Consider the following 60,948-nt stretch of genomic DNA (forward strand, 5'->3'; position numbering starts at 1 on the left):
CTAAAGAGGAACTCCCAAGAGTGTTGATAAAAGATACCTGGGAAACCATCCGGACCAGGGGATTTGAGCCCATTGGAACCAAAGACAACTTCTTTAATGTCAGTTGCAGTGACGGGTTGGAGAAGGAAGGCTCTGTCCTCATCGGTTACCCGACCTTGGATAGGAGAAAAGTAATTCTCGGGGCATACCATGTGAGTGGTGGAGAAAAACTTCTGAAAATGCTACTGAAAGGCTTAAGTGAGGAGCTTGGGATCAGTTAGATTGAGGCATTGATGTGTTAGTGAACGGATCCGATTCCTAGACCGCCGTTTCAATGTAGTCATATGGAAGAACCGAGTATTGCGATCCCCACAAGTATTCCACTAAAGTCGTGATTTTTGTTCCCACTTAGCTGTATTTGATGTAGGATTTTCTTATGGGATTCCAAAAGGAAAGTTTCAGTGACGTACCAAGCAGAGGGCCTGGAATGAGTTGGTAATCTGTAATCAATGGCGGAGCCACGTTGGGGCCGGAGGGGGCCATGGCCCCCCCCATATTTTTTGAAAATTTGAACTTTCCTATTATTTTTCCTTATTTCTCTCACTTTACATGTGAAATACCATTATTTGGCCCCCTCCAAATATTAAAATATAAATTTAAGATAAAGATGATGGTACAAATGTCATTCTTAATCATTATCTAATGTCTATCATTAAATCCCTGGTTTTAAGGATTAAAATGTTAAATTCTAATTAATAACTAACTCACGATCCATGAATTTCTCCCTATATATTCTCTCATATTTTCATTCCTATTTATTCTCATGAATCTCCTCTTTTATTCCTATTTTTTCTCACACGTCTCACAAAATATTGGAGTAGTTAGCAAACATGGGAATTTTCCTAAATCTTCTCCACAGTTATCAGGTATTCATTCTCTCTTTCTCAAATTATTTCCCTTTCTCTCTCATGCTCACGATTTTTATAGTATACTTTTCATAAAGTATAATATATATAGTTTTTTTTTTTTTTTATTTCGTTGAATCCCTATACTTTCTTATAAAGTTGTGAATCTTACTAATAGTAATTTAAATTTTAAGTTTTATTAATTTGATGTTTAAATTTCTGCCATTAATATTATTATATTTAATCATAATTATTGATTTTTTTAATTAATTTATAATAAATTAAGTGTTTATCCCATATTTAGTTAATAGACTTCAAATCTATCTTTTTTCTTATAAGTTCTCCAACAATTTTTTTTTCGCCTTTTTTTTTTCATGATTTTTTAAAGTTTTTCTCCCATAATTCTAGCCCCTACCTTTATTTAAATATATTTTTTATAATTTACTTATAATTGTGTTATCTATATTTTAGTCTTCCTATTAATTTACCTAAATTTTTACTGTGGACCCCACGTCAAAATATAATAAAATATTTTGAGATGGGACCCACAGTGGGTCTCGCATTGACCCACGCATATTTGCCCCCCCCACTGTTCAATCCTAGATCCGCCCGGTCTGTAATGGCGTTGAATGTCCTCCCTGATGTGTTTTTCTTGTAATTCTAAATTTTTGACCACGCGTTTATTCCAGAAAATTAGAGCAGGTCTTAAGTTATTGAGTTTGACAACAACCCGCGAAGCATTGGTGTGTGTAGGAGACACGTACCAATTCGATTTCACCAGACTTGGATATGATGGTTCCTGTATCTAGAAGTGTTCAAACCGGAAGGGTTTGGGCCCACAGTATAGAGGCGTTTCAGTATACAACACAAGCAGCGCATGGTCAGTTGTAGGTCGTATTGCACAAACTAATGGGCCAAAAATCTCCGATAGTATCAGGGGTATCAACTTTTGGGATTAGTGCGATGAAGGTATGATTGATGTCAATATGGAGATGAGTATTCGTGAAAAATTCAAAAACCATATTGCAAATGTCACTAAAGAGGAACTCCCAAGAGTGTTGATAAAAGATACCTGGGAAACCATCCGGATTAAGGGATTTGAGCCTATTGGAACCAAAGACAGCTTCTTTAACCTCAGTTGTAGTGACGGGTTGGAGAAGGAAGGCTCTGTCCTCATCGGTTACCCGACCTTGGACAGGAGAAAAGTAATTCTCGGGGCATACCGTGTGAGTGGTAGAGAAAAGCTTCTGAAAGGCTTGAGCGAGGAGCTTAGGATCAGTTAGACTGAGGCCTTGATGTGTTAGTGAACGGATCCGATTCCTAGACCGCCGTTTCAATGTAGTCATATGGAAGAACCGAGTATTGGGATCCCCGCAAGTATTCCACTAAAGTTGTGATTTTTGTTTCCACTTGACCTATATTTGATGTAGGATTTTCTTATGGGATTCCAAAAGGAGAGTTTCAGTGACGTACCAAGCAGAGGGCTGGGAATGAGCTGGTAATCTGTAAATCTGTAATGGCGTTGAATGTCCTCCCTAATGTGTTTTTCTTGTAATTCTAAATTTTTGACCACGCGTTTATTCCAGGAAATTAGAGTAGGTCTTAAGTTATTGAGTTTGACAACAACCCACGAAGCATTGGTGTGTGTAGGAGACGTGTACCAATTCGATTCCACCACACTTGGATATGATGGTTCCTGTATCTAGAAGTGTTCAAACCGGAAGGGTTTGGGCCCGCAATATAGAATCGTTTCAGTATACAATACCAGCAACGAATGGTCAGAATGTGAGAAATGTAACTGGTGTACTTTGGCGTCCGGGTAGAGTGTCAACCAAGCATCATTAAAGATGAAACGATCATGGTCCCCTCGACTCAATGGATCCCTATTTGTTTATTGAACCAGGTATATGGAATGCCATAGGTAGAGGTGCCTTGTGCAATTGGAAAGTGGAAATGAAGTCAAGGAGATATTCCTTTCTGCCGATTCTATTTCCAAAATATGGTCAAATTTTCAAAACCAAATAAAAAAAGAAAGACAAGTTAAAAAAAATTTACTCCTAATTATATTTGCTTAACTAGTAATAGTTTTAAGAATTCATGATTCCTGTGCTTAAAATTACTTATCCAAATAAATCAGTTTTGAATGTGAAAATAAAGATCAATGATGAACAATTTTGATCGAAATCAAGCAGTCCAATTTCATTCTATTCTTAAAATTTTGTCAAACATCTTTTATGACCCTTCTTCATACCTTGGTGTGGTTGTGTCTGTACATATAAACAGACCAACAAAAATATTGAGTAAAAAGGAAAGCAGTGGCGGCAAAGAGGCAAAGATAAAGATAAGCACTTGAGGTGGAGGTGGAATCCCAAGATCTCGATGAGGCTGACAGCGACATTAAATTGTATTTTATTTTGTTTTCTTTGCCAAAAAGAGAATGCGAAATTAAATTGATAAACTAATGATACGTATGGCCCACCAACGTGACTTGTTGGGGTTTCGTAACGGTCCAAACGCGCTTGAAGCCTTGAGCCTTTGACCTTTTGAACGTGTCCACTTATGCGAAAAATAATCTATAAGTTATTTAATATATTATAGTATTATTTTTATTTTATTTTTTTAATGTATACATATATATATTTTTAACTATACTAGTAAAAATTCACATGTGCAAATGCACGTCGCTCTGTGTGTTATTTGTGTAAATAACAGAGCCATAAGAAAAGGCATTTGAACGAAATCTTTTAAAAAGTCAAAGTCCTATTTAGATCACTTAAATGCTCACTTGTCCTCTAACCAGCAAATATCTTCTTCATTTCCACCGAGAAAAACAAATACCTTCTTTACTCAATTTGAAGTTGATATTCCAAAGCAAAGTTAGTTAAATCATGAAGTTTTGGCGATTGGAAGTAAGAAGATCAAACTTATTTATGAATATCTAGACATCTCTTCTTATTGATTTATTTTTTGGTATTCAGACATCTCCTCTTATTGCAATTTATATTAGAAAAATATATCAGACTTCATATATCCAGTAAGGAACTGCAACTGAAACTTACCATTATTTTTACTGAGGCAATTGATAGCTTCAATAAAGCATTTATGAAAATCTGGTGTCCATCACATCCGAGGAGCTTTAGATTTCTTGTAGTATCCTCTTCCTTCCCTAATTAGAGTGTCTCATTTTTTTTTTTTTATGTAAAATGAGTTTATTACAACATTGAAAGACTTAAAACAAGCCTATGGTGCTTGACATGGAAAAAAGTTGAAACAAACCTTAGTTGAAAAAGTTATCAATAAGTTATACTATGAAATATAAGACATAAGACCATTAATCTCATGATTATCTGGACCATTGGCCTTCTTACATTTCTTTAAAAACTTATTTTTAATTTTCTTTTTCCTTGGTAAATAATTTCCTTTCAAGTTGAGCTCAATCATTCTATAATTAATAATAGATATTTAATGCATGCTAATTGTTGCACTACCTCTATGCTTGTATAGTGAATACCTAAAAAAAAATATTTGTACATATCTTTTTGGTTTTGTGACTCATGTATTGATGAGTTGAGTAATACGCTGGATCTAAAGAAGCAATGAGTTTCAAATTTCTAATTGAGCTCATCATATATTGGATATAAGTTAAGAATTTGAAATCATCTTTCACTAATTGTTTATCATCATTGATTAGAATTATAATGCAATTGTGAATTATAAGGCATGATCACTCAAAAGTCTAAATACATACATACATAAGCAATTGATAAATGCACCAATTTGCAGTTGGCAAATGCCATTATTTAAAAAAAAAAAAAAAAAAAAAAAAGGGTTACATATGGTGTCAGACCAGAAGTGGGTATTGCTTAGCCTGTTGTCTAACCTTCAACTTGTACTCTGTTGCATCCTGCAATGACGATGTCAAAGATCAGTAGTTGGTGCCTTGGTAGTGCTATTAACTCGTCAGTCTGGTGAAGAAATGCTGGTACTTTCCCCCATAACCTAAGCTTATCCACAAGCTAATAGTATTAGTGACAGCTGCCAAAAAACTAGGTTTTTCAAATTATATCAAGAAATCAACCAATTCAGATGAAAATTGAGGTTATACAAATAACAAATTAGCTTCATCAACCAGGAAGTTTCTAATCTCAAATATCCATCAGCATAAGCAAGACAAGTGAAATTGTCCTATCGATAGCTAGCATATCTAGTTTAGACAGAAGAGTTGACTAAAATTTTTTTAGAACCTGAAGGTGACAATACCAGTTGCATCAAATTGAAATAAAAATTACCAGAAAACAAGAAACATATTAAATCTAAAATTTTCAAAACTGACCAGTAAACTATTTTATCTGACAGCTATAGTCAACGAAGTAAGGTTCCATAAGCAAAGGAACACCCATGTAGTCCTTGAAGAAAGTATTTAGCGACAAAAAGTAAAAGTAATTTCTGTTTTTTTTTTTGGTAAACAAGTAAAAGCAATTTCAATGAATCAAATATGAGGGTATCTCTTAATAATTAGTATAGATGCTAGAACATTCATCCCATAAAAATAAAATAAGCGCTAACATGTGTAGGCAGCTTACATGTACTTATGCAAATTGCCACACTTTTGCTTTCTTCCAAATATTTGCATATTTCTACCAAGACCTACATGCATAGTCCCATAGACAGCAAATGTAGCTTCACTAAATTAAGAACAGCCATATAAAACAAAATAAACCAACTCAATTTTAATTAGATGAAATGCTAGAAGCTGCTAGCTACTACCCCGCTTCTACAAGATGAATGTCAATGTACCCACAAGGCATTGGCAAGAGAGTGCAGTTACCCTTGCTTGAAGACAAATTTTAGTGATCACTACACTCGGAGAAGATAAAGAGCGAATTTAGCAATAACTCATTGGGAGAGACAGATAATAACAAAAAAAACAACTCTTAGATGCAAGATATGAAAGATTAACTCACAAACCATCGTGGCAGCAATTCTTCTTACTCCCTAATGGTGCTATCACCATTTTAAAAAGTTGTAACAACAATGGAGGAAATAGTGATCTCAATATTCATACCTGCCAACATTCACATGAATAGTGGGTCAAAACCCTTAGATATCCAATGAAATCCAAACCACAAGAATAGAGATATCTTAGCCAACAATGTTTCGAACCTCACCAACATTGCAGATTGGGCTGATTAATAACATTGACTGCTTATCTACTGCAATTGTATAGACTGCTTGAAAGATCAAAACAAAGTGATGAAAGACAATTGCCCACCCGCTCTCACTACAAATCACTGGATGCTTCACGAATTTCTGATCACAGACATGACGAACTACTTGAACTACAGCTGCAACGTATTCTTCAAGTTTGTAACCCATTGAGAGATTCACATGATATGTGACATGTCTTCGCTTCTTGAGAGGAGGAGATGGAGAGAGATCCAAAGAGATTGAGAGAAATCGACAGAAATTAAATCTTCCCAATTTTTCGTGAGAGGAGATTGAGAGAGACTAAAACACGATCAACATAGGTATATTATATTCTAGGTAAGGAAAACAATAAATATCTTTTACTTCCTTTTCTAAGAATTGATTAGTGGTTTAAAATGATGGTTATTACTTCAATTGTCAAAATTTCTTTCTTGATTGACATCGAAAAAATATATCTTTTCTTTTTTAAGAAATTTTTTTTCTTGATTTGATTATATGTATTTAAATAAAGAGAAATATATATATAAAGGGTACTAACGGGAAAAGAAAGATTGAGAGAGAAATTCAGAGAGATCAAGAGGGATTTAGAGAGAAATTCAGAGAGAGTTTGAGAGGGAGAGGGATATAGAGAGCGACAGACTTTGAGAGAGATTGAAAGAGAGGTCGTCAAAGAGATTTAGAGAGAGTGGTGATTTAGAGAGAGATTCAGAGAGAGTTCGAGAGGGAGAGGGATACAGAGAGCGACAGACTTTGAGAGAGATTGAAAGAGGTCGAGAAATAAATCGAGAGAGAGATTCAGAGAGTTCGAGAGGGAGAGGGATACAGAGAGCGACAGACTTTGAGAGAGATTGAAAGAGATCGAGAGAAAAATCGAGAGAGAAATTAAAGAGGGATTAAAATTAATGATAAATTAATAATAATTTATAACTAAAATGTCTAAATTATCCTTGTAAAAATAAGTAATGAAATAACAAATAGTACAACATTATTGGTATTTAGAAAAATTCTAAGGACAGAAAAGGACAAAAAAAGATTTGCGAAAAAGGTAAAGTACATGCTTTTATTATAGTAGTATGATAATTAATGTTTAATGATTAATTTATTTAAAATATATATTAATACAATATATTAAATAATCTAAGAGACATTTTAATTCTTTCAGATTGGAAATTTAAATATATTTACCAGCTGTGTTAGTCTGCATACGATACTTAGAACCAAGGTCCGAGAAGGCGGCCAAGGTCATTTTGAAGGGATCAGTTTTGTCGAAATTTGACGTGTAACCTAATTTGAGGTCAATAAACACATTGGGAGTGTTATTTTGACCTAAAACATTACCTAACCTAAAGTTTATAATTAGCACATGTCCGACTATATGCGGGCAAAACAGAAAGTTTGGAAAATTCATATAAACCAATGTAAATATGCAAAGAGAACACAAATACACAATTAGTAAAGAGATGTACTAAAGTTTACAATTCATTATACAATTATGTTGAGTATGGCTCATGCTTCACATATTGTTGCTGACAGACACGGGGTCCGAGGAGGCCGCCCCGGGGTGTGGGGGCAGCTTTTAGAGGCCCTATGTCACTTTGGCAAAAAGCGAACGAAAAATCAGCGAAAAACAAACGAAATGCTGTTATATATGGCGAATGTAGCGATATATCGACTTATCGACGACATATCGCCGACACGATATGGCGATATGTCGTCGATATTTGGTATATATCGTGTCGCTGGGGGAGTCATGTTGCCCCCCAGCAACATGGCGGCATATCGTGTGTCGGCGATATGTCGCCGACACAGTGAACCATAATTAGAACTACAAATTATGTAGAGCCCACATATAAAAAATAATAAAATATAAAAAAAAAATTCCCTATAATTTGTGGTTATTTTTCCTCCCTTAAGCTTAGGACTTTAGGTTCCAAAAGCCAAATGACTTTTAACATTAACCACTTCCAATTAGACCAATATATAAGAACCACTCCGAATTGCTATATAAAAAAAAAAAAAAACCAAGTTAGCTGAAACCCAAGCGTTGGCTACGCCAGCAATTCAGGTGTTTCTCCCACTTATTTTGAAGACCGAGACCAACAAGTGGCCACTAATCAAAAGCTTCTTCTAAAAGAATTTAAAATCCCAAGCCGAAGCTTTTGATAGTGAGTGAGTGAGTGAGTGATTCCCCACTAACAAAATCTTAAATTTCTAAGCCACCGATGATCAATGACCGATTGAGGTGATGAGATGGAAAGCGATGGTCTATCGCAAAACCAAGAAATTTGAATTTCTATATTCTTCGATTCCAATATGTCTTCTTCTGCGTGCCTTCCTCTATCTTCTTCCACATTGGGCGGAGACAAGAACCAGTCAATTCAATTCTGGTTTTATTTAATTAAATATTATCTCTTCCTCTTCCTCTTCCTCTTCCTCTTCCTCTTCTTGCATGCTTTATTAATGAAAGAATGGCAACTCCGCGTGGCTTCCTATACATGCATCTTCCCCACTTGCCACCCCCACCCAGGATCTATTTTATTCTATTCCTTATTGTTTCTTTTCTTTTCTTTTCTTTACTTTTTCGAAAGTGACTTTGCTCATTACCTTCCATCTTCTCTCTTTTAAATCTTCTGGTCTCTTTCAAATCTTCATTGACAATAAATTCTTTTTTGAACATCAATTTTTCTCCATGAATTATTGGATATCATGCTTTTGATCAAAATTAAATAAAACAAACCAAAGGATATATATCAATGTTTTTGTACAGTACTCACTTAAATGAGAACGAGTTGAGAAAGTTCTCCATCGACAATAACATCAGAGATTGAGAATTGAAATGTTGTATTAGATATTAATTTATTTTTCTATTTATTTTTAAAAAAATTTTTAAATTTCTTTTTAATTCCAAAAAATGGATCAATTGAAATTTATCCTTATTTACACATAATATAAAAATTTGTTTGAAACCAACGGGGGTTGGTCCAAGTGGTAAGTAGCTTGGTTCGCTTAAGCAAGGTTCCGGTATCGAATCCTTGTAGATGCAAAAATCCCCACTGGGAGACTCACCCACCACAGCCAGGTGTGCGACGCGGGTCGAACCACCGGTTTATAAACCGGGGTAGGCAAACCAAAGAAAAAAAAAAAGATTTGTTTGATGGGTTTGGAAAAAAAGAAAGTTGAAAGTAAAATGAAATCAATATAACCATAAATATAATCAAACTTGTTTATTAATTTCACTTCAATACACAATTATGAAAATTCTATATACATATGTATTTTGTGCCGGATCTATCTGCCTCTTGAAATACTACCTCTGATTCAAGATATAAAGTTCTATGTCGATTGCAATTCAATTAAGCACAGGTTTGGGAGGTTCCTTGCCGGGGTCGAATGATCTCCCCACCCCCGTTTTCTCCTCCGTTTCTTATCTTCCAAGGCCGCGAGCGAATCATCCCCAAAGACCGGGGCGGGCATATGCCCGCCCGGCTGGGTGACGTTCCCTCCTCCTTTTGTTTGTGGGTTGGGACATTAACCTTACTTGTTTTTTACACGTTCCTATCTTGTGGCGGTCTCCCTCGCTCTGGTGTATGTTCTGTCGCCCCGGTTTTTGTATCTTTTCGGCGGCTTTATTGGCTCATTCCTTGGCTCAGAAGGGCTGCAGCACCGGTTTGATCTGCTCATGCTCCTTGGCTCAGAAGGGTCAGTCTGTTGGGCTTCGTTGATTCTCCTTGGCTAGCGAGTCTGTTGGTTGGTGAGGCTTTGGCTTTGTAGAGGAATTTTCACAAAAAAAAAAAAAAAAAAAAAAAAAAAAAACTATGTGTAATATTCTAATCCAAAGGTTAAAGTAAATTCAACAGATACTTTTGGATACAATATTACACGTGACTAAATCCTACAATCATTATCACTCATTGGGAGATTTCCTCCAAAGAGGCTGCACGCATGCCGTGTATAGTCTATTAATCCTATGGGCTTGTGGTTCCACTTATGGGCTTCGACCAAAATAAGAAGAAAAAAAATTTATGGGCTAGAACCCATTTTCTATACTAGTCTAGTTGGATTTGCTTTCCTTTGAAAGCAAAAGTACAAACCACACACAGTGGATTGAACAGATCTCGGTGAAGCCCAAGGCCCAATATGATCAGAATTTAAAATCAAATTGGACCGGGCTGGTCACTTGCATCCCGACCTATATTTTGACACATTTGGCCCTTAAAATGTAAAACCCTTGTGTTTGGCCTTCACATGGATCAGGATCGCGAGCCGGTCCAGCCGGATAATTGTTAGAAATCTGAATGGTCCGATTATTTTCTTGCAAGTATGACCAAATTGTCATCTTCCATTCTTTAGGGCCTGTTTGGTTACATGAGTTTGGAGATTTCAAATTTATGGAATCATAATTTATAAAATTAACTGTTTGGTTAACCGAATATGTGGAATGAAATATGTGGATTCATCAGTGACTTTTTTGAATGTGCAAATGTTTAACGTTTTTTATAGTAGGAATGGAATCCCTAGATTTCACCCCATAACAATAAATCTACAGATTCACAACCAAACGGGTATAAATCTCGCATTCATGAATCCAAAGATTTGAAATCTCTGGATTCATGTAACCAAACAGGCCCTTACAGAGTTTGAAATCCCTCGGGGGAATGTAGGGGATAAATCCCAATATGCTTAGCGGAATGAATACAAAAATAAAGATGAGTCCAAGTTACTTGGTTCGATCAAATGACCTACATTTAAGGATGAGTCAAGAGAACTCAAGATAATATGCATAACTAAATCAATATAAAGTTGGGTACAGAGGAACTCTTAAATAATAAATATAACATCTCAGAGAAGGAAGCTTCAAGAGATCAATGGCATCACAACACCAAACAACATAGAACGATCTCACTTGGAAACACACATCACCAACACATCCACGAGCATCACAAAGCTCAATTGAAGACAAGCAAGCCCTCAAACTGCAGAGGGAACCAACCACCAAGCTTCAAACTAGAGAACAAAAAGAGACAGAGGAGGATCACACCTCAGAGAGCAAGAGAGAACCCAACATATAACACAACCAAATGAAATCCTAAACCCAAAATGAGGTTTATACATATAACACAAGAAATGACATAAATGCCCTTCTAATGACATAGAAAGTATAAGTAAACCACCTAAAAGGAAATGACAGATATGCCCATATTAAGAGAGGTATTCCAACAAGGAAGGGGCAAAGTCCCTCGTTATATTTAAATTATATATAAGATTTACCCCCATGAGGATGTATTCAAATGTGCTTAAACTAACCCTAACAAATATCAGTTTCCCGAATAAAAAAAAGGAATCTTTCTTGACATCATTATACCTCATGAAATATAGTGGTTCACAAAAAAAGAAGAACATAATAAGAAAGAGGACACATTATATATTTCATTGGTTAAATACTTAAATATAAATCAAAAGTAAACAAGCAAATGGATTCAATGTTTTAGTAAAATAAACAAAATATCATCAAATAAAGATCAATATAGAAAGATAAAACAACAAAAACATGTGAAGCACTGGATTGTTTTGAATCTCTATTGTCAAATTCAATGAATTTTTGAAGCAATTGTTTGATTAGATGCTTTAATTAGTCAAATTTAATGATAACTACACAAAATCTATTATCTAGAAATTTATTAAAAAACACCTCACATTTCTTTCTCAACCCCCAAAACTAATTTCATTTATTAGAAACTTGGGCAGTTATTTATTTATTATATTGACCACTTTTATGAAACCTAACTCATGCCCACTACATTGGAAAGGAAAGGCAGGAAATGACGCGCTAAATAAATCAGAGCATGTAATGGAGAGGAAAAAAGGAGGGGGTGAAAGTGAATGTGGCAAGAAATTCATCAATTGACTTTCTTTGATACGCGTTGTTCAAGCAAAAACTTTAGTTTGGTGCGCTAGGCACCAAATTCACTGGTTTCTCTATAAAACCCTTAGGTCACGCTTGGTTACTGGTCAAGAAATTAATTTTGGTTTCTGTCGTTCTCATAGAATATAAAAAATAACAAAAAATAAATGTGAGAAAGTAGGCCGTTCTTGAAGGGAAAACATCCTCTGCTGTGCATAGCAATGCACTGTTGTACCAAATGGTTGGCGGAGAAAACAAAGTGATACGGGAAAAATATCGTTGAACCGGGTCTATTCTTAGTTCAACCTTTGACCTTGGTCGGGACGAACCGACCAACCCAGGTTCGTACAAATCGGGTTTGAAGATAGCGTGCTAAGGAAGAAACCTCACACGATCAGTAGGCTAACACAAGTCTGAGATTCTCGGGATGGATAATCCGTCAAGAGACGATTATCAGTACTCACGGGAGTCAATCGAGCAAGCTTGATAACTACCATTTGGCATCATATCTTATTTTTATAGGGAATTTGTCCATCGGCCCACTAACGGGTCTAACTGTCAAGATCTGACGGGCACCAGAAGAAGGCTTGAACCGATTCAACCGTTGAATTAAATTCTAAACTCTATCTAAATCATAGCCTACGTCACAAAGGTAAGGAACAGATCGTATTCCTAGTATTCGTATTCATACTTTAGCTTTGCAATTAGCCGTGCCTTTGTGATAGTTCATTAGGATGCTGAGCTATCGAGTGGACTCCCGACCCCTACGGTCGGGTCACATCTAACGATTGTTTTGCAGGTCATTCTCCAGTGATCTAAAAGCTGAGTAGATTTTGGACACATCACAAAGCAAATACAAGACTATTGAGGATTTTAAAATTTTAAAATTAAACTTTTAATCTCAACCTTCTATTTGGTACAAAAGTGTACTCCTGTGCACAATAGAGAGATGTGCACAGTAGATGAAATTTTTTTTTCCATTCTTAAGAAATCAATCGGTTTGTTTTTCATTCTCGAAAAGGTTTTTTGCAAAATGAGTTTGATTTATTTCATCGTTTCAAAAACAAAAGGTGAGCCTCCAAATTAGAAACGGAAATTTGCATGGTATTGTATTTTTTTATACTAAATAAAAGAGCGAAATTAAAAACTTAGTTTTAAATTTGAGAAGTCCAAAATAACCTTCTATTTTCTTTGCTTTCTTAGCCACTTATTTGACATATATATGCATAGAGTTGTACATAACAGTGGATGTTTTTCCAAATTTTATCACAATTGACTTCAACAAACTCCTTCCTACCTTCACCACAAAAAGAGAGAAGAAAAATACGAAATCTCAATTTCAAATGTTCTGGACACAAGTTTTAACAAACCTCAAAAATTATATTTAAATTACTATTCTTTGATGAAAACTAGAAAACGATTTTCAGAAAGAAGGCCACTCTTAGGATATACATATTTTATCTTTCATTTTTATAGAACTAACATATGATTCTTTATTACAAATCTAAGAAAAGTTCCATATTTTTTGGTAGAATGGTACTTTATTAATAGGAGTCATGTGTTCACCTAACGGTGTGAAACAAAATTCTTGAACCTAGTGAATGGAAGCGGCTAATACATGTAAATGATAGACATAGCCTTCTTAAACAGGGTATTTGCCATAGAGTTGCAATCCCTTGAAATACAAGGAAATGTATTACATAAAATTACAAAATGAGGTGGTTGATATCTCCAATCACCGCTGTAGCCTCACTTGGAGGGACTTGGAGGGACTTGTTAAGATGATCAAGAAGCTCTTTGCAACCTAGCTCTACTTGTAGGCTTTGGTAATCCATAACTTCTTACGAAGGTAAACTTCGCACTTACAGACATAAGAGAGTTTTTAACATTACTTCTCTAGAGGAAGAAAAAAAGAATAAACATAGTGTCAAAAACTTCCACACAAGCAAAGTTGGGAAGTGGGGGAAGCAATATTCCTAAGTGCACTTATAGGTATGACTCATGAGAGAGCCTTTGGGTTTGTTATGGATGAGATACAATCTGGATATATGTTTGGTTTATTACCCGGTCTAAATAAAAGCTTTTCAGGATTGTTGGGCGGGAGGTTGCCATATCAATCGTGGCCCTGGAAGGAATGACATGAATCCACACAAGGAAACCTTCCATTAGGGGATTTATTTGTAGAGACAACCGAGTGAGCGCAAGGGATCACATCGATGATAAAAAGATGGTAACTTGAACAATATTAATAGGGAATTGGACCCGAGAGTAAGTAGAGACTCATTCCTAACTTTCTCTGGGCAAGCTTTGCTCGGAGGCTTTGTTTGATCCCCGATTGAGTTAATCTTCGAAAGCAGTTTTCTGGCATCCGAGCAGACCCACCACCAACCACTTTTTTGTAGGATCAACCTTCTGATTGATATGAAAGTGGGTCGGACACAACAGGGTTACAACGGTTCAATTTCTATTAGAGCGAAGAGCACATTTGGCCGGTCCAATTGCATTTCAGCTTCTTCGGGTGGTACAACTGTACAAGTACAAGATCCCATGTAGAGGAGCCGAGTCACCCAAACTTTGGTTTGATTTGGTCCAGATTGGCCGGTCGAATTGATAATTTAAGAGTAGAATATAGTCAACGATTAGAAAAGAAACTAGACTGTACGTGGAAGCCTTGAAGTAATTAGTAAAGATTAAAGAAGGGCGTGTGCGTAATGTCCTAAAAGTCCAACCTGACGTGCTCTCAACTTTCTACATTTCAAACCAACCAAACCGTCCGATTAGAATATTATATATACAAAATTCCAATTCTACCCTTCTATTATATGTCCCTCATATATTTATATATATTCGAACTTCGTTATTATCTCTTTCGAGTCAACCGTCGTTAATTTCCGCGCGAAAACTCTTGAAATCGTCAAAAATGGAGAACCGGCGAAACCTAGCAGATGGAAAACGTCGCTCTGCAAGTGCTTCACGAGCTGCAACCGCTGCATTGCCGGAGATTTCTCCTTTGAGGCTAAATTCCGGCAGAAAATCCGTCGATATATCAAATTCCACGGCGAGAACTAGAAGCAACAGCAGCAAAAGAGGTGAAGAGAACAGAAATCCATCATTAACAATGGTTCGAATTCCAGAAATCATCAAGAAGCCTCAATCTGAGAATCAAAGTTTCATCGTCCGTAATCCAGTCCAGAAGTTGCAGCGTCAACAGAGTCCTGACTTAGTAACGATGACTCGAATTCCAGGAATCGTCAAGAAGCTTGAACCTGAGAATCTCGTCGTCAGTATTCCGGTTCGGAGCTTGCAACGTCAACCGAGTCCCGATGTGGTTAAAAACATCGATAAAGTGAAATCGAAGAGACCTGGATCGATTTCTCCCTCAGCCTGGGCGTTATCTCCTGGAAGATCGTCTTCGTCTTCCACGTTTCCGACTCCGGATTCTCCAGATTTTCCCGGTCGAACTAAGAAACAGAGCTCGAAAAGTGTCAACAACGTTTTGAATTATTTCCGACAAAAAAAGACGTCTTCGATTCAAGAGGACTCATTCCATCAGTTTCGTATGATGCATACGCGACTGCTTCAATGGAGATTCGCAAACGCTCTTGCTGAATCTACTCTATCTGCTAAGAAGAATTCTGCAGAGGTGAGCAAGAAATGAATATTTGTTTCTTACAGTTGTGTTACCAAGACTAGGTTTTTAAGGAGGAGTTGTCTTGATGTTTTGCAGGAGAAAATATTTAAAGTTTGGTTAAGAATATTTCATCTGCGAAATTCAATTCTGGAACAGAGGATTCAGATGGAAAAGCTCAAACATGAACTCAAGATAATTCAAATTATTGATCCTCAAGTTTCAATTATTAAGGAATGGGAAAAGATTGAGAAGAAAAACTCTGAAGCAGTAGCAAGAATTGGGAGAAAATTGTCTGCATCATCAACTGAGCTTCCCTTGAAAAATGGAGCCAAAGTAGGGATTCGGCTTTTCTGTTTAATCATAATTATAATTTGTTTGGATAAATTAACTAATTTATATATTTTTTCTAAAATTTCTTTTGTGTCTTTTAATGGGTTAAAGGCGGATACAGATTCAATTCAGAATGCAATGCTTACAGCCATGGGTGTCATGGAAAGTATTGAAGCAACGATTATGAAATTTATCTCACAGGTTGGATTTTATATGCTTTTTAATGGTGGAATTCTTTTATAGTCTTTTTATTATTTATGATTCTTATTTATGTTTTCTTTTACCAGGCTGTGGATACAAGTTCATTGGCTTCCGAGTTGGTCAAAACTGTAGAACAAGAGAGGAAAGCTTTGGAAGAACTAAGGAAGGAAATTGCAGTCGCTGCTTCACTTGAGGTGCGTCTTTAGGAATTTTGTGTGTGAATGAAAATTGAGATTGAAATCCTTAACTCTTCCCTGATTTATTTTCTACCATACATTTAAGAGGAAGACCACATGATGACATGAACACTGATAAGATGTAGTGTCAAAGTAAGGTCATCAAGAGTAGATGAACTGAAACAAGCGGTCATGGGTAAAAGGTATCAATGTCATACTGAAAGTATATGTTGATACCAAAACTGATAGTATAAAATCATATCAGTACTGTTTCAAAATATGATTCCATACCTTATAAAAAAAGGTTTTGAATTCAGTACGGTATGGTACTGGCTTCAGGATCTCGTACCGAGTAATTAGAACTATACTTCAACCCTTACAAGACTAAAACTTATTCAGCCCAAATCAAAACCGATCGAACCACAATATTATTACCCTGAAAGTTAGCAAACCCATGCATGTAGGTTTCTTTTCTCAACTCCCTTTTTTCCTCCCCCCCTCCCTTCTCTCCCCGCCCCCCCCCCCCCCCTCCCCCCCCTTGGGAATATTTAATCTCTTCCTTCTTCTTTAATCTCCCATTCTTCTCTCTTATATTTCTTTATTTATTGTTTTCTCTCTTGCCTTTTTTTGTTCTTTCTTTTCTCTTGTTGTGTGTTCTTCTTTTCTCTTTTTGTGATTGTTCTTTCTGTTCTTTCTTTCCTTTTTTTCTCTTTCCTTCTTCTGTTCTTGGGGGTTTTTTTTTGGTTTGTTGTTCTCTTTTTGTTTTTGTTTGTCCTTCCTCTGTTTTGTTTTTTCTCTCTTTCCTTTCCGTGGTTTCTTTTCGTTCCTGGGTTTTGGTGTTGTGCATTCTAGGAAAATTTTGTCTATCTTTTTGGGCCGCTTGTGTCCTCCTCTTTCGTTTTCTGGTGCTTTTGGTTCTTCCGTGGTCTGCGTTTCCTGTGTGGATTTTTCCTCTGTGGCTCCTTGCTCCGTTTGCTTCTCATTTGGTTGGTGGCTTTTGATGTCTCCTGGCATCTGTTGTTCCCTGCTTGCTCGCTCTTTCGTTTGCATCTGCATTATCGGTGATATTTTAGCTGCCTTTGTCCCTCATCTTGTTGGCTCCTTCCCTCTTCTTGGGTTGTTCCTTCGGTTCTCTCATCGTTCGGGCTTTCTCTCTTTCTTATGTTCTCACTTTCCTTGGGACTTGTTTCCCGCTTTTCTACTCGTCTTCGTTCTTGCCCAATCATTATCATTTCGTTCCTCTCTTATTTGGTTTTGTGTGTCCTGCTCTTCTTGGTCGCGAGTGCAGCTCCCCTTTGTCTTGCTCGGTCGCGTGATTCCTGGGAGTCTGGGTCTCCGGTTTTCGTGCTACTTGTGGGGGACCTTCGTGTCGTTCGTGTGTGGCGAGCATCTCGGGTGCTTGCTGGGTTTCTTTCGTCTCCGTTTCTTTGCTTGTCTTGTTGGCTGCCTGCCTCTGGGTTGGTTTCACTTATGCCTTCTCTCGGTCTGTGTCTGGGTGTCTGCCTTGTTGTTGGGTTGGCCTCGTTGGATGTCGTGGTTGGTCGCTTTCTGTGCGGTGTGCTTGTCTTTGTCTTTGGGACTTAGATGTTGGTCGCCGCTCTGGTTGTCTGGGCGCTGTTGTTGCTGCGCTCTTTGTCGTTGGCTGTGCTCTTCATCACTCTGGTGCGTGTGGCATCTTGGCTGTGGGGTTGGGTTCTCTTCTCCGGTCTCCGTTTCTTCCTTTTGTGAGCCTTTTCGCGCTGTTGTTCTGCATCTTCGGTTTTCTTGTTCCTCTTTGGCCCTTCTCTCGGGGGTCTTGTTCTTTCTTGTGTTATTCCGTGTTGGGTGTTTCTTCGTTGTTTTTCTTTTCCTTCGCGCGTTGGCCGATCGTGCTCGCCTGGGGTGTTCGGTCTTCTTTGGTTTTGTTCGCATCGACACTCCGTGGCTTCCTCCTCCGTGTCGCGTGTACTCTCTCGCGCCTGTTCTCGCTGGCTGTCCTTTGGTCCTTTCTCTTGTGATTTCGTCACCAACGATCTTGTTTGGCCCGTGGATGTGGTCGCCTTTTTTCCGCCCTTTGGGAGTCCTGTGTCGTGTGTTCTCCCGTTTGTTGTCTCCTCTTCTTGGTCTGTGTCGGTTCTTGGTCCCCCCCGTCGTCTCGCGGTGTCTTTTCGTGTCTGATTGGTGCATTTCTAGTTCCGGTCACGGTTCGGGGTCCATCCTTCTTGGTGTTCTTCGGCGTCTCGTCTTGAGTCTCCTTTTCCTCCCTCGTGGCTCCCCTTGGCTCTGTTATTTTGCCTTGCATCTGTCTTCTAACGGAAGATGGTGAGCCATCAACATTCGAGAGAAGCGATTGATAGCTCGAGCGTCACTTTGGATGGCAGCTATGCGGGAAGAACTAGAAGCTCTTCATAAGAATAAGACGTGGGAGCTTGTACCTTTACCGCACGGAAGGAAGCCCATTGGTAACAAATGGGTTTACAAGATCAAGCGAACAGTGATGATCAAGTAGAGCGGTATCGTGCAAGAATGGTGATCAAAGGATATGCTCGGGAAGAAGGTGTTGATTTCACGAAATCTTTTCTCCAGTGGTTCACTTACTACTGTCCGGATAGTTCTAGCACTTTGTGCTACGTTTGATCTACATCTTGAGCGGTTAGATGTAAAACTGCATTTCTTCATGGAGATCTTGAAGAAGAAATCTATATGCTCCAACCGAAGGTTTTGAAGAACCGAGAAAGGGGAACTTGGTTTGCAGGTTGAACAAATCTCTATACGGCTTAAAACAGGCGCCAAGATGTTGGTATAAGAGATTTGATTCCTTCATATTGAGTCTTGGATACAACAGACTTGCTTCGACCCTTGTGCGTATTACAAGAGGTTTGGTAATGATGATTTCATCATTTTACTGTTGTATGTCGATGATATGTTGGTGTCGAGCCCCAACAAAGATCGGATCGTAGAATTAAAGGCTCGGTTGGCTAGGGAATTTGAAATGAAGGATCGGGACCCGCAAACAAGATTCTAGGGATGCAAATTCACCGAGACAAAAATAACAGAAGATTTGGCTATCTCGGAAGAGTTACTTAAGGAAAGTCTTGCGCCGCTTCAATATGCAAGGCTGTAAGCCAATTTCTACTCCTCTTCGTTAATTTCAAGTTATCCTCAAGTATGTGTCCTAGCAATGAGCGAGAGAGGATGGAGATGTCTCGAGTCCGTATGCATCAGCGATGGGAAGTCGTGTTCGCTATGATATGTACAAGACCGGACATTGCACATGCGGTGGGGTGATTAGTCGGCATATGGCGAATCCAGGACAAGAGCATTGGATTATAGTGAAGAGGATCCTAAGATACATTAAAGGAACCTTGGATGCTGCTCTATGTTATGGAGGATCGAATTCTTGTCGGAGGATATGTTGATTCCGATTTTGCGGGGGATCTTGATAAAAGGAAATCCCTCGGCTATGTGTTTACAATTGCAGGAGCCGTGGTGGGTATCTAAACTACGACGGTTGTGCCTGTCTACACGGCTGAGTATATGGCAGCTACACAAGCTTGTAAAGAAGCAATCTGGATAAGAAGATTCATGGAAGAACTTGGGCACAAACACGAGAGATTCTCTTGTATTGTGACGGTCGTGCCTTGCACATTGCAAGGAATCCAGCTTTTCATTCCAAGACAAAACACATGAAGTACAATATCATTTGTTCGTGAAGTGGTGGAAGACGGAAGGGTGGATATCGGAAATCCACACGAAGAGAACCTAGCAGATGCATTGACAAAGCAATCAATCTGACAAGTTCATTTGGTGCAGTCCTTGTATGGCTTGATAGAGACATAGCGGCATGGTGGTGGCAAGATAGAGACTAGTGTGGAGATTGATTGGTTCTCAATCTAATCTCCAAGTGGGAGATTGTTGTAATATTAGTCCCACATCGACGGATGTGGGAATATGTGGAGAGGAAGAGGCTATAAAAGAATGCCTCTTCCTTCTTCTTTAATCATCCCAAATATCTTCTCTCTTGGATATTTCTTTATTTATAGTGGAGTTTTCTCTCTTGCCCATATATTATTGTGTCTTTCTTTTCTCTTAGTTGTTATTAGTGTGTTCTTCTTTTCTCTTATTTGCTGATTGTTCTATTCGGTGGGTTCTTCATAACTCGACACACAAAGATATCAATTTGGATGAAATTTTATTTGAAACAGACATATGATAATTTCATAAGTTCAATGTCTCTAGGTGGTATAAGATCCATCCTTCTAGACAACATTCCTTTTGCTTTTTTTCTTTTTTACAAAATTTTAATAAGTGATTTAAGTGTTTCCGTTTCAAGAAACACTAGAAATAGTTTGTTGAGCGTTTCTAGAAGCAAAAACACTTTGTTAGGTGTTTGATGAAACTTACTTCTAGAAATAGAAGCAATAGCATAGGCGTGATAAAATTTATTTCTTGAAACAGAAAACAAATTTGGAATTCATAATAAAATTTATCAAAATTGTCATTGTTATGTTTAGAGTGTCTACTTCCAAAAATACTCCTAAAATTTTTTTCATTTAAACCAACCCACGCCCAAAGTTTTGCTTTGAAAAACAGATGAAATAAATAGTTGCTGAAGCAAAAAATTTCATAAATTTCAAATTACGTTACAAAAATGGTTTTTGACCGATTTGTTTGCTTCTCGAAGCAAAGAATACAAAAACTATTTTTCCGTTAGTTATTAAATGAGTTATAGTTACTTTAGCTGCTTTAATAACTCCAAATGAAGCATATTTTCAAGGTTTTCTTTATTGTTTAATATCTTCAAGCACTTTAATTGTAATCTCATCCACAGGTAGAGGAAAACAGCCTTAAGGCACACACCATCCAAGCAGCTAAACAGAAGATAGTACAAGGTGATCACTTGGTATCTTCTACAATCAAATCAGCAGACGCTTGGCAAGAGAATGCTACAGGTAACTTAACTATTCCTCAGCAAAGGTATAGAAAGGGCCATTTCCTTAGGTTATACTTATCAAATATACAGCAAAAACAGGACTCATGAAATCAATCTCTTCACACTTCATTGTATTAGCCTTTTTTTCTTCTTCTTCCTTTCTTTTGGGCTTTCTACACATGGGATTAGATCCCAATTCACAAAGTTCTCTATAATTTTACCTTGTTTATGTATAAAATTTTCAAGAGATCTCAATTTTGATAATATAGTAGTTTGATGTAGTAAATGACTTATGGTCACTTTTTCTTGAAGCCAGAGGTTCCATTTTGAACCATACATGACTCTCTCCTCTATAATGTGTATGATAAATTTAATCATAGAAAGAGATAGAAAGAAAAGAGTCATTTTCAGAATAAAAATAAAAATTTCCACAACCCACAGCAAGAGATGTCTAGAAATTAATCTCTTCCCTACCAGAATATGTGAAAGATAGAGCTGAAAAAAAGGGTCTTTTAGGTTTTACTCTATCTAATGGAATATAACTCTTATACTATTTTTCCCTTAATACATGAATTAGTCATGGAAACGGATTTCATGTTCAAATTGTTATTCGAATTTTTTGTCAAATTATCAAAATTCTCTCAAATTGATATGAATAGAAAGTAAAACATGACATCTTTTCTCTTCAATCTCTATGTTGAGTTTCATATTCTTGTCTGTGCAGCTTAATTACAAGAGCAGTCTAATCTTACGTGAACAATGTATACCTAAAACCCCCACCCCTCGCCCTAATGTATTTAATCCTTTGCCATGTAGAGTCCAATTTCGTTCGGGCTTGTGTTAAACGCTTAAACTACCATCCAAAATTATTAATCAAAATAGGTAATATGATTATAAATGGGTTACATTACAGACATAGCAGGGCATTTGGTCTAGTGGTATGATTCTTGCTTTGGGTGCAAGAGGTCCCGAGTTCGATTCTCGGAATGCCCCCACAAATTTTATTTTATTTTATTTTTGTCTAAAACAAAATTACACAACAACAAACCCAGAACTACTTATGAACCCAGGAGTAAAAAACTCTTGCACCCATGGACATGATAAAGGTCACTCCACCCTACTCAACACAATGAGAGCTCTCCGGGATAGAGAGTGGGCAAGCCCATTACAGTGCTCTTTATTTTGGGGGTGTATATGATACCTGAGCTCCCGGGATAGAGGAAAAGTTTTACTTGAGAAATACCAATATCAAAGTGACTTAACAAGCAAACAAGTTAGAGGGGTATTTTTTTCAATACAAAATCATGCTGAACAGAAATAAATTGTTGTCTAAAAAATTGTAGGAAATATTTCTGAATTGAATGTAAATTGATTAAAAAATAAATAATGGATCAGTATCCGACATCCACTTAGAACTATTTCATTTTTGGTAGTTGTTGGGCAAAAAGCAAAAAAACAGAACTATTTCATTTTTGCCTGTGGTAGTGTGGTGTGCCCAAAGTCAGAAATGCTCTCTCTTAGTGGTCGGCTTCCAACCAAATCCAACAAAAGGTTGGGGTAATCAGAATTTTATGGACTCCATTTTTGACAAGAAAATGAAAGATTGCAATACATGAAGTGCACTTAGGCTCTTTTTGGTATCAATTCTCATTCTCTATTATGCCTATTTAAAATAAATAAGTACAAGAATTCATTTTTGGTCAGGAATGAAAAATGGTTTGGTGAACTTTATTGAAAATAAATTATAAAATGGAAAATAAGTTTGGTGTCAAAATAAAAAATTGTTAAAAATGATAGTAAACAAGTGAGAAAGAGGAAACTGGTGTTATAAAAGTGTGTTTGCTATTTTACCCTCATCTTACTTATAGACTTTGTAACTTACACAAATGAGATAATGAAATTCTCATCATAATCCATTGGCAAAAGTTCATTATGGATTTTGGTTTTCTATTATTTTAAATAATTTCAGATAGATGCCAACTTTATATGTTTCTCTTTGCTGTTTGTCCGGCCTTAGTCTTGGCTTGGTAATTAGTCTAGCCATGTGTAGGTCAGGAATGCTCCCAGTGGTCAGCCTCCAACAGAAGGTCAGGCAATTGAAATTTTATACATTCCATTTTTGACAACGAAATAGATTTATCCATTTTTGTATGGATGTGGGACACATATTTGATTTGTCACCCCAAAAGGTTGTTATTAATAAAATATAAAATATATATTTTTTAATCTTGTAAATCTAATCTCAACCTTTTGATGTGAAGTAAGAACACATATTACACATCTACGCGTCAGAAGTGGACTAGATAAAAATCCTTGGAAAATCACTCTTTAATTGATCTGCATATCGAGTGTCATATCCATTTTGGTGGACTTTGCTAACCGTATCCAATGGGCTTGGTGTCTACCCAAGGATTGAACATAATAGGTAAGGAAAATTGACACTGTGACATGCACAAGAGCCAAAACATGTTTGAGAAAATATAGAAGTTATGAATGAAAGTAATAGATTGAGAGTTGTGTCCACTCATGGTGAGACACTCGGCACCAAATCCCAAAATAAGTGGGGAACAACATCCCAATCAACGAAGGATGGAGACTACTTAACTACCTTCCCAATTTGAATGGGGCATGGCTCCACAAGCCCCAAAAGGAAAGGCCCAGATCCAACGATCACAAGGCAAAAGAGATCTATGCTGGATCGGACATCCGACGGCCTACAGTACATAGGTCACACCATATAAAACATACACCTACCAAGCTACAAGGAGCTTTTCAATGGTGTTGTGTTTTCAAATAACTCGATAGTTGGAGGTGGCTTTCCAACCATCCCAAAGTTGGGTCGCACTCAAATCTTTGTGTATATAGGTGATTTAAAGAGCTTCAAAGCGGCATGGTCGGTTTTTGACGCAACAACCTGATTAATTTGGAACAAGATTATCCGATCTAAATGGAAATGAAACCAATTATACAAATGATTTTCCCAGATTTTGACAAAGTACAGGCATCCATGTTATTGAGTGACCCATAAATTTTAGTTTGATGCCATGCAAGTATCTCCTATTAGGCTCTAAGATTGCGAGAAGAAAACCTAGCTCCTCATCATCTTCTTAGGATTACCAAGTGATAACCTGATGTTCTTTGAATGTTTTTGATAGTTTTGACACCAATAGGCAACTCCCACCTTTCTTTTAAGAACCCCTGCTGTTCCCCTGAAATATTTCAAAACCTGGACATTTCTCTTCAATTAAAAATTACACAAGTGAGGGATCAATGAACATCTTATGATCCATAAATGACCCAGATTCAACGAACCTCATTGTGAAATGGCATGCCTCTCGAATCATAAACCTGATTTACCACCCCTGTTTGTGGTTACCTACAGATCTCAGTGCTGCCTCCCTAGACCCTTGGGGCATATTCAACCATAAATTCATAATACAGAGCAAATGAAGTAGCTAACAGCAAAAAGGAAAGACTAGGAAGTGTGTTAGAAAATAAAACTTCCACAACGCCCTTGAACAAGAATTTATTCGGAGAGGAAATATCTATCATAGAGTTTGGCAGTCAGAAATTCTGATCAAATCAAATTCAAGCACTCTTCAGAATTTTCCAATACTGAATATAACAATTAAAATTACATTATAATCTACATTATTTTTCTCCTGCACATTCCTGGGCAGGGGAGTCTCTTTGGGGATTTCAGGTTTTCTGTGGATGCAGTATACGTCCATATTGTTCATGCTTCAGCTACTGCAATACCAATTGTCCTCCGTAAAATGTGAGATTAAAACAATAGAATGACCACTGTATACATCTTTACTCATGCGATGGAAAATTTGACTAGTACAGTAGACTTTTTGTACATGTACAGCATCACTGATGAGGTTTACTTTTTGCCACAACCACGAGGGGTCATATGATACATACAATTCACACAACAATGAGAAGGCATACTATGACCAAAGGTACACCACTATGTGGATTGCTGGAACTGAAATTTCCAGGCGCTTTTATGAGGAAATTCCAAGAATTTAGTTTTGCAAGGTCAGTTGGGCTTCAGTTACCAACCTCAAAAGAAAGTATGTTGCAGCAGGCTCACGCTCAATTCTTCCATGGACAGCAATGGGAGCTAGCTGCACATATACCAGAAGTTACGCCATGTATCCAGACCATGAAGTCCCTGGTTTATCTGTCAGAAATACCTGACCAAATAGTCATCAGTCACTTCATCCATAGCCCACTGTCCATCTGCCCATCTCATCTTTAGACCAAGAAACCTGCTGCCACTGGTCCAGAAGGCAGGTATCCCTTTAAGCAAAAACAACAATCATACTGGGTCAGGCCCACTTATCGATTGACTTCCACTGATTCCTGTAACAACCAAGAACAGCATTAAACAACACATGAAATTTGCCCAAAACATTCCTTTTTTTTTTCTGGGGTGGGGTGGGGGGTGTTTGTGGGGTATATACTTAAATGATGGATGGAACATTCAGATCAATGCACAGATACTGATGGGGTATGCTAAACTGTAGCAACAGATCCAGGGGCGGGTAAGACTTTAAATAGAAAGATGTTTACCATGTGCAGTGATCTACAGTAAATATTTAGACCCCATTAGAGAAGAGGGGCTTGTATCAGCCATGTAATCAGACAGAAAAAGCAAACCAAAATGATTTGCTGGCAAGTCCCAACCATCCATGTTATCCCCTTAACAGCTTTCTACATAACTGCAGAAATGGTGCAATAGAAGGTAGAGAAAGACAGGGTAGAGGTGACGATATCCATCCCTCATTCTGAAGATATACGTCTCCTTGTCCTTTGATACTCCTTCGGCCTTAACTTTTAGGCATGGTTGTATGATGTAGACCTAGATTGAAGAGATTTTACTAAGGACCAGCTTTCCAGGATCTAAACTCAAAAAGTAACAGCTTAGGGTTTTAAGGTTTTGGGGTAGTCAATTGTAATACGTAAGAATATGGGTAAATGTGGTTGGATGGCTCAAGAGAGATTTAATGGGGGTGTATAGATGGACTGGGCAAGTTCTTGAGATATGGAATAAAAAGTTACTGCAACCGGGTAAAACTTAAAGAGAACTTAGGTAATGATATATGCGATAAGATCCAAAGTTTGGGACTATTCTAATGGTCAATTTGGTATAAGATCTGAGAGTGAAATTTGAATTCTTTGTACAATACGAAAATAAAGGGGGGAAAAGGGAATTAAGGGTTGGGAGAATCTAGAAGGTCAGAAGAAAAGTTGCAGATGGGATGATTCAACCTACAGTTTTAGAAGAGAGAAGCAGGTCAAATTGCTGATGAGAGAACCTGATTTTGTTAGAAATTCAAGTAACAAGAAGGAGAAGAGAGAGACTCACCAGAAGCGATAAAGAGAACTCAAAATTTAACTCATCAATTAATTTTCTAATTGTGGGGGATGCATTACACAAATATAGACCTTCTAAAATTCCTAATTTGAGTCATAAAAGAACTCCTAATCACTATAAGACTCAATAAAGTAAATAAACTTAAAAAGAACTAGTTATCAAATATCCTAATCTAACTCAAAAATTGACTCAAATTCTGAAATTAACTACTAATCCCGTTATTGGCATTGCACCCACTTTATGGGCTTATAAATTACATCAATGAACCTAAAAATAAGCAGCTTAATAAATATAGAACCCACCAATGAGCCAAAATTAGTATTTCAAAGCCCAGTTGACCCTTTTGGACATTCTTTACTGTATTATTGTAACTTCATCCAATGCCGTGAAATGTCTCATTCTTTTGACAATATAAAAACTATCCAAAATAGTAGAACTGATAGACAAAAGTAAATGCACCTGGCTTTATAATGAGTACGGTTATGTGCTTACAGCTCTGCTCTTTCATATTATGTGAAGGAAGTGGCAGTAGTGAAGCCACGGGCCAGAACTGTTGGAGGAGACTTGCCAAGTTTGTCTGCACATCAGAAATCAAAACTAAGTACATACAATATGACATAATCCTTTGCAGTTTATCATCACTTTCTTAGAAGCATTGTACAAAATCTCGCAAGATCTTGGCAATCTTAAGTAGGAAGATGAAATAGGGGCAAAACAAACGTCATGATGTAGCTGAAATTTCAGTATCTCGCTGAAATTTTGGGAAATTTGGTGAAACTTTGAACATTTCAAGGGGTTTTATAATATGAGTTGTAATTTTTTATTTTTAAACTACAATTGAGATTTGCCTACTTCTCAGTAATTGTTCTTGCATTTTAATGGAAGTTTCAATGTTTTCTTGTATATACATGTTTAGATTTGTGAAAATACATAATCCAGTTTAGTCCACATACAGCTAGGCATGTGCAAATCAGGCACACCACTTTGTGTCAAGTTCTAGTAAAAAAATTACATTTCCATAGTGTTCATAGGCCTAAAATAGGTCACACACCAAAAATCAGACCCAAAAAACACTTAAAAGAAACCACTGAAATAAGCTGTCTAAGCCGTACCATGTTTCACCGAGATCTCACCAAGATCTTGGTATCTTGACCGTCTTCACAAGGTCAAGACAGCGAGACAAAACAAGATTTAGTGCATTGCTTACTAGAACTAGAGTTGGCAATTTGGCAGGTTTGGTGGATAATCTACAATCTCCATCTACATGTCCAGACCAGATCCGATTATTCTATGAGTTGAAGAATTATATTCAAATTAGGTTGCAGGTGGTGGCGGAGCTCCTGGTGATGGTTGCAGGTGCAGAAGTAATTGCAGATTTCGAAGGAGTTGGAAATTGCGGATTGCGATGAACTGGTTCCGCTGTGTTCTGCAAATTAGGTTGCAGCAAGAAGAATAAGGAACAGAAGTTGCGATTTTATTTTATTTTAGGGGCTCTGCAAATTCCCCCCCCCCCTTCTTTGTAAAGGAGAGGGAGGATAAGAAAGAGGATGATGCTCAATGATGGATCAGAGTTAGCTCTGACACCATGTTGGAAGAGTTGGAGGAATCCTGACTTGTGTTTGAAGGACACAACAAGAGCTCTATTTATATTCAAAACTTACCAAAACAAAACAAACTAAATCTTCCTAGGGTGGGAATCTTACAAAAATAAATAAAATCCTAGCAAATCTACCCTAAACAAGGAAACCCCAAATATGGAAAGTAAACCTACTAAATCTGTATTACAACAGAAACCTATCAAATGTAACCTTGTCCAACCCCCAAAAGAAGAAACTGACAAGCCAACACAGAAAGCACAAACATCCCTGAAACAAAAATATGAGGATCTTCCTTTTGTTAAAATATATTGATGCGGGATGGTGTCTGAAAGTCACAAGAAACTACACAGTTTAAAAAGAGATCAACTTACTTAATATGTTCCCACCATTCGTTAAACACTGTGTCGACTTTGCTTTAGCTGCAGTACATATTATGGTGACTAAGAGTACCCACCAGATTAGATTTCTTTGACCTGATTAAAGCTTCCTACTCATGACGAATACTTGGGACAATTTTTGGAAGCAAACTATATGATGGCCTAGCAATTAGATCACCATTACTTGAGAGAGATGCAAGTTCATTCTTCAGGGTAGAATAAGCATCTGCAAATGCCTGCACCATGCAGTTAAACAACTATTGAGAAATAGAAAGAAAAAAAATTAAAGAACCACTGCCTCAAATCATGTAAGACATTCCAGTTGTACGCTTTTCTTTCTCCTTTTTATTGGTCCAATTTTTAAGTCAAAATTTAATTATATAAAATTCATTATCCATGAAAATTTGATAATTACTGATTGACTAATTCTGATAGATCATATCCTATTTACAGAGCTTTCCATCAAGCTTTTACATTAACAGAATTTTAATGAAAACAAAACAAAGCCTGACCTTGATACATTGATGTATGCGAAAGCAATTCCTCCCAACATTATTTGTAGGGAAAAGGGGATCATCAATGTGAATTGGATCAATGCTGCAAAACTCAGTTGTAAATCCCTTAAAATTTGTAAAAATGAAGAATACAAACATATAAGTTCAATGGAAAGCAAGATCAAGCAAATAAAGCAACATATTATTACCTATGTCCTCTTTCCCTATTAACATAAATTCCATTTCCTTGGATAGAAATACGCATTTGCCGTGGATCAAACACATTCCTGAAGCAAATTATGCGTCTGGTCAGAAATAATAATAGTCGGAGCTGTCATGAAAATAATAGGCAGCAATATAAAACAATATATCACACCAGCATGAGATCTAATTATCACTGTTTGGCAATCAACAGTCAACACTTCACTTTGCTACCACACATACCACCTATGCAACCACACAACATGGTTCTACATGAAACCCATCATCCAATTCAGTATCTTAAAATACGGGCTATACAGAGCAAAATGCAAAGGACATCAATGTTTGAGAGGTTTATGGTTCCCTCTCCAGGTGGTCCCATCCCTTCATAATAAAGATGCCTACTGGTCCACCATATTGATGGTGACATTAAAGTAAAAGAATGATCTGTCAAAAGGATCTTAACTAGATTTTTCATCAAATAAAACCTAATTAGGTAAAAGCATATTAAAAAAAACTCAAATAAGAAACTATTAGACTTACCCAAAGAAGTATAGAAAATCCATTAAAAGACTTCCAAGGTTCTGAGGAACATAAAACAAAAGCGACACAAATAAGTTGCTGGAGGAATTCAGTAAAAGAGCAAAGCAAATGAGGCAGTTGACAACAGAAAAGGAACAATGATGAACATCTACATTGCAAATATTATATATACACATACATACACACACACACACACACACATTCAACATTCTATATTCTATATTTATATATTATATATTAGTCAATACATTGCATATATCATCAACATAATAGGTGACCATTAATCTTACTTACTAGTGTTGATACTTCTCATGCAGATTCTGCCAAAGCTTACATAAAGAGTACACCAAAAAACCTAGTAGTGTGAAAAATGAGAACTAGGTTTACAAATCACAAGTGGACAGTAAATATGTAAACAGAACTGCCGTCGCTAAATAAGATAACAGTCCCATCAAGAATATGCTCATCGATACATAAGAAGCAAGACAGTGATGAGGATGTTTTACCCACTTAATAATCCACCAACAAACAGGTTCTGGAGCATCTTGCTTCAATAAACAGAAAAAACTGTCAAAAACTGTATGATAAAACTGTTTTGTTTCTGGTGATTTTCATAATATTGTCAAAGATATTGGGTTTTTATTTTTTACCCTTTTATTTTTAGTAACTTGTGTGTCTAGCTAGATTTTGCAGGTTAGATTTGGCATTGATGTATTTCTGGACTTCCTACAGAATTAGTTCAAGAAACTTAGATTAAGATCTGATTTGAAATCAGCTGTAGAAGTTACTATTCTTCAGTCTTCTATTTTGGAAAGTGGATAGATATTCTGTCCAGATCTATGTAATATTTTTATATCCATAAAGGGCTTGCGATTCTGGACAGGGGACAGTAATTCTAGGATCCTGTCCAGAATCGCAGGGAGCTTCTCCCCAAGCTAATTCTATCTTCCCATCTTCTTTTCTTCTTCTCCAATTCCTTCTCCTTTCTCTATCCTTAGGCTGACACATCAAACTTATGGACCCACTGGGTTTAAGTGAAACACTTTTAGAATAGGGCATTCATGGAATTTGGCATTCTAAAAATAGGAACCACCCTTGCAATATAACTCTTCCATTTGGTGCTTCATCAACCTTAGTGACTAGAGATCCTTCGGGTTCTTCATCTACTTTGTCTATGGTGACCAAGTTCCTCTTCATCTTCTCTATCTCTGTTGGAACCCTCACCCCTGTCCTTGCAAAAGGGATCCCTCTTCCTATTCTCCATCTCCGGCAACCCAATCCATGAAATCAGCTTCTTGAAGCGTTCATCTCTTCTTCATCTTCTTTGCCTCAGCATCTCCTATGCATGATTGCTATACACCGAGCAGTAAGGTAATCGACATAATAATCGGACTTTGCCATTTTGATTCTTCCATATTCATAGTATCCTTTATTGTTTTCACCGAAGACTGTTCCACTAAGTATCAGAAAAGAGCTAGTTTTAGAAGATAGATCTTTGGAGGTCTCCTGGCCGAAACTTCAGGCCACAATATCTCTTCATCTGTCAGTTGAAGGCTTCATTCTGGCGTTCTATCAACTATCTTCCTAACCCTGGCAGACATTTGCCTAAAGTTTTTAACACAATGCTTGGATTTCTATTTATACCAATGGTAGCTACTTGCAATCCAGCCGTCTCTGTGTCTGTAATTTTTAAATGTTCTAAGAGACCTTCAATAATAGTTTTAAGTCCAATTAGAGATGGCAGCTCCTCTCTTTTTTTTTTTTTTTTTTTTTTTTTTTGGGGGGGGGGGGGGGGGGGAGGGCAGATGGGGTGGCAAGAGCTGTTATCTATAGTAGCTATATTGGAGTGGTTCTGAAAAATTAGTCTAGTCATTAGTTGTAAGTTGTAACTCAGATTTCTAAGGACTCACACTATGATTCTTACTCTCTTTGATATCATTTGTCAGTGTTTTGACCTAGGGTTCAAAGGATATTCGTAGTTTCTAATAGGGCATCAAGCTGCCATTCACAGTGGCTATACTCTTTAGTGTCAATGCAGGCCACAGATTGTAACCAAACCTTGTGGCTTATGTTAAATGATTTGAGAAATACTACTTATGTCTAAGTGATATAGCAAGCCTTTATTTATATTACTAGCTTGCAACACTAACCAGAAATAGACCTTCTTTCATCAGGACACCCAGCCCAATATGCATCTATGTATGCCTTAATCTTTAATTCTTTTTCCTAGAGTACCTTTTAAGTATCTATAGATCTGGCTGGTTTGAATGTGGAGTATAATTAGATCAAGGCACAAGGATTGAGTCATTCTCCTTTTCCTACACTAGAACAATTGTATGCCCTTGTTTAATGCAAGGAAAGCTGTTGATTAACCATACTTCATGCTCCTATTGTGGAGAAATCAGCCCTACAGTCTATCAACATCAAATCTGGTTCAATCAGGGAGATTGTCAAATGTAAGCACTTTTACGAACCATATCATACCAAGGCCAACTGGTGAAAGCTCCATGGCAAGCCTGTTGATTTTGAGCAGAAAAGGGCACAAAAAAGGGAAAAACCGAAGGCTAATGTTTCTAAGACTGTTCCCACAACACCCTCTACAAACATTGGTTTTTTACAGGAGGAATTTGCTACTCTATGACGTATTCTGCAATCTTCTGCTGCTGGTGCAACCTCTACTACTACTTCCTCCACTACCCATACCAACTTCTACCTTGCTACTTTAAGTAAAACTTTTACAGGTTCCATGTTTTTTTGGTTTCTGCTCCTCAGATCATTGATACAGGAGCCACAAATCATATATGACAGGCTCATCCTCTTTTTTCTCACATTATTGTCCAAAAAAAGGAACAAAAATTCCTGATGTGGGACGATTACAATGAAATATCTTAACAAACAATTCTACCCTTATTAATAAAACTACTAATACTGCTGCCTTACAACACTCCTCCTTAAGTTGGTGTATAGATATTTATCATGCCCAACTTGCCAATGATACTACTGAAGATTTTGGTACTCATATTTTTAATAAGAACATCAGCCCTTTGATTGTAAGAGGTGACAAAGGTGATAAGAATCAGTCCAGACTAAATCTTCTCCTTGACAAAGTGCCTTGCGATCTCCACATGCTTAGTCTTGTCATGCTGTATTGGATTGTGAGTTATGCTATTTTTGATTTACTATTTGAATACAATAAAATAGGTGTCTCTGAATCTGATCCAAGTTCTAAAAGCAGCCCCTTTAACAATAACCCTTCAAAATTCCATGTGCTATTGCTCTAAATTCGGCTTCAACGCTGGTCCTTGCAATCACTGCCTACTTTTTGCTCCTTCACCAAGTTGCCTCATACTTTCAAGAAAGATAAAGTTCGAATTGTTGATGCCTCTTATTCTTCCATTGCCGAAAAAGGGACCATTCAGCATTCTTCATTATTTTCTTTTTCTAAAGTTTAGCATGTTCCTTCCTTCTCTACTAACTTGCTATTAGTAGTCTCACATATGACTTGAATTGTAAAGTGACATTTTTTCCATCCTACTGTGTCTTCCATGATCTGGTTACAGGGAAGGAGATTGAACGTGGTAAACTAGACACTGGACTTTATCTGTTGGAGCCAATTAGAAGATCTAATTCTACTCTGGCTGCATCTTTTCATCTGGTCCAATCTGCAATGCTAGACCTTCATCAATGACATCGTAGGCAAGGTCACCCCCTCTAAGAACTACTAAAAAAGTATTTCCTAATTTAGTTTCTTCTTATAATAAGGACATTTTTTTTGTGAAGCCTGCATTTTTGCAAAACAGATTCGTTCTACATATTTACCTTTTCCTCATAATAAAAAATCTATATCTTTTGTGTTAATTCATAGACATGTATCTATTATTAACCATAGACACTTCGTTACTTTTATTGATTGTTACTCTCGTTCTACTTGGATTTATCTTTTAAAACCAAAAAATCAAAATTTTTTGATGTTATCGTGATTTTCATAATGTGTAAAACTCAATTCAATGCCATTATGAAAATCCTTCGCAATGACAATGGCACAAAGCATATTGATAGTTTGTTCTATTATAATTGTTATGAATGTCCCTGACCACTATTGGAGTGATCTATAGATTCTATACTCACTACATCTAACTTTATGAATAGTATGCCAAGTAGGATACTTGGTTTTAAATGTCCTAATGAGATTCTCTAGAGAGACTCTTCATTTGTTATTCCTCTAAAGGTTTTTAGATGTGTGTAATATGCCAAAATCACAATCCACCAGAGTAAGTTGGCTCTTCGCAGCCTACGATGTATATTTCCTGAGTATTATGCTACTTTTTTTTTGGGTCAAAAGTTCAAACATTTCATTCATAATGGAAAGATAACACAGACACAAACATCCAACAAAAAGAAAAAAAACAAAGACTAAGGGATGGGCCGAACCCAATAAACCCTTAGAATACTGGTTGTGACAACCACAGAGCCAGAAAAACCTAATGGGTATAATAAACATAATTACCACCACTTCCTACGGATACACACCATATAGGCGGTCATCAACGCAGACATAACCACGCCTCAAAGGCGGAAACCAAGCACGCCACAAGGGCTAACAAACCATATGCCCCAAGGGCTTACAAACCACATGTCTCATAGGCAAAGACGGAACACACCACAAGGGCGGACAAAAAACACGCCCCAAGGGCTTACAAACCACACGCCACCAGGGCCACAAATGGGCACGCCACAAACGCGAAGACAAAACACGCCACAAAGACGCCAACTCAGATTGTTGAGGCAAAAGACACCCATTATCATCCACTTTTTAAGAAAACTATTGTCCATGGATGTAATTTTTAAGCCGTACCCTTACTATACACCTCTCCAGGGGGAGAGTCCTGGAGGAGAGGTGTTCTTTCCAACTCTAGACCTTCCTACCACGTACATAGATTCCCACACCACCACAACACGACCTAAGAGTTCAGAAAGAGTTTCTTGACCAGAGGGAGACTATGGCCAGTATACGAGGATTAATTCTCCCCCTCCTTTTTCTAAACCTTGTGAAAAACCTGGTTAGGGGGAGACCACTCCTATGAGACACACTATTGAGGTCTTTTTCAAAATAATATTGACCAAAATAAGGAGGTGCCAATTTATTAGAAGAAGAACTACAATCAGCCAAAGAAGGTGGAGAAAGTCGATATGTTACCACTTCAGTCCCTCACTCCAGAATAAGATTCTATTGCCCCCCCCCCCTCTTACCTTATTTTTATATCCTCCTTATCATCTTTTTATGTTCCTAAGAGTTAACAGGAAGCCTATGTTGATAAGAGATGAAAGACAACTATGGTAGAGGAAATGTGGGTAATGAAGAAAAATGATACTCGGGAGCTAGTTACGCTTCCTCCAAGGAAAAACCCATGAGTTGTAAGTGGGTATTTGTGGTTGAACAAAATATGGATGGATCGGTCAACAAGTTGAAGGCTAGACTAATTACAAAGGAGTTTACCCAAACCTATAGGATTGATTATCGGGAGACTTTTTCCCCTGTTGCAAAACTTAACACTGCCAGAGTTTTGTTGTCTATAACTGTGAACAACGACTAGAACTTGCACCAATTAGATGTAAAGAATGTCTTCTTGCATAGGGGGTTAAAGGAAGAAGTTTATATGGAGATCCCACATGGTTTCTCTAATAACCATACTGTAGGGAAATTTTGTCAGTTAAAGAGGTCAATTTATGGGTTAAAGCAGTCTCTTAGATGTTGGTTTGGAAGCCTCCAAAGAGCAATGACCTTCGTTGAGTACAAGCAAAGCAATGCTAGTCATACACTGTTTATCAAGAAGTCAAGTACCAATATCACACTTCTCATTTTTTATGTGGACGATATTCTCATCAGAGGGAATGATGGTGAGGAAATACAAAAGTTGAAGGACTTTCTTGGCAAAGAGTTAGAGATTAAAGATCTAGGGAAGTTACAATACTTCCTACGAATTGAGGTGGCTTAATCAAAGAAGGTAATATACCTATCCTAGAGGAAGCATTTTCTAGATTTATTATCTAAAGTGAGAATGTTGGGTTGTAAAGCAATTGATACCCCTAATAAGGTTGGAGCTAAACATAAGGAGAAAGAAGGAGAACCAATGGAAAAAGGAAGATATCAAAGGCTGGTAGGGAAGCTTATCTACTTGTCCCACACCAGACCAAACATTGTTTATACGATGGGGATAGTGAGCGAATTCATGCATAATCCATATTCAGCTCATATGAAGGTTGTTACCAGAATATGTAATATTTGAAGGGAACTCCTGGAAAAGAAATACTTTTGTCACCTACTAATAATCTAAAGGTAGAAGCATACACTAATGCGTAGGAAGTTAATTTTATGTTATTGTACCTTTGCTGGAGGTAATCTAGTTACTTGGAGGAGTAAGAACAGAATGTGGTAACTTTATCCAGTACAGAAGCTGAATATAAAGCTATGATTTGTGGAGTCTGTGAGCTATTATGGTTGAAAGGTCTACTAGAAGATATAGGAGTTCAAGTTCCAAACCCTATGATGATGTATTGTGACAACAAGATTGCCATTAGTATTGTCAATAATCTTATACATCATGATCAAACTAAGCATGTTGAAATTGACAAATTTTTTGTCAAAGGAAAACTGGAACAAGGACTGATCTGCATGCCTTTTGAGAGGTCTGAAGACTACGTGGCTGATATTTTCACTAAGGATTTGAAGGAAGGAGATCCTTCCTATTGTAGGCAAGTTGGGCATGACTAACATCTACGCCTCAACTTGAGGGGGAGTGTTGGCTGGTGCAATTCTTTAAGGAGTTCAATTCTATCAAGAACATGGTTTATATAATTTGTTATTTCTTATTGCCCAAGTAAAGGTATTTATTTAATAATGCTCTTTACACTTCATCATAAATAAAGGGCTTGGGATCACATTGATCAATTCAAGCCATTCTCCCACAATCGACTCTCTCAACAATTGTTGTCCCTAAAAGAGCCTCAAAGGGATCGCGATGTTGCAACACTTGAGATGGCATTCGGTTGATGAGATGGGCTGCAATAAGTATAGCATCCCCCTAAAACCGAGGATGCACATTTATAGTAAACATAAGGGGACATGCAACCTTAAGATAATGTCTATTTTTGTGTTCAGCAACCCCATTTTGAGGTGGGGTGTCGACACTAGTCTAGTAGATAATCCCATGGTAAGCAAAGTAAGAGGGAAATTCCCCACCCGAATACTCAATTTCATTATCAAAACGTAGGATTTTCACTGTTGTCCCAAACTATCTAACAACCATTTTGTGAAAAATTTTAAAACATGAAAACACCTCACTCTTTTGAAGTAGACCCACCTGGTTCTAGTGCAACAATCAATAAAGGTAACAAACCACCAATGACCAGAAATAGAACTAGTACGATATGGACCCCATACATCAGAATGAATAACAAAAAAAGGGATATCATAGCAATTATTTGAAATAGGGTAAATATGCCCAGTCTGCTTTACTAAAATGCAAGCATCATGATGCAATCGTTCAAATTACAGTGCTTAACTAAATCAAGAAAAAGCTTAATTATAAGGGAATGTTTAAGATCTTGGAAGACTGGCCCTTGTTAGTCCTGTTCAATCTAGGGCTATATGAATCTTGATGGTTGAAGATGTTCTTGGGAGGAAGAAAAGAGAAAAAGACGAAATCAGGTCTGGGCTGAGTCCTATATCCATTGTTCAGCAGCGCAATAACTCATAGACAAAGGACATTTCTTTATTCAAAATCTGTCTCCAATTAATTGATGAGTGGTGTACAACATATATGATAACCTTCCAAAATTCTTTGTTGACTCATAAAAGGACCAAATCAATCTAAAAGACTGAATCAGGTAAATTAACCTGAAAACTTGAAGTTAATATCTATACTAAACTAACTCGGACAACCAGTCTAACTACTAATCACATGCACTAATATTACCCCCACTTCATGGGCTCATATATTAGGCCCATGAGCCCATCACATCAATAAACCCAAAACTAAAAAGCCCAAGGTCTAGAACCCAACCATGGGCCAAAATTAAGACTTTTGAAGCAAAACTGACCCAATTTGACAATCTTACCTACATCACCCCTACTAACATTGATTACTTATTTCCCAAGGGCTTCTGGGCGAACCTCTCAGGTCCTCAGCTCTGTCCATCATAGAATGATTTGCAAAATTTGTTTGAAGAGGCATGCCCATGTTCAACAGAGGCCTCATAATGCACCAATACAAAGGAGTGGTTCAATTGAAGGAGTTAAAAAACAGCCAGGAGTACTCTTCCAGAAAAACAGGGTAGGCTTAGCCGCTTAAAATAACCATAGGAGAAACAGTGAAGAAAGAAATGCTTAGCTTAGGCCTTGTGTCATGTATGACTTTGAAAAAAGCTGATTGGGAGCAAGGATCCATGTGGCTGACCTCATTTTGTTGGGGATAAGGCTATGATGATGTCATTTTTTCTCTTCTTTTTAGTTGAATAAAAGAATGCATTACCAAAAAGAAAGAGGGCTATAAGGCCCCATACAAAGAAAAGAATAACCAATTTCCAGACAACGGAAGCAAAAATCTGTAGGGAGAGAGAATTTAGGCCCAAGGGTATCTAAACAACAAGAAGTGCATATGTTGATATAGGCATATAGCTATTGTTGTTGATAGAGTTCTCCCGCAACATGAGATTCAGCCTGAGCTATAGTATGGGAGAACATATCCATGTAAAGCTCAAAGCAACAAGGACTTCCAATCTCATTTCCTGGGGTCTTGGCTCCTCCTTTTGCCAACTAGAAGGTTGTAAACACCAACCCCCCCCCCCCGGGGGCTATTGGTCTTGTACATTATTTTCATCTGCCTTTGAGGCGTTGGTTAATGAAAGTTTTTCATTCATCCAAGAAAATAAATTAGAACACACCCACCTCCCCCACACCCAAAAAAAAAAAAAGAACCAACTTGTCGAGGAGTATTTAAATATCAACGGCATACTACACCAGCATAGATATGGAACACTTGAAATTCAACCAAATATAACTCTTGTAATATTTTAAATGCTTACTTGGTTAATTGGCCGACCTAGATGGTGCTCATGCTGAAGAAACCTTATAATCAGCAAAACCTACACCAGGATGGAGAAAAAGTAGGATTGATAGGTGAAGCAACATCCACTTAAACTTTTGTCAAGAAAAAGAACAGTAGAGCCAACGGGAAAGCAGATTTTGGGTCATGTCATATAATTTCAAATCACAGAAAATATTTCTCATGGTAAACAGTACATCAAAAATCTGATTACAGCTATCAAGAATATAACTTAAAACTGCGATGAGTAACATTTAATATGGTGAAGCTATATCAAATTGCATGGAAAATATATTCTTGAATATAATCCAAAACATGAAGTAAATGCAGCACGACTTACCAAACAGTATGAACTTAAACCACCTGAGTAGGAATGATCTAGGCTACGATCTGCCAAGAACTGCTTCAGTACCAAAGCGAGAGGTGTAGCTGCTGGAAATTGTTCAGTAAGCATTCTAACCTGCCGATGCAAATTCGTGAACTAAGGAAAGAATCAATAAAGCATATAACGAATTCTTCCCTGACACGTTACAAAATACAAAGATCATGGACAAATAAATATAATCAATATAAGGTTAGTCAAGAATAGAAGTGAATCAAATTCTAATCCAGCTTTTCCAACACATCTCTAGACAAAAGAGCAACAAACTTAAACAATTGAAACCCTTGATAACAGTGAAAGAGTACTGAAATTATGCAAGGACCAACCATACTTGAAGGCAAATCATCCAGTACTTGACCATATGATGGAACAACTATGAAATCCAGTCAAGTGATCAAGAAAAATAAAAAGCATCGATGAAGTTATATGTTAGATACAATTGTCGGTCTCTTGCAAGGATATTGAAAGGTAAACTTCCATGCTAGAGAATCTCCATTTAGTATTACTTGATACATGAACTTTACTTCTACCGGAAGGGCGGAAAAAAAAAGAAGAAGAAGAAGATACTAAACTCTCACCAATTCTGTAGTTTGAAGTCCTGTATGAGAAGGTGACTTGAAGCTTATATCAAGACGAACTGATTTCACATCTGCAACATCATCATTTTTCATCTCCAAACACTTTGGTCTCAAGGATTGGTCTACACTAACCATATCAGGTTCAATGATACTTCCCTGTTCAGTAGGCACTTGGGCTGATTCAACTTTTGGTGCTTGCACTTTGGAGCTACTTGCAGTAGAAGCAACAACATCATGAGGAACTTCAGCCACAAGCATGATTATGGGTATCTGAGAATAGACGTTCGTTCAAATGAAAAAAATGCATCAGAAATGAAGGGCATTAAGGATAAAGACAAGGGAAAGCCAACTAATAGTCAAAGAGGAAGAAACATTACAGCTGTATTTTCTACAGTCTTAAGAGAATCATTCTTGACCCACTCCTGATTGACAAGGTACCTAGCTGCATGCTGGAATACCAAACTGGATTGATGTAAATAGCAATTACTCCATCCTCAGTACAAAATGCCTACTAAGATACAAAATATAAGGGCAACAATATTCTCTGTGCAAAGTTTTGAATAATAAGGACAAAAGGAAAAACTAAATGTTTCAATAGTTGCATAGCCATAAAGATGAATTAAAAAATGACTGCACAATGACAACAGTAGCAATCATGTAGCATTTCCAAAGTGTGCAACATTATCAGTGCTACTACCATGACAAGACATGAAAGATAGCATGTGTGCACAAAGGCACGCCAACTTAGGAAAATGAGCTGAAGGAGACAGGGTATTTCAGTCATTGCATAACACAGTTCTTGAAGAAACTGAAATGAGCACACCAAGACATGAAAGGTTGGCCATACGACACACTTTCAAGTCGCATAAAAGGCTATACAACAGATGAGTATCTTTCTTTATATATATTCTTTTTCAATGTCTCAAGAGTCATGCCCCTTGGATCAATTAGGGACCAGTCTTGAAATACCTTGAACAGAACCAGCTAGCAAGGGTTCTGATTTAGAGCTTTAGGATGGAGGATGAGGCTGTAACTTATATCAAGGGCATAGGTATAAAGTGTATATGGTTTGAATTTGGGAAGGTTTTGAGGGTCAAATTGGGTTGAATTTGGGCTAGAAACTATGGTTTATTGGGGGAACGGAAATTTAGAAATGGGGAAGATGCGTTTGGAAAACTAGAAGATTAGAAGAAAAAGAATTGGGGTTGGGGAAAATTCAACTTATTGTTCTAGAAGGTATCCTTGAATAGAAGCTTGAATGACAGAAGATATTCTTTGGAGTAAGAATAGAAAAGAGAATAGAAGAAGTCAGAAATGGGGTGGCAATTCCGTATGCATTGCTCAAAAGTAGTACCAAAACTCTGATATGAAAGTCATTATTTAATCAAATCATCTCTTATTGATTTTTTTTTTTTTTTTTTTGGGGGTGGGGGGTTGGGGGATGTATTACATACACATAAATCTTCTGAAACCCCTAATTAGTTCTTGTTTTTCACTAAAGGGTCATTTTATTAAAATAGACGGGAAAACATCGAGGCAATGCAAAATGAGGAAAGAACCCTCAACAGCAACATGAAAAATCAAGAAATGAAGCAGTCAGCTGCACACAAACAACTTTTAAAACCTAAACCTTGGGAGACCCACTGCATCTCTTTGTAGCTCCAACTGAATCATACTAGGCCATGTTATATTACAACTTGATACCCATTCTCAAGCCGCAGAGGTTGCCAAATAGTCTGCTGCTGCATTGTTTATAACAGTGTGTTACCTTCCACTGAGGATCCTCAAAATATGATTGTAACCCCAACCATCTTTTCAGTATAAACCAAGAGAAATTTTTGTAAGTCAAAACCACCACTACCACAGAATCACACTCAACCCACAGTTTCTTAACACCCATCTCCTTAGCCCATTCAAGGCCTCACACTAATGCATAAACTCAACTTCGAAATTGGTCATAAGCCCCAAGTAAACGCAAAAAGGAAAAGGCCTAACCCATTCCTTAACCTGTTAGGTAACCAAAACTAACTAGGAAAGTGAAACAATAAAGGAAATAGACTAAAAAAGGTCTCCAAATCTAATCCCGGGTACTTGCATTACTCCACGTCATGGGCTTATAGGTGACCCATGGACCAAAACAAAGTAATCTTAGGCCAAATTGACCCATTTGAACATTCCTAGCTGTATCATGATAAGGTGACTTAAGGAACGAATCAGCACTATCAATCAAGTTTGTCATTGGTTCCAGTCTCAAATTGTTTATAAAGTGATCCCTTTTATGGGGACTGCTACTCTTGTTTTCTTTCTCAGTACATTAGATTTCAGAGGAAAAGGTCAACAGATGAAAAGTGAAAACGACCCAAGAAAAGGAACGAAACAAAATAGTATATTTTAATATCTCCATATCCTCTAACAATTCCCACTTGTAAGCCAGTTTAGAGTAATCCTTTTAGCGATGATCAGATATGAAGGACAAGGGAACAGTAAAAAAGAAAAAAGCAAAAAGAGTCGGAGAAGGGGATCAGCCATAAAATCTTCAAACAATATATTTTTATACCATTTTTTCCCTGGTCAACAACATAAACTAGTGATTGAAAACGTTGGAAACTAAGGCATTAAAACAGCCACCTAAAAAAGTTGCATAGTAAACAGACTAAATCCTCACTTCTCCCACAAGCTAACTAGCACCATTCACAGTTACAAGGAACAGGCAAACTAAAATATCATCCCTCTGTGAATATGCATCTTGCATTATAGGACAATTAATCCATGCTCCTATTGGTAATTCACTAGAATTTGAGATGCAGTATCCCTATGAAGTTTTCCTTTGCACAGATGCACAGAAAAGATACAAGCCCTCATTGAGCTTCCAGAGAATTTAAAAGCAATGACATAGAACATGTCTATATTCGAAGAGTTATAAATGAAAAGTATATAGTGCAAAACTGCAAATGATAAAAGTGAAGTTATCAATACATATCATGAAACTTCCATTGTTGATCATGTCATGAACAACAGGAACAGACAGGAAGAAAAGCAATGTCTGCCACTTCAAGCATACCTGCAGGCAAGTTTCTTTAATTCCATTACGGCCCTCAAGAATCCCAGCTTCTTTTATGGGTTCCTGGGAAATGAACCCAACCCAGCAATAAATTTTCAAGTGCTCAGCCAATAGTAGTGGTGCACATACTCCAGAGCAAGTTCAGAACAATCATACTAACCAAATTCCTCACAGGAGGGAGACAGACCACAAGATCCACATCGCTGGTTGGGAGGGATAACCCAGTTGTGAATGAACCAAAGACGTTAGTCCTGGACCGGGGCCATAGGACCTGGAGAGACCGTGCAACTCTCTTGACAGCCCAATTAATGTAGGGTTTCCTAGTCAAGTTCTGAGCAGCAACCTTAAATTCCACAGCAGGATGAATCAATGACCCACAAAATAAAACTCGGATTCATAACGAAGACAAAATCATGGAAACCCTGATTACAGGCCATAATAACTATGAGGTCCCATACTGCCTACCTGTTTGCAGAAGGAGTCAATTTCATCATGAAGAAGACTGTGCATCAAGGACAGAGATGCTTTGCGAGTGGGACAGTTGAGTAACTCATGAGGCTGCAGAGGAAATGCAACATCTGGCTGTAATCCACAAATTCATGATCAAACAATAAAATCCATCAGAAGAACATATAAACCATATGTATAATGCTTTGCGAGTGGGACAGTTGAATAACTCATGAGGCTGCAGAGGAAATGCAACATCTGGCTGTAATCCACAAATTCATGACCAAACAATAAAATCCATCAGAAGAACATATAAACCATATGTATAATGCAAGAAGGACCGTTGATAAGTACCTACCAATCCCTCTGAAAATCAATACGAAAATACAAGAAATAACAAGGATAAGCTGGTTTTAATGGTGTCAGTCACCCCCACACCTCACGGTGCCCCTCAGCCTACGGCTGCCCAAAACTCACACATAATTTTTTCAATGCCCTCTCTATTTCCCCTCTATTTATTTCCCCTCAACTAACTCTAATACTCTCTCCCATAGAACTATATTTCGCCGAAATATCGCCGAAATTTGCCCAGTTCGCCGGTGGGCGAAATAAAAATGGGATCGAAATTGAAATTTCAGGATTTTGCTGGCGAAACTATGATTTTCCGGCAAGATTTGTTGATTTTCCGGCGAAATTTCGATTTTTTTTTTTTTTTCCTTTTACTTTACTGCGTCAAACCCTTTTAACTTTGTTGCTGCCGGATCGTTGAAGTAGAAAACAAGCAGCAGCGGCTGCTGCTACTTTCGCCGGATAGGAGAAGAAGAAGAAGAAAGAAAGAAAGAGAGAAAGAAACAGAAAGAAACAGAAGTAGCACTGTAGGCCTGTAGCAGCCGCTGCTAGATTCGCCGGAAAGGAGAAGAAGAAAGAAAAAAAGACAGAATGAGAAAGAAACAGAATGAGCAGAGAAGAAAAAGAAGAAGAAAGAGATTTCTGGTTGCAGCGGCGAAATCTGGTTGCAGCGGCGTCAAGATTTCGCCGGTTCACCGGGTTCGCCAAGTAGCGAACCAGCGACTTCCGGCGAAATGTCGTTCCTTGCTCTCTCCCCTCCACATGGCGTCATCCTAGGGCCCTAACACTACCGACCCCTCGAAAATCACCTTGTCCTCAAGGTGATGGAAAATTCGAAGTTGAGTCTTCACATGTTTGCCGCACAACCAGGCCATTTCAGCAACATTCTCTAAGATCCAACAGCAGGCCCCTTCCCAAGGATGCAATTGACCAATGGCTTGCAACATTCGATGATGTGCATTCCCCAATGACGCCTTAAAAGAAAAATCAGAGTTGCTGCACTTCAGTTCCTCTCGAACAGTATGCCAAACACTAGAGAGGGGTAGGTGGGAGCCCAAGAGGTGCAAAGCTGCCGTTACCAAAATGGGGTCGCAAAGAAGACCAAGAAGCAACACTTCAGAAGTTAAATCCGCCTGAAAACCAGCGTAGTGGCAAGCAATTTCGGTCGTCGATTTCATGGTATATGTAGTGATGGCGCGCAAGTCCTCTAATTCAAGCACCATACCACAAAGAAGAAAAAGTGAATGGAATCCATTGTAGGACAGACCCCCAAGCAAATCGAGAAAAACTTTCGGTGAAAAAACAAGGGAATGATGCCGAGCAGTGGTTTTCTCCGGCAGAAATTCCAGTCCAAGTGTTGTTGGAGCAAATCGCACCCTTGCAATTATTGACGGTGTTGGGAGAGGAACCCCAAAGATCTTGTTCCTCTACACTAGAGCCCCTAAAAAGATATGTGAGACACTGGGGAAATGACATCAAAACCAGGGGTGATCCACTCGGTCTTGAAGCTTTTGTTGCTGGTAACGAAAACAGCTCCCAACGCAATTGTTTCAGCCCCATTCTCGACTCCTCCATGTCCGTCTCGACGTTGAGAGGTTGAAGACAATGGTTCTCCCATTGGTTGGTTTGATCGGACCGCTTCTTGGGTAAGTCCTTGGTTTGTAATAGTCTTGGGGATGGGTCTTGGTCCAACTGAGTTATTTGGGTCCAATTTATAAATGAGAGATATTGGGTATTGTTGTGATGAAATGGGCCAAGCCCATAGTGGGTCTTTTGAATTGGTGGGGTCACCCACATAAACCCACTAGTAGAAAACGATAAGCTGGGTATTGGGTTAACATAATGGGCTGGGCTTAATAGAATGGGCAGGTCCCGAGGTGGGTCTTTTAAATGGGTGGTGTCCAAATACAAACCATGGGTTAAGAGAAATGGGTTGGGTGTTAGTTTGATGGAATGATTTGGGCTTTGGTTCATGAGAATGGAATGGGCCCAGGGAGGTTTCTTTGGGAACCAAGCGGCCCAATCTTTAAATTTGGTTCATTTGGGTCCTATGTGTGAGAATAAGCGTACCTGAATTTGGCCCAAATAAAACAATCTTTGGCTCGAAGGGTGTGGTCCAAACCCACGAACCGGTTTGAGTTGAGCCAAACAAACCCTAAAAACCCACCAACTCCAGCATCGTCTTCTCCAATCTCTGCAAATAGAAACTTCAGCCGCCATCTGGAGCTTTCCACCGATTGCCTCTAGCGTCCTTCGAACCTCCTTCTCCTTGCAAACCTTTGATATAGTGGCATGATTTCTCACCGCTGAAACTATGATTCGATAGGTTTCAACATCCAAAGTTCTCACTCTCTTCTTCTCTCTTCTCCACGATCAGTGAGTAGGATTCCTAATAACTGGTTGTCTACTTCTTCCGACTTGCATCCCCAATTCTGATTGAAGATGTTTCTCATCATGGACACTCGATTCGTCTCTTCTGTCACTTGCTTCGACCACAATACTATCGATATTCAAAGCCAAGATGATTGTCTTGTTTCTCCTATCACCGAAATCGATTGTTAAGGCCTCCATGAAGCTTGCCCAATCCAACTTCAGCCAGCACCTCCTATACATCTAATCTAATGCATCTCCTTCCAAGTATTGAACAGCTACTGCCAACCGTTGGTTACCCTTGATGTGGTGTTCCCAGCAAAACAACAGGATCTCCAATAGCCATCTTTGCACATCCTCTTCACCTGAAAACAGTGGCAATATCATCGCATCCTTCCTTGGGGTCGAACTACTCTGATGCCAGTTAATAAGTACCTACTAATCCCTCTGAAAATCAATACAAAAATACAAGAAATAACAAGGATAAGCTGGTTTTAATGGTGCTAGTCACCCCCACACCTCACGGTGCCCCTCAGCCTATGGCTGCCCAAAACTCACGCATAACTATTTCGATGCCCTCTCTATTCAATTTCCCCTCTATTTATTTCCCCTCAACTAACCCTAATACTCTCTCCCCTCCGTATGGCGTCATCTTCGGGCCCTAACACTACCGGTTGATAAGTACCTACTAATCCCTCTGAAAATCAATACAAAAATACAAGAAATAACAAAGATAAGCTGGTTTTAATGGTGACAATCACCCTCACACCTCACGGTGCCCCTCGGCCTACGGCTTCCCAAAACTCACACATAACTTTTTCGATGCCCTCTCTATTCAATTTCCCCTCTATTTTTTTCCCTCAACTAACCCTAATTCTCTCTCCCCTCAACTAACCCTACTTCTCTCCCCCCTCCACATGGCGTCATCCTAGGGCCCTAACAACCCTCCACGGGATACACTGTAAAAATGTCAAAAGCTAGAGTAACATCTTCCTCACATAAACCTATAAAATGTCACATCCCTGTATATATGGGGTCATCAACAACATTAACAGTTATTCGTATATGTAAACCGAGAGATATTTTCCTTACATGTTCCTGATCGATAGCTAGCTGAGAGATAGCAATTAAGCGATCTTGCAGCAAAGCCCCAGGAAGAGGCTGACTCATTGAAGTAGCTGAAAGGTTCTTATTTCTCCATGATGGCCAAATAACTTCAGTACCATCCAGACAAATGCGAGGTTCTTCAAAATTACTTCCATCGTGGTACCAACTTCTCATGCCCCAGTGCCTTGGGCTAGAGCTACCAGACCTAACAGTTGGGAAACCCCTCTGTTTTCTGGATTCACCTACAGGAGAGGGCGGAGGAGGGTGTGGAGCACGTGGGACACAAAGTACTACAGGCGATGGTGGTCTCTTCACTCGAGGTCGTTCCTGCCTATTACGAGGAACACATGGACTTTTAAGATCATGACTTAGCTTAAATTCAGATCTTGATCCCTTCCTCGACATGTTTGGAATGATAATTGGTCGCAAAATTGGGTATGAAAGTGAATCTCCTTTCTGCCCATCAACAACCCCACCAGATGAATTGTTCAAAGATCCAGATGCATTCTCTTCTGGAACCCCATCGGTCACTGTTGAAGAATGCAGTACCTTGCCTGACACATCATTTCCTGGAATTACATAGCCAAGGGCCTGATGTCCAGATCCCAAAGGATCGAAAGGAGAACAAAAAGGAGATGTAGGTGGAGATGTTAAACCATTTGTGCTGTAAGAAGAAGAAAATCCAATCATATCATCAATAGTTCTGTTCATATCTGCTTCATGCCAAGCCCAGGAGCTATCATCAGAACTAAGAGAAGGGGGACGAGAGAAACTTGTGCCTCCATGATCTGACGTATTCCAATACATGACTCCTCCACCAAAGTACTGATTATAATCTCTACCAGAAAATGCATGCACCTCAATGTCTTCTTCTGAAATCCAATGACTATCAGAATCATCCACTATTTCTGGCGCACATGAGTCGATAGCATCCCCTGAATACTTCCTTTCATCTTCAGTCCTTGTTCCATTTAGCTGCAAGCCATGAGCTGAAAAATTCTGCTGATAAGGAGAATGCATTCTTGGGATAAATCCAGTATCATAGTTAGAATTCATTGATGGAGGTAATCGACTGGCACTTCGTACAACTGGGGGCCACTCTAAGCTCATTGCTGAAGTACGAGACAAGATCCTGCTGCAACCACCTTCAATCAAAGGACTTCGTGCCTGATGTCTTGTGGACACATAGGATTGATGGAAATGATTACGCCAGTTGTGGTCAACATCTAGATGCAATCTATCAGTGGCAGCAGGGAGATGCTGCGAGTTTAGAGAGGGGAAATTAACAGGAGTCACACTAGGCCACTCATATGACGTGCAAACTGAGGAACTCATGGAGCCATGATTGCAATAGTCTCCACAATCTTGCCTGTGAAGAAGGCTGATTTCTTCTTTTGAGATGATGGTTTCTGTTAATGCTTCAGAATTAACAGTGTCACTTAATTGCCTAGATGTTTGATACTTGTCCTCCTCACTTTTAAGAACATTATCATCTTCCAGACCAAGCGAAGCAAGAGGAGACATGTCCGAACCAAACTTACAACTAGAAGTATCTCCTCCAGAAGTCATGGGAGCTCCAACTGATCCATTTGGGAGTGTAAAACACTCTAAACCAATATGAGGACCATCTCCAGCAGAACCAATAACAGAACATTCTTGAGTGCCATGGGCCACTTCATCTCCATTATATATATCAGGTTTATTGGTAGAACTACAAAATCTTGAATTTGGATCCAGGCTGTCAGTACCCACAGGAATATTAATTGGTAGGATCTGGATAGTTGAAGCATTAGCTGACTTCTGAAATTCTCCAGCCTCACTTTGAAATGCAGCACGCTTGGAAGTAACTTGCTGGATTCTTACTTCAGAGTCTCTTATTTCTGGTTTCTTGAAAGTAGAGTGTTTGCTCCCACTGCCTACTTTCTTCTTTTTCTTCCCAGCAGTTTGGACCTTGCCATCAACAAATTCTTTGGCATGTTCCTGGTGACAATAAATCAGTCAAAGCCATTTGAGATTGTTCATTGGAAACACACAAAAAAGAATGGTAAGAGACATCAGTACCATCTCAACCCTTCCAAATGAGGTCTCCTTGCAGAGATCCTTCACCAGAACCTCAAGTCCACTAGTCAATCCATCAGACTCAACCTGTTCTTGAAGAGCCAATGCATGCCCATTAACCTGGAAACAAGCCCTTCAGAACAATTAATCCGTATTTTCTCAAAATGCAACTATAAGCATGTGAAATGCCTTCAGAAAAGGGGCAGAATGGGAAATAATACCTCAGTAGATTTCTCAACTGCCAAAGAATCTCTAGATGACTTTCCCCCATGATTTTGTCTTTTCTGATTACGTCCCCTACCCTTCCCTCTTCGGTTACTCACCCCAAGCTTCTCTACAGATTTGCTCACATGGGACTTCGTATTTTCCTCTCCAAGAAGTTCCAGCTTTATACATTCACTTGAAATAACCATAAGCAAGTCTCGCACTTTCCTCAGTATGCAGTCTGATATAGAGTGGACAGAACCCAGTGTACTAAAAAATATCCGATCTTTTTCAAGTTCAGTATATTTACATGATAATATCATAACAGACATCTCTCGAAGCACAAGTAAGCCATTGAAAAGGTTGGTGAAGGGAGTACATTTTCCTGAAAGTGCAACTGGGAGGACAGCCAAGCAAAATTCAGCATCCATTTCGAAGTTTGGAAGGATGGTTCTCTGACGTGATGCATTATCATTGTATCTCACTGTTCTCTCTGCTCCTTGACCAAATAACCATATGTCATCTTTCAAGATATTATTTTCCCCCTTTAAAATACATTTTGCCTGCCACTTGCCAAGTAAAAAAGTAAGGATGACCAAAGTGCTACAAACAGATGTAATCAAAAAATAGAAGTAAATACAATAATCTAATACAATGACCAGTCATCTTAAGACGTGTATGAGGAAATGAAACTATCAACAGCATGAATAAAAACCACCTATCGTGGAGCACTGAAGCCATACCAGCAGAAGACAAGTCAGAAGCAAGAACCAAGGTTTAGCTCAAACAACTTTAAGGTTGTGCAGGATACTTCTTTAGAAATAGCAAGAACCAAATAAAAAACCATAAAACTCATGGTGATACAGAACCACATTCTAGTTAGGACTTCTAATTAGCAGAATATAATGCTTTTCTGTTGAAATCAACCAATGGTTGATAGATATGGGTGTTGGACCTTTGTCCTATAGGTTTAGGTGGTCATGGACCTACATTATGTGCCTAAAAGTGTAGTGTCTAGGCCAAGTACGAAAATAGTTCAATGAACTAGATTAAGTGGTCTAGTTATGTGAATTCTCTATAACTCAGGTCATAAGGGTTAGTCTTTTGTTATGTTTTATTCTCAGTTTTAATTGTCCAATTCATTTTTAATTTCTATTTCTTTTATGAAAAATTCCCTAGTTCTATTATGAATTAAAAGGCTGCCTAGTGCTATTTATACTCCATCACAAGTGAAGAATAAACACCATTCAGATTATTTGATAATTCCTATGAAGCTTTTGAGTGCTTTTATGTGTGTTTGCTGCTGCAACTATTGCTTTATGTCAATTTTGATCAGAGAAGTTCTACAGTTGAGTATTCTTAAGGTTCTAAGGAAGCTAGCTGGCGATAGACTTGACAAAAAGGGGTGAAGAAGCAGAGAGGCACCAAGGAGCTACAGCAAGGTTCAACATCTTGCTCTCGAGGGCAATCTCCCCTTTGAGAAAAAGCAAGATCTCACTCAAGCGAGATCTTGCTTGAGATCTGGTATTTTTTTCTCGAGCCAACTCGAGTGTACTCGAGGGCCCATCTCGGGAGATTTTAAGGGTCAGGTTGGGTTCAAAGTTGGTATTTACCCTATTATAGACCTTCTAAACACACTTGTGGCATTAGATTTGTGAAAGCAATCCTAAGTATGAGTTCTAACTCAACCCTAAGTTTGAAATCAGAATGCTACAAGAATGAACATGCAGAGTTATAAACATGAAATATAGAACCATTAGGACATATAAATGAAAAGCAAGTGAGAAGATGCATCAAATAACTTCAATACCAATAGAGTTCCATCCATATAAGTACAATAGAACATCACATTCTCGACTCTCGAGAATACAATAATACAACCATCATAAATTCAATATAAAAGTTCATAACAAAAATGCTAAGTATGGCTCATGCTTCACATTTTATTGCCAATGACCTTCCCTCAACGCACACAGGGGTCTAGGGCCTATAAATGCCTTATATCACTTTAGGCCTCGAGATTTCCTTTGCAATTTGGGCTTGGGCCCATAAATAGCCATTGTGGCTTAGGGTTTCTGGGCCTATACATATTCTCTTATAACCTAACATCTATAACAAATTGTTAAGAGCAAAATATAGTGAAAACCTAAAAACTAATTGTGGGCTTAGGGTTTTGGGCCTATACATATTCTCTTATAACCTAACATCTATAACAAATTGTTAAGAGCAAAATATAGTGAAAACCTAAAAACTAGACGCATAGAACAAAATTCAGTTGAAACACCGAAATTTTGCACTTGGGGAACCTCGAAACAAAAAACTAGGGGACCCCAAAAAATCCCAAGTTTCTATCGAAACCGTCGAAATTTCATCAAAACCTAGTTCAACCCAGCTGGACCAGCTGGTTCATGAGAAAAAAATTTCCCAAATTTCATGGAAACTTGAAAATTTTCATGGAAACCTAGAACTTTTTCCTACAAGTTTCGTAGCTTTCACAAATTTTCAATTTTGTTGCTTCTTTCATGTTTCCCCAAATACCACGACAAATACCCCCACCATCAGAATTTCCCTATCCAAATTGCATATTCCCTCAGACTGGTTATCTTGGGCATGTTGATATCCAGACTTATAAAGTTGCAGTTGTCAATTACCTTGACAGCCATAGGCATAAAATGTCATGGGATGTCTATGTTCACTGGTTGGAGGAGAAGATGTTATAAGCATAGTACTACTCAACTCACAAGATGGATCCACCAAGGCACTCCTCTTGGCATTGAGTTGTACTTTCTTTTTATTGTCAGTTACTTTGTATTTGATGTTTTGAAGTTAGAAATTATATATTGAATGTTATGTACTTAAGTTTACAATGTACTTCACGGACAACTCTACATTAATGTTATGTACATTGAATGACATATCTACATTGACTTTTTTGCAAAATGCATATGCCAATATGTTCTTTATACTTTAATTAGCTTAAATGCAGAGTCTCACCCTAAACTATTCCTAAAACCTGTCGAAACTTGCATGAAAAAGTCCTAAGTTTCCTCAAAATTTCCCAGTTCCCCACCTAGGTTTCCCATTTTCACTTGGTCAAAACTTGAGTTTCCCTCAAAAAAAATTTTCTATGGCTAGACGTAGCCCTACATTGGGGTGAACCAGGGTAAATTTGTATAAAGAGGAGACAACAATCCAGCAAAAAAGATGGCAATAAAATGAAGTTGGGAAGCTATTGGTGAGTTGGAAGGCAAGAGGAGGCAAGACAGGTTGAGATCTCAACTTGTCTCACTCGAAATTTAGCATTTAAAAGATGGTTGGACCAAGATCTCAGGTTGAATCAAGATCTCAACTCGACTCGACTGAGATCACAACAAAATGGTGTATTTTGTGGGACATGAGGGCAATCTCATCTCGAGCCTTCATACAAGATCTTAAACCTTGGCTATAGGCAGGAGGGCAGCAGAGGGGACCAAAGGGGAGGGGAGGGTTCTAGTCACAGCAGGCACGGGGGTTGAGATAAAGGTGCTAGTTGCAACAGGCACAGGGGTTGAGGTAGACGACACAGAATGCAGGGCTTGCAGAGAGGACTCAACAGAGGGGACGGCCGACAGAGAGCATGCAACCAATAGAGGAGGGACAAAGATTGGACCAGGGCAATTAATGATCAAAGGCCCTTCATCAAAATCGATGGCCAAGGCTTGGAACCAATTCAAGCCAACTGCAGGAAAATCAATGGAGTTGTTGAGGGTTATAATGGATACTGCAAGAGATCTTCGGCTCCACATGTGGAGATTATAAGCACATGGGCTTCTCAAACGGATGTCTTCATGAGATGAAACATGGACCACAAGAGCTGCACTAGGCATAGGTGGACTACTGGCAATGCAAGGCTTGTGGCAGAAACTTTTAAGAAATAGGATTTTAGAGATAAGGAATAAACCATGGAAAAATCCAAGTGACACTTTCTTAAACCTAAGCGATATTTTCATAGGCGTTTGCCCCCAATTGGGTCGGGGGATTGAATTGATTATAGAAATATGAGTTTAATTAGTCTATTTGGGAGGTTTCCATTTAAATTTAACCTCCTGATTGAAGTAGATTCCTCTTTGATTAAGATGAAGGAGGGGAGAGGAGCCTCAGTAGAAATATCAACGCAAAGCTAAGCAAATAAAAAGTCGATCCTTCTTAAGCATTCTAGTGCCTGAGAAGAGGGGTAAGCCTAAAGCCAATCCAACAATACTCAAGCCATCGGCACATCAATAATGGAGAGGGAGGCCAAGTAGCGAGACCTAAAGGGAAAGGGAAGATAACTTTTCACGTGTGAGTTTGAAATTTTGATGCCATAGTCGGCGAAATATAGGTTTCTTCCCAACCCTCCATGCTCCATCTTCTAAGACATGATTCTCGTCATCTTCGGTAGAGAATCGAAAGAGGAAGAAACTATGGTCGAGCAGGAAAATTTTCAAGAATACTGGAGGGCTTCATCTGCAGTCAAAGGGGCTTGCACAATGTGGAAGGGGGTCTTAATCTAAGGAAGTTGCCAACAAGACAGCAACTCCATATGGAAGCTTCAAAATCTAATACACCAATTGCACAGAAGGCAATTACACAACAATCTTCAACAAAGGGAATGATGAAATGAAAGTGGATTCTAGCTTTAGAGGGTTTGAAAGCGAGGAGAACAAGTCCATGGAGTAGGAGGGGTGGGGGGAGGAGTGATGGGCAGGAGAGAAGAGGATACCAGAGGGATGGAAGGGGGGAGAAAAGAGGGAGTGATGTTTAGCCACCTTTGCTATATGCTAAGTCATTTTTGCCACATGTGAATGTGGATATTCTCAATGGAAACACAAGTCACCTTTGGTGTCTTGACAAAAATCACATTTCCAACATGTGAACACATGCATGGGAAGCACCTTTGCTGACTTGACAGAAACAACTTCTCACATGTTGAATGCTTGTATAATGACCTTTGATGACTTCGGCAAAATCCATATTTAAAATGCTAAATCACTGCCCATATTCCTCCAAGTTCATGCCCATTGTGACACTTAGAAATCTCCCATCTACATTATTAGACATATCTCAGTTTCATCCCATTTCAAAAAGTCATCCTTGCTGTCCCTGAAACCTTACCCAATTTCTTTGAAGCTTAACCCACCATACCATTAGAGTTCTCCAAGCTATTTACCATTCCATCAGTACCCATCCCATTCTAGCCCAAATCACAAAACCAACCCTATACCTAACCAACCTTGTGCTATAAGTTGGTTCTGATCAAGATCTTAGAAAACCAAGTCCCAGTTGATCAGCTACCAATCTACAACTGCATCAGAATAAGCTTAAGGTTGGTTCATATAGGGTTGGACCCTTTATTCCATTGGCTACCTTGGTAAGCAGTCTCCCATATGAACCTAAAACATGTATACCAAGGTGGTTCATGACTTTAAGTTTAATTAATTACTATTTTCTGTTTTAGAGTTCATATGACCACTTAAAGTCACATGACTAAATTTGGATAGTGTGGTACCACTTAAGTCAAAGTCAAATAGGTCTTTACTAATTGAATTAGCATTTAATAGAGTTCTATTTTGTTTTGAGTTAGTAAACAAGTGTCCTAATAGTTTAGAGTTCTATTTTTAATAGGTATTAAGTTAAGTCTAGCTTTCCTCTATTAAACTTGTATTGCTGATTACAGCACCCAGTAGATTGGAAAGGAAAAGACAGAGTTGAGTAAACGATTTTTGCATTGAGCAAACATGGTTGCTGCCTCCCTTCTCTGTGAGAGATAGTTCTTGATTGTGCTAGGTGTTTAAAGTCCAAAAGCTGGATTCCCAATTTCCCTAATGGCTAAAGCCAGGAGGATTGTGTGCTAGGCGCTTGAAATCCTAGTTCCTTTCCTGAAAACAGTCTTTACATGGATCCATCATACAAGGAAAGCTTGAGAAGCTTGTACTGGGTAAGGGGATCTGATGATCTATGGCATCTTCTCTTTTTTCCCATCCTCATCCTTGTTTTTGGAAATCCTGGTTTGTAAATCATATTCACAGCCTAGATCAACCATTAGAACCCATCCAAAATAAACTCACAGCCACCATATATCAACCCCCACACTCAGTCCCTTTGCTGCCCAAGAATTACATTAAAACATAACATCCACATATCCAATTTTATTCGAATGTTCACGTTCAAACAAGCTGCCATTTTGAAAACCTACCAACTAACTTCTGGATCATAAACAAGGTTGTTTTTACATGAATATTTTCCTAGCCAACTCTAACCACTAAAACATGCTGAAATTTTAATCTAATCTTCTCCTAACCCTAAGAAAAACTCAACCCAAGTTTCATATCCATCTGCTCAGCTGATTGCCTGAAATCATCCTGTAACCCTTCAATCCTTTTTCTACTAGGAATCCCTCCTTAACTCCAAATTTAACCCCCTGAGTTATTTATAACTTTCAGCACATATTCTTCTTCACATCAACTTGGTAACTCTGCCATTAACTCTTAATCCTCAAGTTGGAACCACACTAAGTTTTGGTCTAGCCATGGCTGGTTCTATATAGATCTTGGTTAACTCGCCTCTACTTGATGCTATAAGTATAGGACCATGTTACATGGTTTCAGATTACATATATAATTAGGCAAAATTAAATCACATTATTATGAAGAAATCAAGAGGAGGGTTGATGTGATCCGGGGTTATAAATCACATGTTTTACCATAATGGACCATCCAAGCTTTATATATCAATAAAAAGAGATGATGGTAAATGCTATGAACTGTACATGGTCCTTGTTGACATAAGAAGCAGAACAAACTCAACTGCAAACAGGTGTTAAGTATACTGGAAATTTACAATCAGAGATTCAGAATAACATAAGAAACCCCAAAAAGGGGTCAAGGTCAGCCAGTGAGACGATGGGGGGTAAGCTTCATCATCAAGAGGGAAACAGCCCGGATCACCAGCTAAGGCCCCTAAATGACCGCTCAGTGATAAAGGAGGTAGTGGTGCAGAGACAGCCAGGAGGTTTGCCTAGAAGCAGCTACCCTTGAAAGAGTACGTAATAGCTCACTGATCGAGCGCTCTTGCGCCAAAGATGAACGGGGCTAAGCGATTTGCCGAAGCTGTGGGATGTAAAAAATGCATCGATAAGGGAGCATTCAACCTTAGAGGGAAGCACCGGCGCAAGCAGGTGTGGATGAAGCGGAAGCGAGAAATATAAGAAAGTAATGGAATTAAGAAGGGATAAGGGTAATTAAAGGATTACAAAAGGAAAAATGTCGATCATCAAAATAGAGAAGGAAGGATAAAGTTTGTCTCTATCCTACCCCAGAAAAACAGAAAAGAGGCAAGGGAAACCAGTTGCTCCAATGAGAAGTTCACTCATGAGAGATCCACAGGCAGTAGGCCTTTGAATTTGAATCACCAACATAGATATCTATAGATTCAATACCAACAAGCTCTAAAGTTTCAAAAGGTGGTTTTCCAGGATCTCCTGTGGTATTTCAGTCCGGTTGAACGCTCAATTCTCAGAGGCCCTTGGATTGGCTTGGGTTCCTGTCCGTTCTCTGTTTCAGGCTTCAGCTCACAACCTGTTCGGTTTGTCAAAAATGAGCCTCTATGAGACATTCACTGGCAGAAAACAGAGGCTTGACTGTACTTCATAGGTTTCAATCTACTTTATGGTATAACCCTGTTCCATGGATGTAGAGTCCTCTTGGGTTGTTTAATAAAGATCAAACGAACATAATCAAAACTGGAATTGTTGGTAAAGGAACAAGTTATGACTACTCTTAAGTTAACAACGTTAAGAAGAAAAGGAACCCAGAAAAACTGGGGGGAGGGAGGATTAACTAAATAGGGAAGAAAGAGAGAAGATAACAGAGAAGAGAAGGGAAAGAGAGGAAATTCACATGAAGACAGCCGTATAGACACTCCCAATCACAATCTCAATTCATTCTCATTCACCTAATCTCTTTGTCCATATTACATCGATAATACAAAGAAAAGACAAAATGTAGCAATAGAAACTCAACTAATATATAGATAGAAAACGAATCAGAAAATATTACCAACTAAAAGAAAGAATCTACCAATGCTTTCCTATATTTTAAATATAAACTATCAAACCTCTCTTACATTAGAGAACCAGGACGGCCCAGCAGCATCTTGGCTCAGGCCTCCAAAGAGGATCATTCCAGTCAAGCCAAGCCCAGGCATCTGCTTCAAGGGTTTCAAGTGCATGGCCATAGCAGCCACATTGGACTTTCAATTAGTGACAAGTGCAATGGATGTGTTCCCCAGATCATCATCTAGCAAATAGATGGATTAAGTTTCTGACCAGTAGACTTCCCCACATGTCAATGTAATCCTTTATTTAATCATCTCTGTTTGACAGGGTGATGCGGAACAGAAGTCCCACATCTGCAAGAAGTCGTCCAAGTGTCCTGTAGTTTTAATTTCATGCTTAGTTTTAAATCAATTTGTGTGTTTATATCAAACCAGTTGAACCAGAGTTGTTTGAATAATTTAGGAAAACTTTCTTTGTTGGCTTATTATTTCTTTTTATTTTTTATTTTAGTCTCCATCCCTCCTTCAGTTGCTGAGAGAGAGTGTTTGTATTTGGACACAGATTCCTACTCCTAGTCTGCATAGGAAAACAGACCACAGGCATCTCGCGGGAAGCTATTGATTTGTCATGTTACAAAAACATTTGATCTTGCAACGACGTAGCCTCAAATCTATTGTATCTCTTTGTTTACTACCCCATGGATCCACCACCTGGACTACAGGGATGGCCACAAAGAGTCCGACACTTATCTATAGTATGGCCAGGTCTGTCACAGTGACTGCATTTAGGTCTAATTCTATCATCTCAACTGGACTGCCACAAAGAGTCCGACACTTATCTATAGTATGGCCAGGTCTGTCACAGTGACTGAATTTATGTCTAATTCTATCATCTCAACTGGACTTGCCTTGGCCCTTGCTACCACGAGGACCACCATGCCAATCTTTTGGGGAACTGGGTTAAAGGGTAGACGGCTCATGAGAAGCAACAAGAGGATTCATGTAAACTTTTCTAGTCTTCTCACTCCACATTTAGGCACACTATCTCAACCACTATGACAAAGGAGACCTTTGCAAAATCTGTATCCAGATGGGCTCACAGTCTGAATATAACCGCCAAGAAGGATAAGTTCTCCTAGATTGGCCTCCAACTGAAGGCTATAATAAACTACAGTCAGGAGCACATACAGGCCGACAATCTTGTTGGAAGTAAACCTGTATATGGCGTTTTCTACTAAAATCTTTGGGATAAGATTCTTTTTCTCACTTTCTTTTATCCAAATTTGAAAATAGCTCATTATTCAGTCACCATATCTGCCGAGATACTAACTCTTCCTACCCTACTTTCCTTATATTCCCCTAGACAATCATTTAACTGTTTTTAGCAATTGCGATTTGCATAAGCCAAGGTAAAAAGTAGATACCAACATGTAGCCAAGTTCCCAAAGAAGTACCAGATATTTAGCCGCTTTGCCTAATGCTACTTGTAACATCTTCTTCCTCACCCCAATATCCACTCCTGCCCACCAGTCCAAGCACCCAATCTTCCTAAAGTAGGCATTGGCCGCAACACCTGCAACAGTCGTCTTCTCTTTCTCTTTTGCCTTCGTTCCCCGCTTTTTCCCACTATTAGAATTCAGCCACGACAACCTTATCGCGATTTCCAACTTGTTTGCCAGAAACGCATCTATGCTATAATAACCCTTGGCCTTCAACCACGGCAACTCCTCCCAAACCGCGCCCGAAGCGTTCTGTTCACCTCTTAGAAACTGCCCATTCGAAATGCTGTCCATCACACCGATGAATCTGTCCACATTCGATACAAAATCTTCAGAAAAAGTGATTGAATCGATTACAGAACATTCTTGAATTCTTTCCCCTTCTTGAGATCCGAACATGCGAACCGCACAAGAAATCGACTCTTCCATGTCATTAGAAGCGACGGTCCTGGCCAAAAGACCTGTCGACCTTCTAAAACAGAGGCTTGGGAGATCAGGGTAGTCCATAGAAGGAAGGTCTGGAAGGATAATAAAGCGGCCATGACCGCGTCTCCGGATCTCTTTCCGCATTTGGAAGAGGATTTCCGCGAACTTCCCATCAACTATTGTAAGCGAAGATTGACGTTGCTGAACAGTGAGAGATGAAAACCAACGGAGAATTGAAGTTCTAGGGTAGTTTACAGCAGGAGACGAAGACGTTGTGGTGGTGGATGCGTGATACAAAGCAATATGCGAAGTGAGAGAGTCGATGAGCAGCTCACAATCCATGCGCGAAGACAGATTCATCGATTCTGCGTTTAGAAACTTTGAAGAGGATCATAAATGAGTTGCAGACTTGCAATGAACCAGACTCGTCGATATGCAAATCTTTGCCATAGACGGCGGCATAAAGCTGACGTTCAACGAAATTTTGCCAGAAGCAACGTTCCTGCTGTTCCTTTCATGCGCGTTGATTTGGAATCATTTTGATCTTTTTCTTCAAATATCTTACAAGATTCCATGTCAACGCACAGTATTCCGGGTTTCAACTATGGTTTGCAGTTACTAACTGTATGAGGAGATTCATTGGAAACTATCGTTGGGCTTAAAGTCTTAAACCTTACCTTGGGCGTGGAATTACAGAGGATTAAGAGATACATTTATAGATAATCTTCGGTTTAAGTACTTAATTTGGATTTACATGTGATTTGCATCCAATTTCCCTTTTATACCGGGGACGGGGGGGAAAGATATTCAATTTCCCCTTTCTATCCTCTAGTTTGATTCTAGGTATATCACTTTATTCAGGGATATGAACAGGTAAATGCGATAAATGGTCTATTTAATTTTTATTAGCTTTAAAGTTATGTATTAAGTAATCATTTGTTATTCAATACTTATTAATTAGATAGTCAATAAATGTATTTCAAAAAATTACAAGACTCACCTAGTTAACAACGATTTGATCATGTTTCTCAAAATCTTAACTTTAACTCGGGCAACTCAGCCGAGTCTTCTAAGTTCCAACTGTGCTTTCTTTTTTTTTTAAATAGAATTTAAAGAATTACACATTAATACCCTTCCCGTTACTCAAATTACTACAAAAGTACCCCTTGTCCATGGCATCAAACTGCACATATAAGAGAAAACGAAAATCCAAAGGCACATTACAGTCCCAATGGGTGTGGGTTAATGGTTGATTTCACCCCATCATGAACCAAAAGTGGTTTGAGGCTTTAAAAGTATATCATATCATACTATCATAATACATCATACGATCATGCTATCATACTATCATACTATCATATCATACTACTATATAAAAGGAAAACCTCCAACACTTGTGGCACGTATTTTCTTAGACCAAAATACCCCCCATGAATAAATATGTATCC

The 60,948-nt window shown here is 38.4% G+C and overlaps 2 protein-coding genes and 1 non-coding gene across 6 annotated transcripts; 2 read left to right on the top strand and 1 right to left on the bottom strand.

Annotated features, from left to right (window-relative positions):
* Window positions 1-14,877: 14,877 nt before the first annotated feature.
* Window positions 14,878-21,814, top strand: LOC149029501 (QWRF motif-containing protein 7-like). Its single transcript, XM_089150960.1, has 5 exons — window positions 14,878-15,637; window positions 15,722-15,958; window positions 16,067-16,156; window positions 16,243-16,350; window positions 21,143-21,814. Exons 1-5 carry the CDS (start codon window positions 14,915-14,917, stop codon window positions 21,350-21,352), a joined length of 1,368 nt encoding a protein of 455 aa, XP_089007086.1. The 5' UTR covers window positions 14,878-14,914; the 3' UTR covers window positions 21,353-21,814.
* A 351-nt stretch (window positions 21,815-22,165) lies between these two features.
* Window positions 22,166-22,237, top strand: TRNAP-UGG (transfer RNA proline (anticodon UGG)). The gene has a single exon. It is a non-coding gene; the product is annotated as a tRNA-Pro (tRNA).
* A 3,222-nt stretch (window positions 22,238-25,459) lies between these two features.
* On the bottom strand, window positions 25,460-60,140 carry MEE44 (Nucleotidyltransferase family protein). Of its 4 annotated transcripts, none has more exons than XM_089141909.1 (16): window positions 59,030-60,140; window positions 49,520-50,071; window positions 49,302-49,418; window positions 47,226-49,220; window positions 43,434-43,550; window positions 43,129-43,311; window positions 42,969-43,031; window positions 40,285-40,356; window positions 39,908-40,177; window positions 39,288-39,407; window positions 38,928-38,987; window positions 29,844-29,884; window positions 29,309-29,386; window positions 29,118-29,202; window positions 27,090-27,207; window positions 25,460-25,615 (listed from the first exon to the last, which is right to left on the bottom strand). In XM_089141909.1, the coding sequence occupies exons 1-16, from the start codon at window positions 59,858-59,860 to the stop codon at window positions 25,572-25,574; spliced, it is 4,746 nt and encodes a 1,581-aa protein (XP_088998035.1). In that variant the 5' UTR covers window positions 59,861-60,140; the 3' UTR covers window positions 25,460-25,571. The 4 variants fall into 4 exon arrangements, 2 of the variants coding, with proteins under 2 accessions (XP_088998035.1, XP_088998036.1); XR_016171177.1 differs by lacking the exon at window positions 25,460-25,615 and adding an exon at window positions 28,600-28,841 and having other exon boundaries at window positions 27,118-27,207; window positions 59,030-60,139; XM_089141910.1 differs by lacking the exons at window positions 25,460-25,615; window positions 27,090-27,207; window positions 29,118-29,202; ... (1 more) ...; window positions 29,844-29,884; window positions 38,928-38,987 and having other exon boundaries at window positions 39,311-39,402.
* Window positions 60,141-60,948: the final 808 nt, after the last annotated feature.

Source organism: Hakea prostrata, chromosome 1 (assembly GCF_041222555.1).
Source record: "Hakea prostrata isolate BN-2017 chromosome 1, UWA_Hpros_2, whole genome shotgun sequence".
Classification (NCBI taxonomy): Eukaryota; Viridiplantae; Streptophyta; class Magnoliopsida; order Proteales; family Proteaceae; genus Hakea; species Hakea prostrata.

Coding starts and splice junctions, on each gene's coding strand:
- LOC149029501 (XM_089150960.1), top strand. CDS start 14,915: ATGGAGAACCGGCGAAACCTAGCAGATGGAAAACGTCGCTCTGCAAGT. Junction 15,638..15,721: donor CTAAGAAGAATTCTGCAGAG/GTGAGCAAGAAA, acceptor GATGTTTTGCAG/GAGAAAATATTTAAAGTTTG. Junction 16,351..21,142: donor CAGTCGCTGCTTCACTTGAG/GTGCGTCTTTAG, acceptor TCTCATCCACAG/GTAGAGGAAAACAGCCTTAA.
- MEE44 (XM_089141909.1), bottom strand. CDS start 59,860: ATGAATCTGTCTTCGCGCATGGATTGTGAGCTGCTCATCGACTCTCTC. Junction 43,312..43,433: donor TTGACTCCTTCTGCAAACAG/GTAGGCAGTATG, acceptor GTGGAATTTAAG/GTTGCTGCTCAGAACTTGAC. Junction 40,357..42,968: donor TTAAAGAAACTTGCCTGCAG/GTATGCTTGAAG, acceptor TTGGTATTCCAG/CATGCAGCTAGGTACCTTGT.